The 72,089-nt window shown below is 35.2% G+C and overlaps 1 protein-coding gene and 3 pseudogenes across 1 annotated transcript; all 4 read right to left on the reverse strand.

The window, feature by feature from the left end:
• Nucleotides 1–287: 287 nt before the first annotated feature.
• LOC149183142 (cold-responsive protein kinase 1-like) lies at nt 288–23,341 on the reverse strand. The gene is made up of 6 exons (XM_089417052.1): nt 23,082–23,341; nt 22,821–22,948; nt 22,530–22,743; nt 22,212–22,443; nt 21,961–22,111; nt 288–949 (listed from the first exon to the last, which is right to left on the reverse strand). Exons 1-6 carry the CDS (start codon nt 23,275–23,277, stop codon nt 620–622), a joined length of 1,251 nt encoding a protein of 416 aa, XP_089273178.1. The 5' UTR covers nt 23,278–23,341; the 3' UTR covers nt 288–619.
• Nucleotides 23,342–35,239: 11,898 nt separating this feature from the next.
• On the reverse strand, nt 35,240–36,075 carry LOC149183143 (pathogenesis-related 5 protein Cup a 3 pseudogene; annotated as a pseudogene).
• A 17,279-nt stretch (nt 36,076–53,354) lies between these two features.
• Nucleotides 53,355–54,131, reverse strand: LOC149183144 (pathogenesis-related 5 protein Cup a 3 pseudogene; annotated as a pseudogene).
• A 1,121-nt stretch (nt 54,132–55,252) lies between these two features.
• On the reverse strand, nt 55,253–63,475 carry LOC149183145 (pathogenesis-related thaumatin-like protein 3.4; annotated as a pseudogene).
• Between the last annotated feature and the right edge of the window lie 8,614 nt (nt 63,476–72,089).

Consider the following 72,089-nt stretch of genomic DNA (forward strand, 5'->3'; position numbering starts at 1 on the left):
GTAGCCTGCAAGCAGCTGGCGAGTGAAACTGGACGGTGACACTGTAGTACCTACAAGCTGGCCGACTGAAATAATATTATCTTAAATTGATATGGTTTTGTCAGGATTGTTAATTGTGTTAAATAAGTTTCCTCAAACTGGATTTATCTTAAATATAAAAATTTGTATTAAGACAATTTAATTAATATTAAATTTTGCTGTAAAATAAGTAAAATAAAAAGTAACTTTTTAAAGGAAAATATTTATTTTGTCTTACAAAAATGTAAGTGCCATTCTTGCAGTAGTGAACTTGTATCTGACCTTCATTTCATTAATTCAAATTTCCCCGGGCACATACTTTCATTTCATTCCACAGTCAAATTTAATTACATCAGTTGAACTTCCCCGTGCACACCGTATATGGCATGTCATTTCACATAGTTATTTCACTAGAACTTCACGAATAAATAGAGAAAAATCTTTAAAGATACGTCGAATGCTCAGGAGTCACTGAATTTGATCAATGAGAGGGACTGAACCTCCAACTCCTGGTTTACAAAAGTTTTTCGGTCTGCCTGCGTTAAAAATTATAGCGGTCAGAGTATACAGATTGTAAAATAATAAAGGGCTGTCCATTAGACTAACGGGGAAGTAAAGAGACGCTGATAGATCCATGCGATGTCCGAGTTGGAGCAGCAGCTTGCGTCTCAGCTTCGGGTATTGAAGTGAAATTCGGGAGTCTGTCTGCAGCGGTATCTATAAAAGCTGGTCGTGTGGGATGAACAATTATCTCTGAATAGTTGGTTAACATTGACACAACCTGTGACATTGCAGGCCGCTGCATCCATGAGCCCTGGATGCATAGAAGTGCGATAGTAATCACTCTTAGCACCTGCTCTCGTGGGTACTGCCCCTCTAACAGTGGATCAACGATATTCAAAACTTGATTCTGCTCGAATTGATTCCAAGCCTGCAATATCAGAAAAATAATGAGCACAATTTTTACAAACACATTTACAGATGTGTTTGACATACAATAGTTAGGCTAGCTCTGTATTAGACAAATATTTTCACAAGCACATTTGCCACCGTGTTAGATATGCGCAGAGAGGCTAGGCCTATATTACACTTTCTGCATGCTTCTTTTCAGGGATGACATGATAAAAAATGTCTGTTAGACATGCTGCTATGGAATACCCCCTGTTAGTTCAAACATATGGTAGGAATCTCCATTTATAACTATACAAGGCAAGTTGTAGGAATCTCAAGGTTGTAATGCTATTATATGATATAAAGCTATAGAGTCAAAGCTTTCATTTATTAGTTCAAGCCATTGGAAGGACTTTTGAAATAGTAAATTTTTATTAGTTCAAGCCATTGGAAGGACTTTTGAAATAGTAAATTTTTATTTCGAATGAACATTTTATATTATTTATAGTTGTTGTTGGGAGTGGTGGGAATGGGTGGATATTTTTAGATACTCTAGACATTTGAAAGTATATTTACATGTGAGATTCAAGTTAAATAATTGACAATGAAGTAGAGTATTAGGAGTGAACAAAGGAGTTAAATTAGTTTTGCAAAATTAGGTCAACAAACTAGATGTAATAGAATGGTAATAGTTGTTTATTAAGGACTTAAAGTTAGTTTTGTAAAATCAAATAAATAAGTTAAGTGTATTATGGATTAACTAATAATGTATTAAGAAGTTAAGCAAGTTTTGCAAAGTCAAATGTAGTGGGGAGGCATTAATAACATATCAAAGTGTTTAATTTAGCTTTGCAAAATCAAGTGAACAAGCATAAAAGTAGTTGGAGATTTTGTGATTATCCTCCATGATCTCTCTAACAATCCTACTTTTTCATCCCTTTATCTACTTCTCATAAGTTCCATAGTTAAAAGTATATTGTCAATAAAGTTATGCCCCATCCCTCCTTCACCATCCCTAATCTAACTTGATTCATTCCCATAATTAAAAGTAGGTTGAGCACCCTCTAATTAGTGAAGTTCCCTCACATCAAGAAATTGCTTTAGCTCTAAGGCTACTAGTAGGGCATGTTACCTTCTCCCACCTTGGGTACCTATAACATATTTTTTCCTTGATTATCCCCATAGTAAATAGTGATCCCAATGATTATGACTAGCATTAGTCATTACACCAAGTTACATATGCCTCATATATCATGCTCATCTCACTTATTTGATAACGATGTTGACCCAATACACATGGGGTGCCTTAGCCATTGTTCCATATGAAGTGTTTAAGTTTATTTTATTTGGTATTTAAGTAAGGATCATGTGTCGAAATCATATAATGAATCACAATTATTGGGAGCTATGTTATTTTCCTTGTTTCCCCTTTATGGCCATCATATATTCTAGTCATGTTGCTACTATTGGGGAAAGGGGTACTACCAAAGAACCTTGACAAGGATAATGTGCCCATATCCTTTATGTGCTTAACACATTCAATATGTTTCCCTTATGTTATCCTTTCTTTTGGGATGGCTATTACATGTACCCCAAAAGGGTTTTTACCTCATACTTATATGAGAAGAAGGAACTTGGATTCCCAATTTCACGTTGTTATATAAAAGAAAGAGAAATAGCATGATATAAAATTCAAAATGAAAAATAAAAATGAAGCATATAAATAATGATAACTCAAAGCCAAAGAAGCTTGAGCCTTACTTCCTCATTATGAGGCCATCATGATGCATAAATAAAGAAAGGATTAAATTTATAATCCCAACCCCTACACAATGAAATGTATATAGACCAAAAGGAGTTTGCAAAGAAAAACAAAGAAAAAGGCAAGAAAGGAGTGGAAATACAATGGCAAGGAAAGGGTAACCCAACATATAGATCACTCCCTCTACAAAGGCACCCATGGAGATGATCATTACATTGGCATTGCATGCCAAAGGCACCACTCCTATGAACTAAACCACAAACCATACCATAATAATTTGCACTTACAATTTGATTGGTTTATTGTTAGATATTCTAATACATGGGTACTATCACACCTAATAAGGTTCTATGATGATCCTCACATACCTAAACTTGAAAAGTTGCATGATGTCATGAGCTAGTGTGAAGATTAAAGAATATACCTAATGTGGTCTACTTGATGTCTTTTATATTAAAGATGACTTACTTTTTATGTTACAATGGCTCTTTTATATGTTTCGGTTGGTCTCACTTAACTATTGTAGCCCCTTCATGCTTATGATGGCACAAACAATATCCTTTGGACAACATTGATGATTTTCTTCCACACTTCCTTGAGGATATTGCACACGCTTTGGAGAGTGTTGGGGCCTTGAGATGACGTGATGACTTGTTGAGACACCCCACATTTAATTATGAATGTTGAGCATTCTCATGATGATGTAGGGGTTGATGATAATTATATTCCTTTTTGGAGAGTTCATCAAACCACTTTCCTTGATGATGTTATGCACTTACTTTAGGATGCTTCATTTATGATGGAACGTTACACTTTTACGATAAAATGTCACCATACTTGAGGTGACCTCGCATGATGGATGATGATTGGGTTCTTTCTTATGATGAGACATAACTTTTGGGTGAGATGTTACACATTTTAGTGAAGAGACATGGCATTTGAAGCATTATCATAGTATTTTGGAGAAGGTGTCACCCTCATTGGCTCACTTTCTCCACGTGTGTGATTTTTATGGAACCTTTATTGAGGATGACTTGATGATTATGTGTAATTTCTTCATTACAAAGGAATTTTTGGGGGCCATTCTAGATGTATCCACCTTGTATTATGAATTTTTATATGGTTCTAGGAATTTTAGTAGATATTAGCTCTTGTAGAGGAATAACTCTTGGTTTCCTCATATAAATATCGGAAGCACTCTCCTCATTTGGATCACTTCTACTTATGGAGTTATACTATTATTTGTCAACTTTTCTTATTGTGAAAAACATTATGAAAGGATGACTAGAGTGACTTCTTGTGGAGATGAATTTAGTAGATTATCTTGCATTTTCTATGGATTTCATGACAAGGGTTTCATGGATGATATTGATTTAACCAATGAATGGCCTCTCCAATATTGTTGGATTTTTTATGGATGATTTAAGAGTAATTTTATATGTCTAGTGGAGATGGCACATTCACTTGGTTTCTTTTGAGCAAATCACTTCTTTAAAACCCCATGAAGCTTTCCGGTGGAAAAACTGCCATTGGATTTCTTGGATTTTGTAAGTTACTAGGTAGATATTCTAAGGTTAGTTATTGAAATCTATATATATCACCCTCTATCCTCTTACTCTCTCCCATGGGAATCCTTAATTTACCCAATAAGCCCCAAAAATATATAGGAACTAGTCTCTCTCACATAGTCAATTATAAAATAAGAATAATTTACTCTTTATTTTATGGTTAGAGTATATAGGAACTAGTCTCTCTCACATAGTCAATTATAAAATAACAATAATTTACTCTTTATTTTATGGTTAGAGTAGGGTTTATAACAACTAAATATTTATTTTCAGCCATAAAATAACATGTCTAAGGTTTATGAGCATTTGTATGTTTAGAAATAGACGTATTCATCATATATTGCATTGTTGGTTTATTTTACAACCTTCTTAGGGATGTACATATTTCTTTTTAGGGTTGTTCCATGCCCTTTTAATTTAATATTTGTATGTTGATTAAAGTCTAATTTTCATTTTTATTTAACTTGTTCAAGGGCTAGTTTATCTACTAATGTAATAATTTTTATTGTTGCTAAATATATCATATTTTCTTCAAGTTTTACTACCTTCGTAGATTTTTCTATATTTGTAGTGTTGAGGGTAACCTCTTTAACCTATAATGACTTAATAAACATCATAAATTGTACTAGAAATATATACATTCAAATATAAAAATTTCCCTAATTAAGCCATCTTGTTGTCTTGTTGAATTTTGTATTTTTATTATGGTGTTATGAGTAGTTGATATAGGAGGCCTTACCTTTGATTACTTATTGTGTATAGATACCTAAAAGTTGTCGGGGAAGACTTCATTGTGTTAATCTCCCCTTCACTAAATAAAGGGAAGTGTTTGCCTAAGAAACAATGGTAACATTTCCATGTTCTTAGTGCTCTTAAATTTAGAGATCTTAAATTTACAGGTAGGAATCAAGACACAACATGAAGGATAATAAAACTCACACAATAATTATATCATATGAATGTTAAAATAAAAAAATGATTATGGGGTGTTACTCATTCCCTTTAATTTCCCAACAAGTGATAGTCACAAGAGAATTACAAGGTTGAGGCACTCGCTATTTTTTTTTCATCCAATCAAACGAGACTAAAATCAATTCAATGAAGGAGGCACCTTCGTTCTTCATATGCATATGGGTATGGAAAAATATCACTCATTTTACCATCATAGAGCCTAATGGCTTCACTACTACCATTGGGGCACAATTTCTCCTAAAGAATGTGGCTCTTTATGATGGGACTAATGTGTGTAGGAAGGAGTGTGTGCATGTTCCTTGGCTCTTTTCACTTATTCATTTCTTCATTTATTTTTTATGTCCTTCACACCCCCTAGAAAACATGCATGGCTATCCAAGTGCCATGAATTACTTTCATGTTATGTGGAACAAGTACTTATGTGGAACTAGTACTTGCACACTCTGTGGAACTAGATAGAGGCATAAGTAAGAAGAAAGAGGACATTGAATCTCTATTGACTCAAATAGTTATGAAGTTGGGACAAAACCAGTCCATGAACAAGGAAATTGATCCTAAATTGGAGTTTATGAAAATCATCAAATGGAAACCTAGAAATTGAAGGAAAAATCTTGGGCCACTTTGAATTTCCATTACAAGAATTTCAATGACCTTTCTATTGGGATTTCTACCATTAAAAGGAGATAACCACCATTTAAAACATGATATGACCCACCCACAACCCACCTATAGAAAAACAAAAGGAAATGGAGAAAATGAGTATGAAGCTTTTCAGAAAAGATATTCATAATGTAGTGGTGTCATTATAACACATCACTGATATGCCTCACTCGGAACTCACTTAGATCCAATTGAAAGAAGATAAGAATAATGAGGATGAAGATTGTTAGAAAGAATCTTCATAATCTAGTGGTACCATTATGGCACTAGATATTATTTATATTCCATTGTAAAAATAAATCATATTTTTCATGCGCTTAAAGCATGATATAAGAAAGACAAACCATAGGTGCATATGATACATACAAGAATTTTGTTACCAGAGAAAAAATACACTAGAAATGTCCACATTATTTATGGTCCTTTAAGAAATAGTCTTGAATCCTTCCCCTATTTATTTTTAACCTCTTATCATAGACCTTAAGGAGTAGGCATGATAAGTAATCATAAGTAAGAAGGAAACATTATCATGGGATTTCTTTATTCCACCTAGAAAGGCTTTAGGCAAATTATCTCCCTCAATGAAGAAATCTTAGTATCCAAATCTTCTACTCTTTTTATTGAGTAAGGATTGGATTCCCCAATTGAATCTTGTGATTGTTGAGTTATCTCATTAAAAAAGTTTCGGTATTCAATAAAGTCCAAGTTTCAGTTTTTAATTTAGATTCTCTTTTTGTTTCTTGGAGGATGGGTGTGAGCATGGAGACAAGTAACTTATATATGTTCCATATGTTAACATATCATAGACCACAATGTCATGTGACACATCAAATATCAGATTGTTATGTTCTCACTATGCAATACCTGAGTGTATTTATCTTCTTCCAATTTGAGAATCATCTCATTTACAAGACCCTTACTAATATCTATCTTAGTACATAAACACGCATATTTACACAATCCCACTATAACTATCTCAAGATTTGAATTTATGTAAATTCCCAAAGAATTCCTAGTTTCCTACAAAAATGATAAATCCCATAATGGTAACTGATCAGTCCCATCAATAGGTACATTTTAAGATTAATATGTCATCCTCCAGCGTTAAAACTATCCTTCTCTTGCATTAATTCACATTTTTCGTTATATAATTCTTAGTAAGAGGAGTAAAAGGTGTTTGTCATAGTAAGTGGCGTAATGTGGTTTAATTGCAGAAAATGAAGCAATTTTTAGGCTATTACTATGCAGGGGCTTAATGGAGACAACTAGGAGAGAATCTACGGGGTTTGTCCACCTAATTAACTCCCTAAAATTGACTTGGGATCAACATATCCTCTCTCACCAGTTCGATCTCATTGGCAGCCAAGTGACTCTTAGTCCAATTGAAGATCAAGAAGGACAAGATCTACCATTTTTGAGATCAAGGAGGGAGCAATTCCTACTTTCAAGGGAACTGATTTAGTTGTCCTTTTGTATAAATAAACTAGAAGAAGAGCTCATTAGGATTCAAATTTATTGATCAGCTAGGTGTAGTTATTGAGCTCCAAACTTGACATTGTCATTTTCAACTTTTATGTGATGTATTAGACCTACACTTTTTCATAATGAGAAGTTGGATTTTAAGTTGCATCTGAGTTAGTTTAAGAGGGTTGAGACCTTGGGTTTGGGCCCAACCCAGAGGCTTTGGTCTCTCTTCTTGTACTTATATTTCTTCTTTATTCCAAGTAGTTCATAGTTTCTTGCATTTCAGTAGAAATTAACCCATAAAATCATGTGGTTGCAGCCTCTACATCACCTCTCATGTGGGAGAATGAGTGGAAGGATTCTCAACCACAACCCAAAAATATTTTGTTTATGATTTCTTGGAAATAGATTAGCATTAGTTGTCCTATTTTACATATTTTTATATAGCTTAGAAGTCAATTTAGTGATTAGATTAGCGGTATTACGTGAATTATATGTTACTGAAATTCAACTCATCTTTTCCATCATAAGTTATTCCATTTTGTTAATGATAAATATATGCATGCATGTGATTGATTGTAGGGATGGTTGATCTGTAGGGAAGGGCACCTTCACCACTTCCACCTTAAGCCCCTTTGTCTTCTCCTTCCACTTCCAAACTCTGTCCCAAAACCCCGTTTTATTAGTCATTCTACCTAGGTCACCAAGAGCACTCATCCTAGTGCAAGACAGGCCTCCGAGAGGTCCTAAGCTTGGCTAGGGGCTCAAACCAACCAATCATTTTCTTCAACTACTATCCACCTCTGCATACCCTCAAGGCAACGTTTTCACCTTAAAAAGCCACTCGGATGACCTCCCATAGCATTACAGGCCTCCTGTAGCAATTGCCTGTAGCAAACTTGTAGTAGTATTTTCCTTCATTAGTTTCGATCTCCACTACAAATTTGCCTTAACATAGATGCATAATGACCCTGAGTTGTGATAATATGATTAGGGAAATCTCCTAGGCCACTCCAAACCTTCATTTTCTTCACTGCAAAAACATAGTAGAGCTAGCTTCTTTATCATGCAAGTAGGTTATTGATTTATGAGCAAGTGTGAACTAGGTAGATGGTACATGCAATTCTGATTGGTAGTTTGATGAATTATGCAAGATAAATTAATTTCCTTTCTGCAAGTAGATGAGGTATTTTGATGAATTATGCAATATAAGTTAGTTTCCTTTCTGCAAGTAGATGAGGTAATCTGATGAATTATGCAATATAACCTAGCTTTATTTCTACAAGTAGGTTAGCCTTTGTCCTTTCATGAATTGATTAGTTAAGTTTTTACAGGTTGTGTCAATGGCATTTCTATTTTCATAGCTAGAAGAAATTTCCAATTGTCCTTTTATCAAGCTTTCATTCTAATTCAATAGGAGGAAAGATCTCTGAGCACTTTTTGATCTAATGTTATAACTGAGGGTGGCATGATTGGAATCCTATGTGTTGTGCATATAGCACTATCGCCTCGAAGTTTGTACGAACCCTAGGTTGATAATTTGAGTTGAGGAGCCCTTGGGAGTTTTAACATTCTTGGTGCAATGCCAGGGCTCACCAGTAACCACAAATTTTGAAAGTGAACACAACTGAGGGAACCAAGTAATTAAAAATTCCCACACTTCCCTAAAACTAGGTACCATCCCCAAACACTTTATGATAATCAACATAACCATAAACTAAACAATAAAGAAAACCTCCATAGAAAAGAGAGATCTTATAATTCCTTGCCCAATTTGATTGAATCTATTAATATGACGCTGTGGCCGGTGGCCAATACCTATTGAATTATTAATGACTATATATATTTTTAAACACTAAATGTAGATGGGTAATCTCCAACATTGTAGTCTCCACCATCATCACCTCATTAATATACTCTATTATATAAACACTAGAAATAGAAAAAGGTTTTAAGCACATGGAGTGGTGTAATCATTTTTTGTTGCATCCTTATTAGATAAGGGTTAAGAGGTTGAAGGAATCCAAAAACCAATCATTTCTCAATGCAATTACATGATCATAATAAGGGTTAAATCTTTACCTATGTTGTAGACAATCAAATATTTTAATTTTCAAGTTTTTTCCCTTAAAATTTAAATATTATCGAGCCACAAAAATATGTTATGATAACTCATTTCTATATTACAACTATTAGAAATTCTATAAATCAAAATTTGCATTAAGAAATTGTTTAACAAACCTTTTTTTAAATGTATGTCATGATTCCTTTCTTAAATTTATGTTCTTCTCATCTCCAATGCTAAATAATAATTTGACCAATAAAATAACACCAATTTATGTTTTCTAACTATTATAAATGTTGTAAATCAAATATTACATAAATTACTAAAGATTTCTTCCCAATTTTGTATTTCTATTTTTTTAATGTGAAATAACAATTTAATCAATAAAATATAAATAAATATTTCATTAAACACTTAAACCAGCATTAACCACCATACGTGGGAATGTGTTTCTTAAAAAAGATTAACACCGACATTTTCCACATAAAAAGCTAAAAATTGCATGATGGTTAATATTTACGAACACCGAGCATGCAAATTTGTTGACTTGAATACCAAAATGAAATACCAAGGCATTTCACAAACACACTGTCATACAAGGGTGAAATACCACCAGAAAATTATGCCAACATATAGTGCACATTGGGTTGTGCTAGCACTCCAGGAAACTCTCCTAGGTTGTAGCTCAGAGATGCTTGGTAACATATAAATCTTCAATATCGTTCTCTGAACTATTGGAATGGATTGGGGTTTGGATCAAGTCAGATGATTGTTTCAACTTTGTTTTCACTCAAGACATGCATGAACACCCTTAGCTTGACAAGGCTTTCAACCACTAATGCTCATTAGTTTATAGATTCAATGAATAGATGGAGAATCTTGATTGTACCAGTAGATACATACATAAACACATATGAATGGCTAGCTACAAAAAGTAAATGAAGCTTGCAAATCTAATTTATCAATGCAGAGATAACATGACAGTTATCTGACATTATATACAGAAGAAAACATGAATAACCTATTCAAGTGCAAGCTTAGAATAGATGAGAATATGGAAATTGAACATGTAACAGCAAAAGAAGCTTGTATTACTGGAATGAAGATGAGACGCTGGGAGGAAAAGAATATCCACAGTCTCCAAAAGTTGAACCCTTGATCCTTCGAACTTTCAACCATTTATAGGCTTTTTACAATGCTCTCGAACCTTCTAAGGCTCGAGATGTCTTAATTATCCCCTTTGTCTTCTTAACTACTTGATGCCACAACTAGACAAACATGAGCCCAAAGGTCTCTTTTTCTAACAACACAGTAACCAAATTCTAGTAATTTTGCCACACTGTCAGGTGGCTCGCTCGTGCCAGCGACGTTCCATGACCATTTCTGTTGGTTTGGCTGCATCGTGCTGTTGTTTTTTCCCCTTTCGGCCATATATTCCGTTATTTCAGTTCAACTATCTGACTGTCAAAAAACACTGACAGAGCCAACAAATTTCCTCCCCGGGTGACTGGTGGGAAGTGGGATACAGGGCCGCTGGATCGATATGATCAATGGACAGGATCATATCACAGAGATAGAGGAATTGATATCACATCAGCGGATTTGAAAGCGAAAGGTGGTATTTCAGGCGAGATCACAAGAGGTAAGTGGTAATTTGGATTGGCACCCGATTCCACTCATCAAGTGACACGTAGCAGCGAGGAGGAGAGAGGAAACCGCTTTTCGGGTGGTTAATCCTCATGCACGTTGCTCACCCGAAATCGTTGTGAACCATCGGATATGATGGAGGAAGATCGACGGTTGAGGATCATTGTGCAAGTTGATTTGATCAGCTAAGCGACAACCATCGGATTGAGTTCAGATCAACGGTCAAGATCTGATCATTAATCGCAAAGGTGACAGGTTGGCAGACAGTGCAATGGAATTGCATACGTTGATGGGTGATTTAAGTGATGCACGATAGCCGTTGGATTGGTGAATGAAATGGATGACGGAGATCGATCTGATCGGAGGTCGGAGAATGGAGAGCGAAGCGGAAAAGAGATTAACTAAGAGCTGACTCGCCGATATTTATGAACGTGGGTGTATAATTTTGAAAGTCCGGCTTATGGCCAAAGCGGAGCAAGAGGTGACGTGGACCATCGGAGCTAAAACAAGGGACATTTCCGTAAAAATAACAGCGCTGCACCTCAGGGCTAACACTGACTCCTTTTGGGGATGAAAGCCTCCCTGTAAGTTTTCAAGAACTACAGATTACTGCCTTTCCACCAACAACCAAAACAAACTTATCTCCTAGTGTTCCATTGGGCATGGATTTTATTTTCATAAAAAACAAAAACTGAAAAAACCTATTACAATATTAAGGCCTTAAAGCCTCATATGAAGTAAAGTTTCAAAAACCGCCCATTGACTAGGCCATAAAAAACACCTTCCCCCTCCAAATTGTGCAAAATGAATGTATTATTCATTTGAACTTGAGCAATGACAAACGGTCCCATCCATAAGGCGTCAAATTTACCATGGTTGCCCTTCTTTTCCTTCAATGCATCCCATTTGAGAACCCAGTCACCAACCTGAAAACTGTCCATTTTTGCCTTTCTATCAAAGGTTTCTTTGATCTTCTTCTGATGAATTCTTGACTTCTCAACTAGTTGTTCTCTGATCTGCTGTAATTCAACCAAGTTACTCATTCTCCTTGCCATGTCGTTCTCTTCATCCTATTATTCTTGCAAGAATTTTCCCACAAAGAGAATCAGATGGATAGGAAAAAACAACATCGGCACCATAAACCAACTTAAATGGAGAATTTCCTATGGACTTCTTGTTGGTAACTCTGTCAGCCCATAGTGCAAACTTCAACTTGGAATCCCAGTTCTTTTTGTTGTCCTCCAATAGTTTTTTTATTATCCTTACAAGACTCTTGTTAGATGATTCTGCCAGGCCATTGCCTTGAGGATAATATGAGGTAGAATGCACCAATTGAATGCCCATGGATTCACACATGTCCACCAATTCTTCTGCCCTGAAAGTTGCTGCATTATCAGTGACTAGTTTGGTTGGGCAACCAAATCTAGTGAAAATATTCTCATTCAAGAACTTTATGATAACCTGATGATTAGCATTTTTAGTGGGTATAGCCTCAATCCATTTGGTGAAATAATCAGTGGCTATCAAGATGAATTTGTGATGGCCATTGGAATATGGATTGACCTCACCTATGAAGTCCAAGCCCCACTGCTGGAAGGGACCATTGGCATGTACTGGCTTCAAGGGCAGAGATTTTAGCTGTTGTCTTCCTGCAAACCTCTGACATTTGTCACAAGACTTCACAAAATAAAACACATCAGAAAACAGAGTAGGCCAATAATACCCAGCTCTCAGGATCTTGTGGGCTGTGGTTTTCCAATAATGATACCGTCCATAGATGCTAGAATGGAACTGGTGCATGACTTCCACCAATTTTCCTTTGTCTAGACATCTCAAGAGGATCCCTGGTGGGTCTTTCCAATAAAGTAGGTTTTTATTAATGCAGTATTTGGTTGATCTGAGCTTAATGGCTCGGGTTTGACTTGAGCTAAGCCCTGGAGGGACTTCTAGCTTCTGAAAAAAATGAACTACACTGGAATACCATTCACAGGTGGCTATATTTTCAGCCAAAAACTGATTCTGCTCTTACTCTTATGTTGCTTCCTCTGTCTGCTCACCACCTGAATTTGAACTCATGCAATTGATGTCTAACAAACTGCAATTTTCCTTAGCTAGAAGCTTAGCCAAGCCCTAGCCTTTGACAAGCTTGGTGGGATTCACCTCTATGCTGAACTCTATGAATTTCGCAATCCATTTAGCTCTCTTTCCATCAATAGATGGCTGAGTTAGGACATCTTTTACTGAGGCTGAAGGTACATATGCAACCACTTTGGAATGCAGAATATAAATTATGAATGCCTTTAAAGATTTTATGAGATCATAAGCTTGTTTTTCAATAAGTTCATACCTTAGTTCAGCATCCCTCAGAGTTTTACTGAAAAAGGCCACAGGGTGCTCTACACCTTCATCATTTTTTTGCAATAGAACTGCTACAAGTGTATCATAAGAGGCAAAAGAGAAGATATAAAACTCCCTGGTATAATCTGGGCTGATTAGAGTAGAAGCTTCCATGATAGCTTGTTTGATGGCTTCAAAAGATCTTCTTGCACCATCTATCCATTTTATTTCTGAACCTTTCTTCAGCGTGGAAGTGATGTGCTTCACTAGCTCTGCAAAGTTTGGAATAAACCTCATGACAAAGTTAATCTTACCCAGGAAAGATTGAATGTCCCTTTTTGACCTTAGGATGGACAATGTCTGAATTGCTTGAACTCTTGCTGGATTGATCTTCACACCTTCAGCAGAAACAATATGGCCCAGAAGTTTGCCTTCTTCTAGAGAAAACTGTGACTTCTTTGGGTTCATTGAAATTCCAAATCGTCTACACTTTAGAAACACCTTCTTCAAATGCTACAAATGGTTCTTGTGACTGTTGGAAAAGACTATTATGTCATCAAGGTAAATAAGGCAAACTTGTCCTTCTCTCCCACAAAGGCTATGTCCATGGCCCTCTGGAAAGTAGCCCCGACATTCATTAGTCCAAAAGGCATCTTGGAGTACATGAAAGTGCCCCAAGGAGTAGTAAAGGCAGCCTTTTCCTGATCTTCTGGATGTACAACAATCTGATTGTAACCTGAAAATCCATCTAAGAATGACATAACTCTAGCCCTTGAAACTTTTTACCACAAGTGTTCCATCTTAGGTAGGGGGTAGTTGTCTTTTTTAGAGCATTTGTTCAGATTCCTGAAGTCAACACAAAGCCTGATTTCTCCATTCTTCTTTCTTACTACCACAAGGATAGCTATCCACTTTTAATACCTTAGGGGAACTATGATCTTGGCATCCAACAACTTCTTGATTTCCTTTTCAATCAAAGGCAATAAGAGAGGGTTTATAGGTCTTAATTTCTGCTTAAAAGGGATGGTGTTCTTCTCCAGTGGAATCTTATGCTAGATGATGTTGGTGTCATAGGTCTTAAGATCACTATACTCCCAAGCAAAAATATCAGCAAATTTTTTGATTAGGGTGAAATACTTGGAACTTTGGGCAGAAGACAAGTGAGTGGACATATTTATGTACTTTAGATGGGTTGGACTCCCTACATTATGTCAATGAACTGCAGACTCATTTTCTTTTTTGGCAGGCTTATAAGGTACATCATTATGATCAAACAACTTCTCTGGGGGCACCAATCCTTTGGGTATATGGTTACTAGGCAGCTGAACAATGCTATCCTGACCAATCTCGTCCTTTAGGTTGGACTGGTTGCATTCTTCAATGGTTTCATTTTCTTGGTCAATGTGCATTTCAAAAAATTCATCAATGACTTGTAAAAACTATTAATTTCGTCATCATCTTCAAAACCTTTCCAGTATTTGACATTGTCAGGTAGAGATGGTCTATATTTCACCTTAACTTCAAAATTCAATTTAGGAGGCAAAGGAGGAATAAATGTGCTATCAGACACAGCAAGGGAATCAACAAGCTGGTTCTTAATTCTAGGGATGTAAGAAATGCTGAAACTATAAAAGAACCCATGAGCTTCCATACCTCATCTTTGTATGCTTTCAGCCTTGGATGCTTTGCTTGGAAGGTTTTGTTCACCTGCTAAATGATAAGGTCTGCATCTCCAAACACCTTCAGACCTTTGATGCCCATTTCTTTAGCAGCATTTAAGCCCAATATCAAGGCTTCGTACTCTGCTATGTTATTTGTGACCTGAAAATTTAACTTGAAAGATAAATGAATGTATTCTTGTGTGGGGAACACAAGGACTACACTTGCCCTTGCAGCTTCCTTAGAGCAAGCTCCATCAAAGAACATGTCCCAAATTTGTGGGCCTTCTTCCTCTGTGATCTAGCAAACCGGTTTCCTAAGCTGCATGGAGGCCAACTAGGATTCTTCAATCTGAAGAATAGAGGCTCCAAAATCAGTGTCGACAGCATAGATGGGATGATTAGTGGGATTCCTTTCATCATTGATGATATAAGCCAACTGAACTTCTCTGTATAATCTCCTACTTTCACCTCCAAAAACTGGGATAGTAGCATAGAACAGATCATTTTACAATGTTCCACCTAATCTCTTGCTCCAACCTTTGGAAAGCAACATGCCAAACTTGGGGGTACATCTGCTACCACAATATCCATCATCATGCTTTTCATGGGCAGCTGAGACAAGGTGATGGCTAGGTCTTTGATTAATCCTAAACATTTCACTTTTTTAGAGTCAAAAGAAAACATGTCATGATAAGGCTTGGTAATGTCAAGATCCAACTCATCCATGATAGCCTTGGGCATTAGATTATGGCTGGCTCCTGTGTCCAGAAGGCAGCTGTGAAGGACTTTGTCATGGATAGTCAAATAAACATAGAATGATGGGGAGTTGTCATCACAATTTTCAATCATTGGGCAAAGAACAACAACTCGTTTGTCGTCTTGTAGATTTACATAGTCAATGGACGCTTGGATGGATTTAGGCTCAAGGGCCTCGAGGATAGATCTCTTGAAGGACTCATTCTTCACTAGTTCAATCAGAGGTATAGGTATGCTTAGCTTCTGAATTTCTGATTCAAAACTGAAAGGAGAAGGAGACTTGTCAAGGCCTCTTACCTCGTGAGTTGGAGCTTTGAGGATGATGGGATCAACTGTTGGTCATTTCTGCTTATTAGCTTGCTGTATTGCAGGGACAGTAGCTCTTTGAACAGGAGTTTCCTTGGCATTATTCATCTTCGACCTCAAATTATATCTGCGTTGATCATCAGTTTGGAGAATAGCTCCACCATCCCACTCTTGGCTGATCTGGTCATTGAATAATGACTTTTCATAGGCAGCTAAGTTAAAAAAGGAGGCACTTGCTTTGTCTTCTAGACAATGGATCTCATCATCTTCTTCAAACTGCTCTTCTTCCATGACAACATTCTGGAAAGGGGTCTTCACCCTTTGGTCTTCATTGGCATCTTTGCTTCTTTATAGAGTCTGCAACTGCTCATTAGCTCTTATATATGGATTTGGATTTCTAGGAGCAAAGGTATTAGGAACTCTTCCTTTCCCAGGGCGCTACTGAACCTTTAATTTGGAGATTTCAAAGGCTAATGACTCTATCATCTTGGTCATTTTATCTATCTTGGGATCTGAGGATGATGAAGATTCGCCCCTCTGTCTCCTTCTATCAACATTCCCCTTGAGATTCTCTACAGCCATGATTTTTTATTCTACTTCCAGGGCTGCATCCTGCATATCAGCCAAGGTAGCACATCGTCTCTCCCATAGTAGACAGAAGTGAGAATCAAAGGCACTGGCATAGGTGAGTTTAGCAGAGGTAGTGGTGGGTTTTACTTCAGCTGGTATCTTGTTGTACATGCAGTTAAACCTCTATTTAAAATCAGACAACAACTCACCATTTTCCCTCTTTAAGTTCCCAAACTTGGTGTGGTAGTAGAGTAGATCCTCTTATCCCCCCAATGCTTTAGGAATGCATCATCTAAAGCCTCAATATCTACTATAGACCTTGGGGTCAGTTCTCTGAACCATTTTATAGCCTCTCCATCTAGACTTTGGACAAAGACTCTCATCCATACATCATCTTCACTAATGTCCAAGTTATCAGCATAGCTATAGAATGATTCAAGATGTTCCTCAGCTGTAACACCTTCAGTCCCAGTGAACTTAGGCATACACTTCTGATATTCTCCAGTAAGCATGGCATTCAAAGGAGTGGGCAGTACTAGAGGTCCATACCTAGCAACTATGATTCTTTCCATTTTGGTAGGTGTTGCCATAGCTATGGAGGCTATAAGGGTACTGGAAGTCTGAATGACAGAGGGTTGAGGAGTGATTGATAAGACTAAAGGAGTATTATGTATAGGAGGAGAGGCTTCCTTTGGGCTTACAACGAAAGGAGAACATAAAGAATAAGGAGCTCTATGAATCTCTGAGATTTTTTCTTCACTGGTAGTATTAGATGCTATACTATTAAGATGTATTTATTCTATTACAAGATTTTCTTGAAAAGATATAGAATATTGTTTAGAGCTACCTGAACCTGATGCTCCTTTCTGAAACACCTTTCTTTCTTTGCTGATTTTTTCAGGGTCAGCTACTGGGTCAGCTCGTGGCTCCTGAGGATTTCTCCGAGTATGCCTCACAAACTGAGCCAGAACTATGGAGTGGAGTTGCCAAGAGGTTCGTCCTCCAGTAGAGTCGCCAGATAGATGACTACAACCCAAATAGTGTCCAGACTTTATCTATCATCAAATTTGGATCTGTTTCGTCCCCCAGGGAAGCTGAGCTTCAGTCTCCTCTCCCCGGCAATGGCGCCAATTATGTTAGCACTCCAGGAAACTCTCCTAGGTTGTAGCTCAGAGATGCTTGGTAACATATAAATCTTCAATATCGTTCTCTGAACTATTGGAATGGATTGGGGTTTGGATCAAGTCAAATGATTGTTTCAACTATGTTTTCACTCAAGACATGCATGAACACCCTCAGCTTGACAAGGCTTTCGACCACTAATGCTCAATAGTTTATAGATTCAATGAATAGATGGAGAATCCTGGCTATACCAGTAGATACATACATAAACACATATGAATGACTAGCTACAGAAAGTAAATGAAGCTTGCAAATCTAATTTATCAACGCAGAGATAAGATGACAGTTATCTGGCATTAGATACAGAAGAAAACATGAATAACCTATTCAAGTGCAAGCTTAGAACAAATGAGAAGATGGAAATTGAACATGTAACAGCAAAAGAAGCTTGTATTACTGGAATGAAGATGAGACGCTGGGAGGAAAAGAGTATCCACAGTCTCCAAAAGTTGAACCTTTGATCCTTCGAACTTTCAACCATTTATAGGCATTTTACAATGCTCTCGAACCTTCTGAGGCTTGAGATGTCTTAATCTATCCCCTTTGTCCTCTTAACTACTTGATGCCATAACTAGACAAACATGAGCTCAAAGGTCTCTTTTTGTAAGAACAAAGTAACCAAAGTTTGGTAATTTTGCCACGCTGTCAGGTGGCTCGCTCGTGCCAGTGATGTTCCATGACTATTTCCGTTGGTTTGGCTGCATCGTGCTATTGTTTTTCCCCTTTCGGGTATATATTCCGTTATTTTAATTCAATCGTTTGACTGTCAAAAAACATTGACAGAGCCAACAAATTTCCTCCCCGAATGACTAGTGGGAAGTGGGATACAGGGCCGCTGGATTGATATGATCAATGGATAGGATCATATCATAGAGATAGAGGAATTGATATCGCATCAGTGGATTTGAAAGCGAAAGGTGGTATTTCGGGCGAGATCACAAGGGGTAAGTGGTAATTTGGATTGGCACCCGATTCCACTCATCAAGTGACACGTAGCAGCGAGGAGTAGAGAGGAAACCACTTTTCAGGCAGTTAATCCTCGTGCACGTTGCTCACCCGAAATCGTTGTGAACCGTCAGATATGATAGAGGAAGATCGATGGTTAAGGATCATCGTGCAGGTTGATTTGATCGGCTAAGCGACAACCGTCAGATCGAGTTTAGATCAACGATCAAGATCTAATCATTAATCACAGAGGTGAAGGGTTGGTGGACAGTGCGATGGAATTGCAATACGCCGATATGTGATTAAGTGATGTGCGATAGCCGTTGGATTGGCGAATGAAATGGACAGCGGAGATCGATCTAATTGGAGGTTGGAGAATGGAGAGCGTAGCGGAAAATAGATGAACCGAGAGTGGACCAGCCAATATTTATGAGCGTGGGTGTATAATTTTTAAGTCCGGCTTATGGCCAAAGCAGAGCAAGAGGAGACATGGACCATCGGAGCTAAAACAGGGGACATTTCCATAAAAATAGCAGTATTGCACCTCAGGGCTAACAGGTTGTATGGCCTCTAGGATAAAGATAAGCTTGGACACCTTATAATTAACAAGTTATCCAACACGTCTTGGGACAACAACTACTCTCTAGGGAAATAGAGGATAACACTTGCTCTATGTTAGTGCGCAGAAACAAAAATCTGTATAAAGGCTTGGCCGTAGGGATCCTCAATGAAAATATTATGCACTGTATTATGCATCTAAAGTTTGAAATTATTCCAAGTTCCTCTTGACCAATGATAATGTCAATTTTGAACATATAAAACACCTTTGTTTCTTGGATTATCATGAACCCATGGTGTCTTTATACAGTAATCACACTCAATTAGAACCATAATGGAATAGGAACCCTGCTTTGTGCAGTTATGTAATGTATTGTTTTTAACCTTATTTTGTCAATACAATCATGGTTATTATGTTAAAACTTGATAATATAGTTATTTTTTTTTTTACTGAAAATATTGCCAATCACTGGATGAGGAGAGAAGCCCATATAAATCTAGATACCATGAGAGGAAGTCATGACAAGAATTAGAAAGGTTTTTTTTTCTAGCAGAATACCTTAAGAATCAAATATCTAATTTATCTTAGCGTCCGCAAAGTCAGTTTGAAAACTAAACTACCAACTACTAGCATTATGAGAAAGTCAAACTAAACTACCAACTACTAGCATTATGAGAAAGGATGAAAGTGATATAGAACTACTCCAAAGGTATGGACAAAGCACCCTTTTGGAAATTTCTAACTTGAAAATATGGTCCAAATTATAGAACATGAATTTTTAGGAAGAGAGGTTGGTTGAGATGGAAAAAGAAATTTGCGTGTGAAGACATAGAGAGAAACTTATGGGGAAGAGACAAAGACACGCAAGGGGCTTTGAGATTATGATTCAAAGTAGAAGGTTTGCAAAAAACCTTTTAAGTAATAACAATTTGTGCGAAATTGTAAATTTCTTATTTTGCTTTGAAAGATCAAAGATGAATTTTTCACCCCAAGATATAAAAAGGGAAACATGATTTTTATGAGATAATTTTTAGAGTAAGCATGAGAAGCAATGGGATAGGGGAGGTGATGAGGGACTATTGGGAAGATAAGGATCCCCTTGTGTTATAAAATCCAAATGTGACAACCCTATAACTTTTATCAAGCCCTAGACTAGTGGGTTGATAGACAACAATTGATTTCTCTACATGGAGGGTTGCCTCCTTATCTCTACATTGTATTTACCCATTTGATGAGTGAATGAGGTTACCTCTTGTGATATGAGGGACTCTTGGGAAGATAAGGATCCCTTTGTGTTATAAAATCCAAATGTGGCAACCCTATGACTAGCAATAATTTGATTTCTCTATATGGAGAGTTGTCTTCATATCTCTACATTGTATTTATCCTTTTTATGCGGGCATGAGGTTACCTCTTGTGGCATGGAATTTGGATTGGGAGTGATCAATGATAAGAAATACGTATTGCATTTGAGCATATGGTTGGGTGGAGAGTGGTTGTCACCTCTTCACTTTAAAAAAAAATAAAACAAATTCAAATAAATGTATTTTCTCCTTTAACTTGAAATGTCAATATATATGTGTAAACACTCCAGATTCATGGATGATGGATGATGTTATTGTTGAGTTGCTAAATAAAAATGTGTTGATAAACTAAAACCTAGTATAATACTAGTTGTAATTACCATAAGAATGAGTTCATGATTTAGAAAAATGTTTATAAATATATTTAATTGTGATATCATAGGTGTACAATGATTTTTGTAATGATAATTCATGATAGATGGGTTATAGGACCTCAACGTGGGATTCGAACGATCCAAATCCATGGAAAGAAGCCAAGTAAGCCCACCTTAAAGTATATATAAAAATAAATAAATAAATAAATAAAATTGTAAGCACACCTTAAAGTATATATAAAAATAAATAAATAAAATTGTAATTTTAACGTTAAAAGTAATGTGAAATGATGATGTGTAACAACTAACCTGAAATAGAACAAATACTAAGATAAGATGAGGTGAGATGATGGCATATGTTGACAGAACATATTGACTTGCATGTCTTTGTGAAACAAGATACAAGTCGAGATGGTACCCGGCATTGCGTAGGCCGTGGCCCGCGACATGATTTTCATTGCTGTCTTGTAAAAAGCAAATAACGGACGGAGGGCGTTGTCTACCAACAACATCTATTTCTCTTTGAAATTTAGGTTTAAAAAAAAATTGGATCACAAGAATGTTTGAATTATTTGTTTTTTTATGGTCTAAATGAATTCAATATCAATATTTAACCTCCTAAAATATTTGTTTTTAGGGTCTAAATGAATTCAATATCAGTATTTAACATTCTAAAATTTGATAGATGTAACTAATATTTCAAAATATTCAAATTATCGTGGAATTTCATTATTATTTTCGACCAAATTTTATTAAAATCATATTTCTTCTAAACGAAAACGTTGCCTCCCTGAACTACTTGCAAAGAAAGTAAAGCGTCAGAGATGTGGGCCCCTCAATCATTAGGACGACGGCGATATAACTAATTATATGATTTAAATATTCCATGCCCAACCCAATTAACAAAACAGACGCTCACCCATTCGAGAAGTATCTGAAGAGGGGCTGGCAGTCTTGCGTCCACGGACTTTCTCCCACTCACGATCTCAAGAACCACGATCCCATAACTGTAAACGTCAGCTTTTTCCGTTAATTGCCCATGAACCGCATATTCGGGTGCAGTGTAGCCTCTGTGTTATACCAAATTCGTGAAAGCCACAAATTAATGCCCGGATTCGACAGCCTATAAAGTCTTCCGAAGACAATTAATAAATGAATTGCCAAACTTACATTGTTCCTCCGACTCTGGTAGAAACGTGCGTTTGGCTTTCCGGGAAGAATCTGGCCAATCCAAAATCTGCGATTTTGGGCTGAAGGCTGTCATCCAGAAGTATATTTGGACATTTGATGTCTCTGTGTATTATGCGAACGTTGGATTCCTCGTGCAGATATGCAAGGCCTCGAGCTGTGCCCACTATAATGTTTAAACGGTGTTCCCAGCTCAAAGCATTTCTTATCTCGCCTGCAGACCTCCAGCGATAGTATTCTAAGGCCTCAATACAAATTAAAGGATTTCTGAAAACGGTGGCATTAGTAAGAACAACGTACCGAACAAATGTTTGTCAAGACTGTTATTTGACATAAATTCGTAAACCAGCAAGCGTTTGTGCTCTCGCTTGCAACAGCCGAGTAAACGAACAAGATTACGGTGACGGACGCTGCTGATGAGCTTCACTTCCGTCAGAAATTCCTCAGCAGCTTGAGTAGTCTGCGTCCCATTAAGTTTCTTAACGGCAACATCCCTCCCATCCGGAAGTCTTCCCTGTTGATAAAAAATCTCATTACAATTAATCTGCAAATATACCATATTATTGAACAAAACCACGTATAGTTGTACACCTTATAAACTTCTCCGAATCCTCCTCTGCCAACCATGTTGTTCCTATCGAAGTTTCCAGTCGCATCTCTGAGAACCTTGTAGTCAAAATATACTTCCCCGAAATGTCCCCTTTCATCTATATCCTTATCTGTGGGGAGCATCACAGTAACACTTTTCGTCATAACTATTGACCCCACAAATTGTAAATAAAAAAAAAAAAAATTAAATTAAATTAAATTCAGATTCAGCATGGGAGCTATAATGTAATCATTTATAATGACCTGTTCTAAGAAAGATTTTCCTTTGTCTAACACATCGACCGAACACCAAACACAGCACCACAAATAGCGCTGTTGAACCGATGACGCTTCCCAACAATAAAACCATTTTGTTTGATGTCTTTTTACCGGACGGGTGCTTCGAATTGCCCGATAACGGTGTCAAAGGGTGTGGCAGATTCGTCGATCCGGGCGGCATTGCGGGCGATGTTGGGGGCGAGTCGGGCGACACTGTACGATTTACTGTGGGCGATGTTGGGGGCGAGTCGGGCGCCACCACACGATTTACTGTGGGCGATGGGGGCGGGTCGGGCGCCACCACACGATTTACTGTGGGCGATGGGGGCGGGTCGGGCGCCACCACACGATTTACTGTGGGCGATGGGGGCGAGTCGGGCGCCACCACACGATTTACTGTGGGCGATGGGGGCGAGTCGAGCAACACTCTACGATTTACTGTAGGCGATGGGGGCGAGTCGGGCGACACTGTACGATTTACTGTGGGCGATGTTGGGGGCGAGTCGGGCAACACTGTACGATTCGGTGTGATAACTGTGGGCGATGTTGGGGGCGACACTGTACGATTCGGTGTGATAACTGTGGGCAATGTTGGGGGCGACACTGTACCATTCGGTGTGATAACTGTGGGCGATGTTGGGGGCGACACTGTACTATTCGCTGTGATATACCTTGGTGGCGACACTGTACTATTCGCTGTCGCATTCATTCTTACTATATTCTGCAGTGTGACTAAAACGAAAATATGAATGAACAAACATAGACTTTATATCACGATGAAACAGCAAACACATGCACAAAACGCTAAAAAAATCTGCTTTCGGAAATCTGGTTATTGGTGAAAATAAAAAAATTGAGTAACGCATACCTCGCGACCTTGACCTTCACGCAGGGGATTATAGGTGTATAATTTAGTCCGTTCTTCTTTACTGTGAGCGAGACCACGTAAGGAATCATTAATGGAGCCAATGGTAAAACTTTCGTTGCAGAAGCATGGGGTTATGACTGCGTGGCGGAGTCGGCTCTTTGAGAGAATATTTTCAGAAAATCATTAAATGTCATATTATTTTGAATACTTTACCTAATATTATTGTATCTATGTTAATTATTTTAAAATGAGAAATTCTGAATATTGTATCTATGTTAATTATTTTAAAATGAGAAATTCTGAAAATGTTGTTTAATATATTAATGTTTTTTGGGTTTAATGTTACATCTAAGAAAAATCTAAAAACTATGTTAATTATTTAAATCATAAGAAACCTAGAAAATGATATCTAGTATTAATCAAAATCTTAAGTAATCTTCAAAATTATATTTTAAATATTACCTATTTATTTTTAATAGCCGACTATGTTAATTATTCAATTCCTCACAAATCCCAAAAATATATTTAGTATTTCACTTCTTTTTAACCTCATACTAGATGAAGGAACAATCTAAATAATCTGCTCTAGGGAACCTACACATGAGATTTGGGTTTGAACCAACCTCCACGCAAAAATTGGATTTGAACCAATGATCTACTCTAAGGGAACCTTTACGTGAGATTCAGATTTCAACCAATGATTTTATGAGGACTAATCCCCGTACAAAACAATTCGTCTACATGCAAGAGGTAAATAATATATCACTTATCCCAAAAGCTATTAAATAATTCTATACACTTTCGAGATATTAGAACTATTCACAACATGTTTTCTCTGTTTTTAGAATACCTCTAACATGTTTCCTATGTTTTTAGAATACCTCTAACATGAAGATTATTTCATGGAATGGCCTAAATTGCAAAGGAAAGCAGAGGCTTTTTTAAAGAAAAAGGGCAGTTTTGAGGAAACTAAAACTTCCAATGAGACAATCACCAATCACATAAGCAATGGACAAGTGAAACTAAAACTTCCAATGAGACAATCACCAATCTCATAAGCAAATAGGCAAGTGATTGTAACGTGATCACTATCGACGCATAATGCCTCTTTGGAAGCCTTGCTATTATATGGAGCACCCAAGACATACATGTTCTAAACATGTTTTCTTCCTTCTGCATCATCACTATTCAATTTCAACTCATTGGATTAGCTGAAACCTGTTACCTTTAAAAATTTTATTGTCCAACCTCTCCAAAGGACAAACTCCTCTTCCTTCATTCCATCATTGACACACACAATCTCCTCTCCCCTTCCCCCTAGATCCTTGGTGGAGATTTTAACCTTATCAAATAATTAGAAGAGGAATGAAAAGGTATAAGGCAACTAGATGTAGACTCTATCCTCTTTTAGGAGATAATTTCATCCTCTTAAATTGTTGATCTGGATACCAATAATGGTATCTTCACCTGGAATAACTGATGAGGGGAGACGCAACAAGTGCCTTTGAAAATTGGATTGTTTCTTAGTCATGGAACCCATAATGACATGGGACATTATCTTGGAGGCATTCATTCTTCCCAGTCATGGTTCAGATCACTGGCCCATATGTTTAAACATAAACCTGAAGTCTCAACCCCATAACAAGCCTTTTTGTTTTGAAAAGTGATGCCTACCCCATCCAAACTTTCAATCCAACAAAAAGAAATGGTGGGGAGAATATGATGCCTTGGGAGGATGATTAATGTAAAAACTCCATCAGAAACTCAAACACAAAAAATGATGCCTTAAAGGCTGGAACAGAACCAAATTCGGCAACATTTTGGAAGAAAAGCGCAGGTTGGAACAAAAGATGAAAGCAATGTAGTAGGAAGTCGTCATATATGGAAGAAAGCATTAATCAAAGAAGAGGCTTCCAATATCACTGATCCGGAGGAACAACGAAAGTAGGAATAATTTTTATGGTAGAAAAAATCCCAAGTCTGACGACTTAAAGAGGGGGAAAAGAAAACCACCTTTTCTCACAAATCCACGCTTTAGTATTGCCACCACAAATGCAAATCCTCCATTAAAATTCTGCTAGAGAAATTTTTTTGAATCATCAAGAGATCTCTCAAGAGCTTATTCTTTTTTTACCAAAACATCCTCACTAATCCCATTAATGATAATTTAGGCAATTACACAAATCACCACGTATATCCCCCTTCTGATCAATCTAGAGTAGAACGAGGCTCTGCTTAGAGAATTTACGTCGAAGAAGTGTGAGAAATGATAAAAGAAATAAAGCACCCAGACCGAATAGCTTCACCATTGAATTCTTCTAGGCATGTTGGCCCATAATTGGACATGATTTATGACATGTGGTTGAGGAATCCTAACTCTCTCAATCCATCATCAAAGCTCTTTACACTACCTTCCTCACTCCAGTGCCAAGAAAAGATAAATTAGATGATCCCAAGGGATATAGGCTCATTACCGTATGTAATGTTCTCTATAACATCATTACTAAAATCATATCTAATATACTCAAACGTCCTCTCCCAAAACTCATGTCATAAAAGAAAATAAGCTTTATTGAAGGTTTCCAAATATTGGATGGTATTAGAGTGGCTCATGAGGCCATATACTCTTTGAAAATCACAAAGAAACCTCGCATGTTGCTTAAACTAGACCTCTTGAAATCTTTTGACAAGTTAAACTAGTAGTACATGTGCAACATCCTCAAAGATTTTGTCTTTACAGATCATTGGATAGAATGGATCAACAACCTTCTTTCATATGCTTCCTTCTCCAATCTAGTCAATGGATCTTCTATTACCTTTTTACATCCTCCCATGGTATTCAGTAAGGAAATCCACTTTTCCATTTCCTCTTCATTCTTGCAGTAGAAGCGTTAGAGATCCCTCAAAGTGGCAATTTTAAATAACAAACATAAGATCCTATGCTTGTTTTACAATAACCTTCCATTAACTCATCAACAATTCATTTATGATACTATGGGTATGGGTACCCCAGTAGTTCCCGAAGCACGAGAATTTACACAAATGTTGGAACATTTCTCTCTCACCTTTGGTATAGAAATCAATAAGATCAAATCTAAGTTTTCTTCTTCAATACCCCAATTGTAGTGGATAGAAATATTGCTATAATTTTAAGTTTTCAAAAATGTAAGCTCCCCTGAAAATACTTTGGTGCTATATTAGTTGTTGGCTCCCTTAAATCAAGCTTATGGGTGGAGTTATTGTCTAAATAGAATGAAAAAAATGGTGGGTTGGGCCTTCCACTCCCTCAATGTTGTTGGAGGATTGGTTCTATTAAAATTAGTGCTTCAAGCCTTACTCACCTATTTATGTTTGGTACTTATAGCTCCAACCTCGATCCCGCAAGAGCTATAATGTATCCAAAACACCTTCCTCTACAATGGATCCCATTTGGAAAATAAATGGGCCTTAATGGCATGGGATCAAATCTATAAGTTGAAGCTAAAATGAGGACTTGGCTACATGACCCCGTGATCATGACAATATTATTGGAAGAAAAAGTATAGTGGAGATGGATACAAGGAGGTTTGGGCCTATGGAAAAGCATCTAGAACTGCAAATATGCTCCCCATTTTTCCTTCATAACACCTCATACAGATGCACAACATCGCCCTTGGTTCTTCCATGTGGTCTCTTACCAAAAACGCTATACAAGTAATTCAACAACGCTACTTCTAGGAAGTCTAAGATAGTCACATTGCTTTATTTGGGAAGACTCATGGAAACAAATTCCTAAACTTTGTGACAAAAAACAACTAGATATGATGCTATTGTAGATGGCTTCTTCGAGATTAAAAAAAACTTGTTGATTATTATAGAAATATTGAAAGTAGCTCGCAATTGCAACAATAGCTACCATCAAAAGCATGACATCCCAAGTTGGAGAATGAATTATGGCAATGTTTTTGGGAAAGTCTCCAAAAATGGGTCATCCCCTTTTCACCCAAGCCAGAGAAACTTCACTGGGGCTACACATCGGAGGGAACCTTTTCCATACATGAAGCTCATAATCTTAAAGCTAGACATCAAGCTTTAAAACTCGATGAGTTATGGAACAAAATTTGGAAGTATAACACTTGGTCGAATATATCCTTCTTTCTATGGCTTCTGATGCAAAATAAGACTCTAACATGGGACAATATTCAAAAGCATAATTACTAAGGACCATCTAGATGCTCACTTTGTCTTCTTCATCTCGAAAACCTAGAACATCAATTCAAAAGTTATTATTTCTCCTCGTACTTATGGACTAGGCTAGAAGAACGCGTTACTCACTTTGACAGGGACACGTCCAATATCTTAAATACCATCACAAGTTGACAAAAAAGCTTTTTCCAACTTTATTCTCGACTACATATGGAAATTACCCCCAACTTCCTCCTATAGGAAATATGGAAAGAGTGAAACAAAACAATTTTCAAGGGCTCTTCCATTCCCCTAGTTTCTCTCTTGAATTCCATTCTTTGTAACATCAAAGAATCCATTCTTTCATTCTCCTAATCTTCCCAAGACTGAAAGTATCATGGTAGAAGATATAGGCTCCTACATAGTTGGCACCTTTTCAACCCTCCTTCTCCATCATACTCTTCCATTTTCCCTCCCATCCCCCACCCAATCCATCTGTTTGGTCTCCCCTTCCTCCCTCCTTCCTCAAATTAAACTTTGAGGGGGTGTCTAAAGGAAACCCTAGACTAATGGGATATGGTGGCATCATTCGCGACTACAACGACATGCCTCTTTACATTTACTCAAGCATGCAATGCCTTAACAACAACAATGCAAATGAACTCATGGATTTTATATTAGGTCTAGAAATTGCACAATATTAAGGATTTACCAAGCTCTTTATGGAAGTAGACTCCCAACTCATTGTGAACATGCTACAAAAAATCCACAATGGTATATTGGTAGACAAAGTATGCAATTGTTTGTGACTGGAAGCACTTATCTATTGGGTATCCTCTCTAATTATCAACATCCTATTTATCATTCCCTCCCATGTTTGATGAATAGGTGAAATAATCAATGAACTACTCACTAATTATGGAATCCTTCATTCCTTACCAAAATTTTCTCCACTTAGAACCTCTTGCCATATTCCCCCCTTAAGGAAATGTATTTGTAGTGTATTTATAAATACCTTTCAGCCCTAGATGGGGTGCATTATGAGGAAAAGTGGGGGGAAGGGGGGAGGGGGGTAGGTTGTCACCATCCCACCTGGTCAAAGGACCAAGGGACATGACAATGCACCCCCATAGTGAATATGTTTGTATTATCCCACTTATCTGCATGTAGTTGATCATTCGCAACATTAATTCACTAAGCACCCCACACTCGAGACTTGATTGTAATTTGCGTAATCTATCTATTTGTACAGACTCCACTCTTGTGGAGTGCTAGCTTGTGTAAATTATGGTTATTGTTCCCTGCATTCTTTTTTAGAGAAAGCATAGTTTTGACGCTAATGGTGACTAGCCTAAAACAAACATGTGTCACAAGTTATGGCTCACGATAATTTGATTAGGGTTCTCTGTTGACCCACTCCTTAGATCCTTAGCCTAACAACATATGAAAACTTGGATTTGGAAATCATCACTTTAGTGGAGTTGGTTCTTCCTTTGTTGTATGGAACTGCATTATCAATGATTATTTCCAAAATTCAAGAAGTTTTATGCTCGTTCTGTAGTTATTTTTTTGTTGTAAGTTAGGTGGCAGTCAAGCATCTTTTTCATCCAAGATTTTTTGCATGCAGGGTGCAAATAATCTATCTTGCTAAAAAATGGTCCTAGTTGCGGCTCTATTGAACTACTCCTACCTAGGATTATGACTCCAAGTTCTCTCTCTCATTCAACTGTTCTTCTTTATTCCTCTAGTGCTTTTAACTCTGGTTAGTTTCGATGGGTTTTTTTATCTATTTTCTTCAGTATTCTAGCAACTACTATGTAGACTTAGCCTTTGGGCCTTTTCACTAGTTGGCACTATTTTGCTCGCCATGCTCCTTCTCTAGTTGGCTCTCTTTCTTCATCCTTGGAAGTTGTTTGCTATTTCAATCGTCTGTTGTACTTTTTTTGCTATCTTTCTAACGCATGGCTCTTCCACGTGGCACTCCCTCAGCTTGCAAAGGCTCTCGTCTCCCCTCCCTTAGCCCTATACCACCTAATTGTTTCTAACCTCTACTCCATGCCTCATTAGTGTGCCCCATCCACAGGGGAGCAACTTAATACCAAGAATGGACCCATAGGGGAAGCACACATATGCACCATTAGTTGGAGGGAACTACTTTACATTTTTCGCAAGCTCAATCTGAGGCCCATCCAAGTGGTACTTACCTGTGTTGAGGGGATAGGAACCTCTCATAAGCATTAGATATTAGATGTGGAGGTGTTTACTAAGTTAGCATAGTGGTTACCATATTGGGCATACTTATGGATGCTTCAACCAGTACATGCACATAATAGACTTATATTGGCACATGAAATCCCTCCTTGGAAGAACCTTATTGGACTGGAACTAGCATTGGACTAATGTCCTCCATTTAATTGAGCATCTACATCACCATATGAAGGACCTGGATCAAAAGATTGAACACATTGAACAACACCTTGGCATACCACACCTAGTTGGAGGCATCCCAGGTGACTAAAAAGATCCCATCAAGGCTGCAGCCACATATTCTGATCCTTCCTCTTAGTTTCTATTGTCTTTATTTTATTGGTTTCTAGATCGTGCTATTCACTTCTAAGGTCGAATAGACCCACTTTTCAACTTTTGTATGTTTAATATTGGTTATCTTAATACTCTGTCATCTTAATACTTTGTCATCTTATACCTCTCTATGGAGAGTGAACTTTTGACTTTGGTATGGTCTCTCGAATAAAAGATTAACCTAAGTTTTAAATATTATCATGTACTCTAATGTTTAGAAGGAAATCCAATTATTATTATTATTATTAATGCTTAACAATAAAATATTAAATTGAAAAAATAAAAGATGGAACACATTGAAAAACACCTTGGCATCCCAAACCTACCTGGAGGCATCCCATCTAGAGGTTGCAGCAACTATCGTCTTTGGTTAACTAGTTTCCAATTCTTACTACTCACTTTCAAAGTCAGATAGACCCACTTTTCAATCTTTGTTATCTTAATAGTCTTTTATCTTATGTCTTTCTATAGAAAATGAACTTTTAAGTTTGGAATGGTTTCCCTAATAAAAAATTAAATAATTTTTATTAACCTAAATTATTTAGTATTATCATATATAAATTATTATTTTAAATACTTAAAAATAAAATATTAAATTGAAAAGATAAACCATAATTTTATTTAACTTTTAAATAAAATAAAAATAAAAATAAAAATAAAAATTTATGTTTTCAGAGTGTTCTCATATATATATATATATATATAAATCATTTATTTATTTATTTTAAAAAGATAAAAATAAATTAAATATTTATGAATAAAAGTTTAAATCGAAAGAATAAACTACGATATCATTTAAATGAGTTGACGAGGTGAAACATTGAATTTATGTTTTCGAAATATTTATAATTTACATTTTAAAATGGGAGACGATCTCGCTACCTTGTCCACTTGATGAGCATTACATCGAAAAACGCCACTCATTGTAAGCATGCAACTACCTAGTTGGCATTAAATACGGGCTCAGGAATGATGAATTGTTTATAGATTTTGGTGGTGAGGGTTGAAGGTAGTTGTAGGTGTGAGGTTGAGGAGTCGACCTCTTTGTTTTCTGCTTTTTAGATTGGCTCTTGCGTTTTACTATTTTGGTTTATTTTCGTACTTGACATGTGGTCTGAGAGGAATACTTTTTGCTTGGAGCTGGAGAAGTGGAGGGAGTTGGCTAGTTTAGGCTGGGAGAAGGGGAATTTGCTGTTGAAACTGGGGTTTGGTAGACCGTGAGTGTGGATGCCTAATAATAAGGTTGAGGGACATAATTTGTAGTGGATGTCGGAAAAGTGGAGGCGGGTGTAGAAATTTAGTTGGCGAGAGGAAAATTAGCTGTTGGCTTCGACAAATGGTTGTGGAGTTCAGCACACGTTTTAAATTGTGGTTGCAAATTAATGTTGTTATTGATCTTCTGGTTTACCTTGTAATATTTTATATTGTTGCAGGTTGTGCTAGTTTAGTCCCTATCTCTCTAATTGTTGTCGTAGTGTCTATGTACATTTTGGGTCTTGGGTTTGGGCTTGGGAAAATAAATTTGCGAGAAGTATTGTTCAAGGAAAGGGGTCTTTTATGTCGAGTTTGTTGTCCGGGAAAACACACTTTTTCTCTTCTAGTTTAACTTATTTTAGTGCAATTATCGAATTTCTGGTACACCATTGGGTTTGTGACTTGTTGTCTCACTAATTTTTTTAGGTTTAAGTAGGTTCTATAGCGAGTGGAGTCAATCCTCGGGCGGTTGAGTAGGAGTTCCATAGTGTGGTATAGTCTGGTCTATCTTTCATTGCGATGGCACTGATATCTTGTTGGGTTTGTTTTCTAGTAGTGTTTGATTTAGGTTTTACTCCAATCACTTTCTAGGTCTAGGTCATGGTTGTTTTAATTTTTTGAAGTCTAATGCCCTCTTTTCTGTTGTGCTGCTTGAAAATTCACGTGACACTGAATGGGTGTTGGTGGAAACAACCCACAAGGTCAATGAAGTGCTCAATCTTTTCCTGGGATTTAACGTACCCCATAAACACAATGAGAAATCAAGAAATTAGAAACTCAGGTGGGAGCGAAAAGACAATCCTACTTTAACTCTGATATTCTGGATGAGGTCTCTCGCTGTGTTTTAGATCCTGGTTATACTACGGGATATAAACAATAATATCTCAATTATATTTCTCTTCATTGGCAGATAAGGACTTTGTTTGGTCTGTTATTAAAAGACAAACCTGTGGAAAGACATAACGTATTTGTGTCTTTAGAAGACATCAAAAAAATGTTGGAGAACCAACGGAACCAACATGTTACCATAGATATTCATAGATATTCTTGAATCTAGACTGACTGATATGGAAAGGCACTTACATTGTGATATAAACACTAATGCTTCTCCTAAATCAAGTGACACTAATGCCGTAAACAATTGTTTTTTTTGTTTTATAATATTAACTTTGGATTTTTCTTAAATTTTCCCATGTCGAAAAAAATTCACAAGGACCTTGGAACAAGTTTTTTAAATCTCTTATGGGTTGGAAATCTGTGCCCACGAGTTTTACCTCTGCTCACCCTTGTGCGCTTCTTTGAAAACAATGATGACCTACTTCAAAACCTGAGCGGCTCATTAGATGAGCTACCATTACTTTCTGTTAACATTATATGGAACAACCAATTTATCCATGGTCTCATGAATAAAATGGCCTGAATAATATTCAGTTCAATCCCTGCACCTACCTTATAAATAAAATGTAAGTTCAATGTATGCTCCACCGAAACGAGCCGTAGGTACAATACAAAAGACATCATTTCATAAATTTCCGTGCAGAACGATCAAATCCTAATGCAGTAATGGTGATATTAATATCGATGGACCAGCTTAATTTCTATTTTCATATTCACAACTTTGTGGAATTTTGGTTGTAATGGTGAAAATAATATCGATGGAACAGCTTAATTTCTATTTTCATCTTCATAACTTTGTGGAATTTTGATTATTTTGTTGAGTATTGACTAAAAAGATGAAGAATACAAAATTTGATGAAATATGTGCCCACGAGTTTTTAAATAAGGCTTTAAATCTTATGAAATATAAAAATTCGTGCTAAATACAATATAGTTGTTCCTTCTCACGGGGATTGTGGACCTATTGGCTCTCCAGCGGAGCTATTATCCAATGATTTACTAGCTCCATGTGATTATATTGGGATCTTAAGGAGATAAACCTCCCAGAAACACCCTGCCAATGCCAGTCAGTTTTAAATTAACACGACGTTGAATGGAACCAATTTAAGTGAATCAACATACGAACACTATGTTGGTTTCAATATATGAATTTAGTTGGTACGAAATATTTTCGTTAACAATTATTTTATTTTTATCTTATAATACTATTTTATATAAAAATAGTTTATGAAAATAAAAATTGAAGTTAATGAAAATAAAATGAAATTAATTATTTATATATATGATGATGATGATGGTGGTTAACGTCCACTGAGACCTAATTGGTCTATCGGACCTACAATTTTCTTAGTTTTTAATTATCTGGCTCCTCGTCTTTCTTGGCGAGATTGGTGCTATAACTTTTTTTTTTCTCTACCTTCTTCCAACTTCATTTATCTTGCATCTCTACTGGTTCTTGGGAAATTGGTGTCTTAACTTAGTAATCTATTGTGTTCGCCTTTTTGAAGATAGTCCGAGAAGAAATTTTGTCTAGGAGATCTGCTATATATATATAGATAGATATTTTAAAAAAATTGTTAGGGAATAAAAATTATATTTATAAAGTATTTTAAATAATAATATATTTTTTTTTAAATAAGAGTTGAAATAAGGGTTTTTTTGGAAATAAATTTTCAAAGGAGGCTTTTTTTCAAATAATTTTATATTTATATATATCATTTTCAATTAAATATATTGATTATACATAAGTCATGTATACATATAAGCAGTGACATGCCATTACATGGCCCTTGTTATAATTGGAGTGTAAGAATATCTTAACTATTATTGTGTCCTCTACAAATATCTATTATAGTTGTAGTCTCTTTGTTATATATTTTAGAACTCTTGGCATATTTTTAAATTTAATTTGTTTAGAAATTCATAGAAATTAGTTAGTATCACAAATTTGAATTGTAAATTATCTACAATCTAAATATTGAATTTAATTTTTTACTATTTCAAATCAGATTCATTTATATAATAAAATAACCAGTTTAAATTAGGAAAAAAAAAAACAAAAAACTTTTTAAATAACAAAAATCAAAATTTAATCAATTTTTTTTTTTTACATACTCCATTCAAAAACTTCAAAAATATAAAAAGATAAGACACTATTTGTTTTTAAATAATAGATCCCAACTGCTAAATAATATTTCCCTGACTCTAAATACGTTGAAAATATTATGTTTCGTCGCTAAATAAGCAGAGTGAACGCTTAATAGGTAATTTCCTGAAGAAGCAGAGTAAATACCAAATGACCTCGGTGAATAATAAGAGTGTGCATTTATACCCAATAATGGAATCCATTAGCACCCATCTAGGATGTGGAGGAAATGAATTGAAAAGCCATAAAAATAAACATTATGTGCAGCAGTTTAACGAAGCAATGCACAATATGCTTGATGAAATTCCAAAATCCACAATACGATTCTGACGTAATCACACGGTAGATTAGAGAGCTGACCTCCACTAGAAAGTTGACTTTGAAGGAATTTGGCGTTTTTGCCGCAGAAAAGGATCGTAAAGTCATTGCTTCCGGAGCAACTGAACGTGCTCGTGGCGTCGTCCGCTGCCTGGCGACATTGGCGCTTCAAAATCTTCGAATAATTAGTCGCACTGCAATTGTTTGAATATTGCCCTCTAAAGCAATATTGCGATGTATTAAAACTGGTGCAGGTGCTACCGCCTCCGACCGAAACCCTCAATTTAACGGCGCAGATGGCACTTATATTGCTGCTGCAGGCGATTGCGTGGCACGAAGAGTTGGAGGGTATGATCGACACTGGCAGGTTGAATCCATCCACGACAGAGATGTCATAAAAGTCAAGGTTGTTTTGACTGACAGAGAACTCGGCCATCGTCGCAGGGGGTTTTACAGAGGCTTGACAGTTTAGTAGACCCCCACAGTCCCCAGTATTGCAGCTGCTGCTGCCATTGCCATTAAAGGAACACCGGGTGCGTCCCCAAAACCTTGCTGTACCCGTGGCGACTTGAAGCCTCCACGACTGCCCTCTGTCCAGCCGTTTCCCACCGCCTGGTAAACCCGCTGCCCAAACCGTGAATGGGCAGTTGTTCTGAATCTCGAATATCGCACCTCCGGCCCCTGCAAGGACTAATGCTGACACGAACGCGAGCAAAATTCCCTGTGCTTTGGCCATGGCTGTGCTCAAAACTTTCGGCCGCAGAACCCATATTATGAGGGTGCTCATAATGTGTGCGCAGCAACGAGCAATAGTCCTACATAATCGCAAGACTCACGAGTCCCCGCCGGCTCACGCGTTTTAATTACCGGTCGCTGCGGGCTGTCATTGACCATTTCACGCGTCTTTGGCTCCACAGATTTTCTTTCTTTCTTTCCAATTTTCAAATGGTACGACCGGAGTTGCTTAATCAAAGTGTGTGACCTTGAACCAAAGTCAACAAACTCTGTCGATTTACCGTGAATGACGGATATCTTTTGACAGTTAATGGCGTGACCCACGGGGCCTCCGCCAAGCTGAACATACCTTTTTTTGGCATGAGAACCGCATATGCACAAATTTACTTTCCAAGTTATTGGTACTTTCGAAGGTAAGATTCTAAATATTTATTTGACTCATTATTAATTTGATATTTGAAATATGGAAAAATAAATATTGGTTTTTTAATATTATTGCAATTTTTTTAATATCTAATTGGATTATAACTAAAAATTTATTGCAATATTAGTATATTTTATATAGATAATTGTTTTATATATTTTAGGCTATAATTTATGGATATGATTGCAATATTTATAACTATTTAAAAATAAAAATTTTGAAAATGGCGTGTGATTTACCGTCATAATTTAGATAAGTCTCTGCATTAAAAAAGAGTAGGAATAAAATGTAAATAAATATGTTTACCATAAGTTATTTCTTATTATTATGAGTCCAAGGCTTCTTATTTTAACTTAAGGTGCATGAGGACTCTGTTGACCTTTTTTTTTTTCTAATTGATGGCTTAGATTGATTCTCAAGGGAATATGCTTAACATATGCTTAGTCCACAAATCTCCTAGGGATTTTCAAAGAATACCTAATTTTGGGAAAATTGTCTTATATCTTTGTTGTAAAGGATATAAACTCTTCAACACTTCTGCTTTTTATCAAGACTTGGATTCTTAAGAGTTAAGTAAAATCAAAGTTAATAATCATATTTTGTTGCAATAGTTTCTTTTGTTATATATTTATCAATGGTAGATACAAATGAAGCCTTCGGCTATATCAACCACATTAATATTTGTAATGTGGTTTATGTTATTCTCGGTATTTATGTAGGAGTGAAAAGATAAATATGTAGGCATGCTAGTGATTACAACCCACCAAATTTATCCAAGTCCTTGTGTGTGAGCAAACAATTAATTTATCCAATTCACATTTCAATATATAAGTTCCTTAAAAAACAAGCATATAGGATTCAGTTTGAAAGTGCACTATTAAGTTAACATTGCCCAATGTAAATTATAATTTTTTATGTAATTGTCCTAAAGCACCATTTCTAACTTGAGTAGCAAGGACTAAGTTTCCCTGCAATGTTTGTAATAATTTTTCATGTTCTTATAATTGGTAGGAATTTTGTTTTATACATTTTCAAATTAGCATGTGATTACTGTTTATTTTGCAAAAGAGTTTTTAGAATTTTAATTTATATATCAATAATTTTATTAAATGTATGCTAGGGATTTAATTTCCACTAAATACTTGAAAATATTTTAAATATTAGTTACAAATCAAAGAATTTTCTCATTAATTGTTTTAATAATAATACTAATTTAAAATAAAGTTATAATTTAGTTAAATTTTAGGTTGTAAGGCGTTGAATGAAATGTTAGACGATTGAAATTTTTTAGACCGCTAGATTAATAATTAATAGTTAAGAAAAAACTAATAGTTAGGATTGTTTCTTGCTGAACAGTTTCTTAATTAATAGTTAAGAAAAAACTAATAGTTAGGATTGTTTCTTGCTGAACAGTTTCTTAATGACTTAAACGATTTCTTGTTATTTTTTATTTTTTATTTTTTTCTTTTCAAGAGAAAAATAATTGCTCTTTACGAAATATATTGATTGCCTGGAATACGAACAGGGTGACCAGAGAGGAAAAGTGAAGTTGGGCTATACTTTTGTGAGAATTGACAATAGAAAATTCATCATCGCGCTTTTTTGGCCGAATTAGTCACTTTTCTTTGGCCGAAGTATTTTTTTGGCTGAACAATTAAAGATAGTGTTCGGCCACAAATTTGAATGTTAAAGTTAACGAAAACCTGTAACGCATCCTTGGCCGGTTGGGGGAAAATCCGATGAGACATTTTTTCAGCCAATTTATTTTTTAGACCGAAAAATTGTTTATATGTATCTGCGCTGCGAGCTCGTATCAAAGTTTCATTGTGTTTCTCTTCGCATGAACACTGTCTCCACAGTGCTGTGTTTTTCTTCGCTGAATGTTGTTTGCGCAGTGTTGAATGTTGTATGAGTTCGGTGTTGGACGAGTTTGACGCCGAATAGTTCGACGCACTTTGAACTGCTTAGGTTGATGTTTTGCATGTTATGTTGATGTTTAGCAGCTCATGTTGATGTATAGTTTTCTCTACACATTGTTTCATTTTTTTGTTTTGCTTTGCAGGTCTGCTCAGTGCTGGAGGAGTTCGACGCCAAGGACATCGACACACTATGAATATACCAGTTCAGGTTGATGTTTACCAGGTTGATGCTTTGCAGGTTACGTTGATGTTTAGCAGGTCACGTTGATGTATAGTTTTCTTTGCAACTTGTTTAATTTTTTGTTTTGTTTTGTAGGTCTCCTTGGCCTCTCGATGAGTTCAATGCTGAGGAATCCAGATATGAACGAATTCGGTGCCGAGAAGTTCAATGCTGACTAGAAGTAGGAATTTTGACTTCTTTCCCCATCTAATCAACCCATCATGATTTCCAAAATAAGTCTCTGTCAAAAATGGTCCTCTTCTGTTAAAAATTGTTCATATTAATGCAACATAAATGGTTCATATTAATATATATTATGTTCATATTAATATATATAATGTTTATATATATATATATAACCTTCTGTTTATGAAAACTCTTATATTAAAAATAGTTTATATTAATAAAACATAAATTGTTCATATTAATTTCGCAGAGAGAAACGGTTCATATTAATATATATAATGCTTATATATTAATGTTTTCATAAATATAATTATATATAAACAAGAATCAAATCAAAGTGGTAAATAGAAGCATAAAACTCTTGATGTATTAAGGTTCTGCAGAAAAGGGATGGATTGCAGCACTTAGACATTACATTGGTTACACAAATAATTCAAATAATAGCAAATCAATTTTGAAAAATTGACCTGTCTCCGATTGCAACATAGATTTTATAAAAGGTGTGAGGTGTGCTTGAATTAATCAAGTAATAATGACAATTGTTAGTAGTTACAACCCAAAAAAAATACATATTAGACAACATAGCAAGTTGATGTATGGACATAGGATAAGACAAGACTTGCATTACACTCCATGAGAAACAAGAAATGCTAAGCAAGAGAAACCAAGAAAAGGTCAATTATAAAATAGTCTCAATTATAAAGTTCAATTGGTAAAGTTGCTTCGATTTTTTTAAATTGCCCTTACAAACTAGAATGAATTAGATTTTATATTTGAGTTTTTCTATATTATTAAAATAGCGTCAATTAGTTTTCCTTTCAATGTTAAAATTATAAATACATTTTTTTAAGAAATTTGGTTTTATTTAAATTAGTTAAAAAGTCTTGGCATCAACTAATATCAGTGGAAGAACTCGTGATTTATCTTGAACCTCTAAGTAGAAAAACTATATATAGGTTGCATCATGCTACTCCAAATTATTATAAATCATAAGGTTTGTTTCTTATTGATTTCAACTCTATCAACGATCTAATTCAATTAATATTATATATATTCGCCTCTTTTAAAATGATATATTCACCTCTTTTCCCCTTCAGATATTCAATAGATAAGTGATAAGTGATTTATATTCACCTCTTTTCCTCTATTTTATTATATTTATTTAAGTGATAAGCCATAAGTGATCAGTGATATTTAAGTGGTAGGATCACTAGCATGAAGTGACATAATTGGATATTTAAGTGATAAGCCATAATAACTCTCTAGTTCACATTGTTGCCTTATTTATTTGTCCTATCCGGGAATAACATCCAATATGTATAAATCTTGGTTGATATTTTAATCGATGGATTTAGGCAAGCAAACCAATGATCTTATGCATATGAAAAACGTAATGTTTTTTTTTATCTTAATATTGAATATAAATATAGGATTTATGGATTTCAGTGTACTTAGTGGCATGATAAAAAATCAACCCTTATTGCCTCATAGAAAAAACATTGAATGACTTATATGGAAGATGAAAATTGTAATGTTTTTTTAATCTTAATATTGAAGATAAATATAGGATTTATGGATGTCAATGTACTTAATGGAATGATCAACAATCAACCCTTATTTCCTCATAGAAAGACATTGAATGACTTATATAGAAGGTGAAATCCCTTACAAATTAGTTATTTATTGATTTGAATGTGGGTATAAACTTTTTAAATGTGGCAATTTATGCAACAAAATCATACATAACATGATGGAAAATATCCATTGATAGGTTAACCTTCGGTATAGTATAGTCCAAACTTGATAAACATGACAATATATATCTAATTTCAAGGATTGGTATTCTCATGATAAGTAAAAGATTCATTGAATAGTGAAGGAATATCATTAGGCATTGAAGTGCTAATAATTATTTTAGTCTTATGTATATGGAGAGTCATGGGAGTAACTATTAGAGGATTAGGGGCCCTAGCTTGGGTTTAAAATTACATTAATTTTTTATAATGAAAAATATTTTCTCGTCATCTAAAATCAATGTAGTGTAGCATGTGTTTGAATGTTATTCTTATGCATTCCAACATGAGAACATTTGTTAAGACATTTTCCCAATTGAATTGATTTGTAAACTGCCATTATTATTCTACTGGGGCAGTTCATCACAATAGATCCTGTAATATTCCATCATTCCATCACAATATATATTTATTTTTCATAATTCTCCCATAATCTAAGGAATTTGTAAAAAATAAATATGTTATTCATTTTATTGATGTTGTTTTTTACAGGGATCAGAAAACCCATTAAACATGGTTGAAAAATGGACATTATGCATAGAAGTTGCTTGTTATCCCAATCTAGGACTAGTTGTGATTACTTATGTGCTATACAATATTGCGACGAACAAATTCCTCGAAAGAAAAAGGAATGTACCTAGAAGGACAACAAACAATGAAGCATATTACATTACACTGATAGAAGGCTTAGGAACAACTAGGGACTATGGATATAATTGAATTGTAGTCTTCACCAATTTTGAATGTGTGTGCAACCAGATGAAAGGCATGTACGAAATCAAAAAGCGGAAGTTAAAACAAATAGATGGGGAAGCAAAAAATATTTCTAGTCTATTTCAATCATTTAGCATAAGACATTGTGCAAATGTTAATATGATGTCTAGTGATCTATTGTATGGGGCAATTCCAATTCAAGATTTGTGTGTAAAAGATGAATTGGTGTAAAGAAGCACTCCATCCAAATTTGTTGATGGAAATTGTAATATATCTTTGATATGTGTGTGTGTTTTTTTGTTATAAATGTGGTGTTTTTAATGACCATGTGTTTTTTTCAATACTATACTAAGTGTGCCCCCACTATGTAAGCGCAATTTGGTGAATTTGACATGTTTTAGAAAATTTTGTATTTAAATCTCAAAATGCGCACTTCAACATTTGTGTTTTTAGTCTTGAGTATATTTGAAATGAAGAATTTATAGCAAATAATTTTGAAGAAACCCTTGGATAGTTACTTTTATTTGTCTTATTAATTTTCTGAATTCTTGATCTTTTTAAATAACAATTTTAAATATTTTTATATGCATGAAGTAACTTGGGTATTTTTAAAGATCATATATATATATATATATATATATATATATATATATATATATATATATATATATATATATGGATTGAGGACATGGATCATCACATGAGCAATTACCACCTAATTCTTTGAGGCGTAAACGTGATTGAGCATAAATTGAGTCTCATGCATTGACTAGAGGGTGACTTTCTATGCATGTCGATGATATTGGTCATGGATCGAGGAGAGTATCAGATGAATCGGGGGAGGGCCATCATTTGTTACATCATGATCATGGTATATATATGTTTATGTGCAAGTTATTAAATGATATTTATAGAATCATATGTACATACATATTGATTTTTTTTAAATTTAACTTTATTAATTTATGATAAATTCCATATATTTCAGGAGCATCTCTCACTAGGTCGAAGAGAGTATCAGAGCAATCAATGGAGAGCCATCGTTCACATCATTGTGGTATGGCATATATATGCTTATGGACATTTACTTAAATGATAAATAGGTAGAATCGTATGTACATGTACATATATTGAATAGATTTTTGTCAATTTAACTTAATTAATTTATTATAATCTTTATTTTTTAAGAAGCATCTCTCACTATGTCGTCGCGTGAGGGTGGTCAACATTCTCCTGGTGGTAAAAAAAATCAATCAACTCATGTACTTGGGCATGATGGTGCTCAACCGTCTTCAGGTGGTTAAGAATCTCAATCGAATAATCATTATCCTCATCACTTTGGTAAATTATATATATATATATATATATATGTTCAAACAGATTTGTACATGTAAATGAATTATATGTGCATATACGTGTACATGTCTATTTTACATGTGTATAAATATGTTCACATGTTTTCATATTTATGCAATTAAATATTGAAGCAGGGGGTGAAAATGTTGATCGAAGTAAACGTAGGCGAAGTAAAGAAATTCAAGAAGAAGACCATACGCCAACTACCACTTATCCATATGATATTCTTGATAAGCTTCCTTGGGAAAAAAACATCCAAAAATGTATGTTACAGAGGTGCATAACTCATTATTCAAAATTGAAGAAAGATTTTGTGAGTTTGGAGCTCCCTGCAGAGAGTCAAAAAAGACTTAGAAATATTTACAATAATATTGGACCAACAACTTATTTATTTGTAGATATGATGAGGAGTATAAAGGAAATAGTGACGGGTCTCGATAAATGGGTTGAAGAAAGTAGAAGGGTTACAAAAGAACATGTGAAATCTATGTTTAATATCAAAGAAGGGTCGAAAATAAAGATGCTCAAGGTGCAATATTTCAGGCACCCTGAAATAGCGCACGATTTGTATGATAGATTCCTTGGAACGCATGGAAATCTGCCATGGAATAATGAAGTTACACAATATTTTACAAAATTATTTTATGCATAATTCTTTTTGGGTATGAGACTTGATTATACTGACCTTCCATATTAATTTTATAGTACTGTAAAAGTTCGAACGTATGAACTTAAGGGTGCATTAAGGGATACTGAATTGCCTTGTCCTCCGCCACCTTTGGTACCTCAACCTCCAAATCTAGTAACATTGCGGTCAAAGATGGATGCCACTTCTCAGATTGGTCAAGAAGAAAGGGGTGTCATTATAGACAACATACAGACTGCATTGACTAGAATTGATGTCAGGTCTAAATTGACAAAGACCACAAGTTGGTGCACGTGTTAATTTTGTATATAAATCAGATGAGGAGATAGATAATATGAATATTGAAGAGGTTAGAGCATATGCAAAGGGTTGTCGATATGGTTAGCAAGACCTAATTGGTCATGAGGAATTAATGTTTAGGGTAGATATTTTAATGTAATGTAATGTGTTGATTCACATACATTTTGTAACTTTTTTTTAGATATAATCTAACATGAATGTATTATATGTTCACCATTTGCAGTTAAGTCATTTGTTGAACAAAAATTTAGATGATATCACGGTCTCGAGTTCAGGCTCCAATCAAGATATGTTAAGAGATGTTAGTTTTTTTTTTAAGAGTTCATGTCGATACTATTATTTTATTTTTATCATATCAATATTGTGAATACAAATTTGTAAAAGAAATAATTACATATATAATTAAATGTTAGCAGATTTTGATTTCTTGTGGGGTTCTCGACACAGTTTCACTCTCTTCCTCCCTATTAGGAGATGTGTCAAATATTCACTGGTCAGAAGTATTGAATATTTCACTTTCGTTTTATTATAAATTGAAACAAGTTTCATTAAAAAATGAGATCTCTATCTTACATTTTTATTTTTATTTTATTTTATGTTTGTGGAGACAATTTCCACTCTTCAGGGACACTAGTGATGGAGTCAGCTATGGGGATAGGATCGTCTACACAATTTGAAAATTTTGTAACAAATTTTTTAATATTGCAATTAGGCATTTTCATGTGTAATTTTAAAATTTTAATATATACATGTACATGTATTGTGCATGACATCTATGAGGGTGCAATGCAGGGGGAACAACGCGTGATATTGCATGGAATTTGAAACGTTTTATAATTTTGATTTGGTGATTAAATTCTAATTTAATTTTAAAATATTAAAATTTAATTTTAAAGTACACAATCTTATGTATATCTGCATATTATACATGTTGTGCAGGACACCCATGATACAAATGTGAGCACAAGGACGTTGATAGATAGTATATTTCATTGAGCTTCTCTTTGATGCAAATTTTTATTTGACAATCTTTTTATTATATTTACTATTATCATAATATAAATTTTGGACATATTTAAAATAAAACTGTTTATTATGAATTGGTCTCTTGATGCATATTTTTATTTGACAACTTTTTATTATATTTACTTTTATAACATTTGATATAAATTTTGGACATATTTTAAATAAAAATCTTTATTATGAATTGATATTTAATATATGTTAAATTTGGAGTTTATGTACATTTTGCATGATGATTCTTATAATGTTAATAGAAGATAATTATTTGACAACGTTTTATTATATTTACTTTTATAATGATATAAATTTTGGATATATTTTAAATATAACCCTTTATTATGCATGCTCCATGGTTTGATGCATGATTCATGGTTTGATGCATGATGCATGCATTTTAAATAGAACTCTTTATTTTGCATTATGCTTAAAGGTTTTACATTTAAGTTCATGAATATGAAGCAAAGAATGTAAATTTGCATTTAGTTGGTACATTTTGCATGATGATTCTTATAATGTTAGTAGATGATTGTTAGGTTTTGTTCAAAGTTGTTTTGTTCAAGTTGTTTAATGAATAATATAATTTCGAATTAGAAAACATGGTACATTTTGCATTCATGAATCTTATCATGGTTTAGATATCTAAAATGTTTAATCATAATTTAAAATTGCATTATAAAATATGGTATACATTTTGCATTCACGAATAGATGATCATCTTGTATAGAAGAGCTACTATGGATGTGGATTGATACAGAACTTTTAATATAAAGTTGTTCAAGACAAATATACTATAAATTTTCATTATAAAACATGGTACATTTTGCATGATGCATGGTTTGAAGCTTAAAGGTGTTACATTTAAGTTCATGAATATGAAGCAATGAAAGTAAATTTGCATTTAGTTGGTATATTTTTCATGATGATTCTTATAATGTTAGTAGACATGATTCTTAGGTTTTGTTCAAAGTTGTTTTGTCAAGTTGTTTAATGAATAGTAAAATTGAAAATTACAAAACATGGTACATTTTGCATTCATGAATCTTATCATGGTGTAGATGTCTAAAATGTTTAATCATAACTTAAAATTGCATTATAAAATATGGTATACATTTTGCATTCATGAATAGATCATCATCTTGTATAGAAGATCTACTATGGATGTGGGTTGATACTTAACTTTTAATATAAAGTTTTTCAAAAGAAACATACTATAAATTTGCATTATAAAACATAGTACATTTTGCATGATCCATGGTTTGATGCTTAAAGGTTTTACATTTAATTTCATGAATATGAAGAAATGAAAGTAATTTTGCATTTAGTTGGTACATTTTGCATGATGATTCTTATAATGTTAGTATATGATTCTTAGGTTTTGTTCAAAGTTGTTTTGTCAAACTTTGTTTAATGAATAGTAAAATTGCAAATTACAAAACATGGTACATTTTGCATTTGAATGAATCTTATAATGGTGTATATGTCTAAAAAATCATATAATTATAGATCATTTTTCATTCATGAATATATCATCATCTTGTATAGAAAGGATGTTATGGATGTGGGTTGATACTTTTAACTTTTAATATAAAGTTGCTACCCAACTTTTGATACCCTTTGTAATAGTTACAATTTCCCCATACCATATTTTCAAGTGATGCATGTTTCAAATTAAATGATAAGTAGAATGCATGTCATTTTGGATTTCATTATTACCCACCAAAGTTCTCATGGATCAACCTTTGCTTGTTTTTTCTAGTTAACTTCCAACTCTTTGTTTCATGTAAGGTTTCCATTTATAGTTTGTGAGTTTAATCAACAATAAACATTATTTAAAACATGTAACATTTTGCATTTTGCATGGTCTGATGCTTAAAGGTTTTACATATAATTTCATGAATATGAAGCAATTTTTATAAATTTGCATTTAGTTGGTACATTTTGCATGATGATTCTTATAATGTTAGTAGAAGATAATAAGGATTTGGGTTGATTCTTAGGTTTTGTGAAGTTGTTCAATGCAAACATACTATAAAATTGCATTATAAAACATACATTCTAAATTGTACCTTCTTTGTCTTAAAGTCTACTTTTAGATACTAAATTGCATTTTTCATGAAATTTGAGAAAGCTTAGAGATTGAGAATTAAAAATTGCAATGTTGAATCAATTGAAGTTGCATTAATCTCAAAAGTTGCATTAAAGTATTTATGAAATTTTCAAATATTAAATACTATGTGTGGAGCATGCATTGTTTGTTTTAATAGGTTTTGTATGCACTACATGTATAGGACAAACACAATAAAATGAATTTCTTTTTAACTTAACAACAAAGCCACCATATTAATGAAAACAATTTTGTAATACTTAGTAAGTTAGCTAGAATGGACAACTTAAGAGTGCACAAAAAGAAAGGCTAACAATCTACTTGAACTCTTTCTCAAAGATGAATAAGGAGAAGATATTGTTGGACAGTTTAATTAAAATATTCTAATGGAATGCCATCCTTAATGATTTGTTCATGGTCATCTTTTCACAATCTCCATTTTTTAACTTTCAATTTTTTTCTTGATTGAACTTCTATCAACTTTATGCGCACTGCACACACCAAGTGACTATATTGACAACTTATGGCATTGGGTTGAGAGTGTTGAAAGTAAACATGAATCTAATTTTGATGAGTTTCCTGTAAAAAATGTCCTTTCGATATAATAGACCCTCTTTCATATATAAAACTGTTATCATCATAGTCTTCCAATAACTTCATCTTTCATTTAGTGCACCGCATCAAATAATACTTGACATTTTCTATGTTGTTAATGGGTGCAACTATAGCAAAAACATCTCCTGCATAATAAAAAAAGTGTAAATTCAGATCATAATTAACAAGAAATTAGTTATCAACATGTACTTGATTTTATTATCTATTTAGATATTTTAACTATTATCTATATATTTATACACAATGATTTTAGAAACATAAAACTTATATATATATATATATATATATATATATATACTTTGAAAGCAATTGAAAAAATTACCTTCTCTAACAAGATTAGAAACTCGACCACCTTCAGGTGACACTACGGTCTCCTCTGATTCCATCTCTTTGAAGCTTGCAAGTGACATTTTCCCCTTTGTATTAAGTTATGTATGTTGCAAAGTTTTTACATACATATTGTTTTCAGAAACATCATTGAATTGTGTGTCCTCTATGCAAATAGGACAAAAACAAGATTCTTTTCTTCTATCAAATGAAAACACATTTTGGTACTCTTTTGTTTTAATTGAATGGAATTTTTGAGTCCCTTTTATTGTTTCAAATTCATATGTAACTGATCTATCTACATCCTGGACTCCAATATGCCAAAAAAAAACTGTAGTAAATCAACTAAAACTTTCTTTCTCTACAACGCTAATTTAATATGCAGAGTCGAGGCATGGACAAAAAAGACTAATTTCGTTGGTAAGTACTCTGTCGAATGATAGCAGAACTGACGAGAAATATGAAAACTAAGAATTTATATATCAATTTGTTATGAAATTGCTACTGGGGCATTGAACATATATGTAGAGGAAGGAGAAAGGGTGTGTGGGAAATGTGGGAGAAAGGGTGTGCAAAGAAATCATGTGCAGGAAAGTTTATTAAAAAGCGGGGACTATATCAATTGAAGTTTTCTTCCTGTGCACAAGGCTAATTTAATATGTAGAGTGAAGGCATGGAGAAAAAAGGCTAATTTCATTGGTAAGTGCTTTGTCCAATGATATCAGAACTGATGATAAATATGTAAATGGAACTTTTATATATTAATTTTTTCTGATACTATTACAATTTGGTTGTGAAAGAAAGTGTGTGTGGGAAAGGTTTCTTACGTAAGAGAGGGAGTTAAGGCGAGGATGAAAAAAAATGAGAAGGAAGGAGAAATGGTGTACAAAAAGTTCGAGAAAATGGGTGTGCAGGAAGTTCGAGAAAAAATGTGTGTGAAGAAATTGTGTGAGGGGGAGTTTGTTAAAGAGTGGGAATTATATTGAGTGAAGGTTTTTTTCCTCTGAACAAGGCTAATTTAATATACTTAAGGATAATTAATTTATTAAGGTTGTGCACAAGAATAGCTACGCACAAGGACCACCTCTTTTGGTAGTTATTGATATGCTGATGCGATTAAGGCAGTGCAACGCTTTCCATTTCCACAATGAGCGAGTGGTGAGAATGTGAAGCATTTGCTAAGCAGATAAGGTTTTCAACTTACTCTTTAAACCTTGCAAATTATAAGACCTCTATAGAGCCATCGCATTCAAATGGAATCTCATGGAACTTTAAATTGGTCCCAATGATTAAAGATAATGTCCCTTCCTTGTTTAAGATCATTGTGTGGAGGTTCATAGGTGTCACAATACTCTCCTTCCACTATACTTATGTACTGGAAAAAAAAATAGTTTTATACTCAAAATATAGCCTTATTATGAATGCCTCAACGACCACATGCATTAGGATTAATTATAATTGTCTCTTATGTTTCTATTAGAATCACTATTTCTATCCATTGGTTATGTAATCCTATGACATGCTTCGTGATTGTGATGCAAGGTGACGATGGCAGTAACCCACCCTCCCGCTATAGGGAATATGATTCCAGTATCCCACTTTTCCGACTATAGGGAATATATATATTCTTGGCATTTGTTTAATTTCTGATATAGCCATTCACTTTGTGTTACTACCCTAATTAGGTAGTATTGCAATCGTGTTAACACCCCAGGTTTCCCAAACCCCAAGGCGCATACCTACCCATGTTTTATTATTCGTATGCATTGGTATTAAAAGAGAAACATTGAGGATGATTATAGTATTCTATGTATGGTTAATGCTTTGACTGCTAAACTATGATCATATTATTTAATATTTAAAATCATTATAATGCACATATTAAAGGTTATGGAGGATGGTATGCATTGAAAATCAAGTAACCAATCCCATTGATCTAACTCAGCGAGCACTACGTGAAAATCACATGGGAGGCACAAACCTTGGTTCATGTGCATGGTTGTGATAGTGCGACAGGATCCAATGGTGGTGAAACATCCTTCGAACCCTAAACTCATTCGCTCCTCTTTCTTTTGGCATTTGGCGGTTACCTCTTTCCTCTGAGCCACACCACGTAATGCTTAGGGAATCGAACAACAGTTTAGTTTTACCATGCATTCGTGGAAACACCCTAAACCTATGCCCATAATTTCCATTACTAGATCATTTCACATGACTTAATTTTGTTAAGGTTTATTATTTATTTGACAGAGGAAACTGTGATAGAGATTGCATAACAAAATTGTAATAGTATCATCACAAATTAATAAATAAAAGTTTCATGTGCATATTTATCGTCAGTTTTGATATTATTGGACAAAGCACTTACTAGTGAAATTAGCTTTTTTTTTTTGTTCATGCCATGACTCTACATATAAAATTAGCTTTGTGCATAGGAAGAAAGCTTCAATTGATATAGTCCCTTCCTTTTAATAAACTTGACTGCGCATAATTTCTCTGCACACCCTTTCTCCCACACTTCCCACACACCCTTTCTCCTTCTCCTACATATATGTTCAGTGCCCCAGTAGTAGTTTCATAACAAATTTATATATAAATTATTTGTTTGCATATTTCTTTTCATTTCTACTATTATTCGACATAGTACTTACCAACAAAATTAGTCTTTTTTTCCATGCCTCGACTCTACATATTAAATTAGCCTTGCAGAGGAAGAAAGCTTCAGTCAATATAGTCTCTGGTCTTTAACAAAATAGCCATCATATCCTTTCTACCGCACTTCCTGCACACCCCTTTTCCTTCCTCTACATATATATTCAGCCCTCCCTACCCCCCCCACCCCTCTCGCTAATGTAAATGACCTGGAAGCCGATTAGCTCTAGTATCATTGAGCAGAGAAATATTAGTGTCAGGCATAAAAATGTCAGAGCATTCACCAACGGAATAACCACTCACAAAATTAGCCTCGTTTATTTTAGAATGAATTTTCAGGCATGGACAAATATTGGAAATAATCTGCCCTATCCCATTCCCATTACGGATCACTCAACCAATTGAAAACCATAAATAAGATTTTCATATATTAGAAAATTATTTTTAAATTTACGAGAAAACATAAATATTCAACATTTTCCAAAAACTCTGGTTCAAATTGCAAAAGCACAACAAAATAACTGAGAGTCAATGCACTTTGACCACTAGGGAAATGTTATAATCACTGGGAGGTAGGGACCAAAAATTAGTATATATATAAAGTATATTATAAATATTTTTTAATTAGTTTTATAGAAAGAAAAAAAAATGAAAAATTAAATTAAATTGATATTTTATTCTATTTTGATATTTGTAATTATATATTAGAGATAGATAAAGCACAAGAAAAAAGTAAGAATTAATTTATTAAAATATTTCATTCCCATGTTTCGCAAGAAACCTTCACTATAAATGGAATGTTTACCCAACCCTTCTTTTAAGGGTCATTTTTTATTTATTTATGTTTACCCAAATATTTTATTATATATATATATATATATATATATATATATATATATATATATATATATTTTTGTAGGGGTTAGATAGATGCATTTTATATTTTGATTTGTCTTTAAATCTTGAATAAAAATATTTTTTCTTTAGGAAAAATGTATAGGATAAGATTAATGCAATAAAGCCACTTCAACTAGATTAGTATGGATATCCTATTATCATAAAAAAAAAAAACACTATTATGGATATCCTATTATCATAAAAAAAAACACTATTGAGAATTATTAATTATTATGTTATACTCATTAATATAATTTTTTAATCATGAAATTTATGAAAATAATTTTATCCTTATGAAATTTAAAAGTGGAATTTATTTAAAGTGTAATTTTTTTGGTGAAATATTATTCTTGGATAGTCAATGTTTAAAAATTCGGGAACAATTTTATTAAAATATTAGAATTTCTAATAATTTTAAATATAGTTTCTATATAATTTTGTGTATTTCTAAACTAAAATAATATTATCTTCTAAAATTTAGTCTAACAATTTTTAAGAAAAATAGAAATTATTAAATTTTTCTTTTAGAGAAACTTAAAATATTAATCCATTTGTATAAATTAATATTGCAACTAACATGTATAATGAAAGTTACCTACATTACAATCTAAAATAGCACTATACTAATAATAGTGGTCAAGGCTAAACTAATAGTGGTACAAATGGATTACTATAGTCCTCCCTACCATGAACTAATAAGAACTTTTGAACATTTGTCAAATTCAAAATTACACATTTAGGTCAAAACACAATATCATAAATAAATAAAGTGATGATTCACAAAAAAAAATAATAATAATAATAATTAAATAAATAAAATCAATCAAACTCTCATACACTTATGTTGAAAGCATAAAATATTTTGTTTAATTACCTCCTTAAAAATCTATAAACATATATGTGACACCCGTAAGATTTTCATGAATTCATGTTATAATTTTAACATTATTTACTTCTTTTATGAACTCTAGGAACTAACTACGGTCTAAGTGAAAGACAAAATAAATGTAGTAATTTAGACTTGGTCAAGTTATTAAATATTAAAAGAAAGGTTTTAATATATATAACTAAATAAAGAAATATCTCCAGATAGTTAGGTCAATTAGATGTATTTCAACACTGCATCTACACGGTTTTTTGGATTTTTTTTTTTGCCCAAATTCCGACCACTTTTGACCTCGGGAGTCAGGGCAATTCCTCCACGTTAGTAAACTACTCCTTAAAGGGGTATTAAATAACCCATAAACTTGGAAGTGCTTACTTAGATGCATAGTTACCAAGTTCGAGTTCGAAAAATTCGTTACTTAAAATTCAATACGGAAAAAAATTGGCAGTTTACCTCTTATTCCAATATTTTAAATCATTTAAAGGTATAATTATAACATTGAAAACAACAAAAACTCTTTTAAAATTGTTTCAATTATAAATATTGCAAATAAGATTATATATTGGACTAATTAGCTTAGTTTTATATTTAGAATAGCAAGTAAAATAGTAAGTCTATGATTATAGTCTATAGTAAATTGGAAAAATATCTATTATGATTATAGTCTATTTATTATATATTTTAGAAATTTTGGCATACTTTTAAATTTAATTTGTTTATAATTTTATGGAGATGAGTTGGAATCATAATTTTGAATTGTAAAATATTCACAATCCAAATGTTAAATATAATTTTTTACTATGTTAAATTCATTTATATAATAAATGACCCATTTTAAATTAAGAAGAGATTTTTTACTATGTTAAATTCATTTATATAGTCCATGACCCATCTTAAATTAAAAAAAAAGAAAAAGAAAAAATACATTTTAAATAAGACTCCATTCAAAAACATAAAATGACAGGACAACATTTGTTTTTAAAAAATAGATCCAACTGCTAAATAATATTTTCAACACTTTAAATATGTTGAAAATATTCACGTTTCGTTTCTGAATAAGAGGAGTGAACGCTAAATGACTCTAATTTTCTCAAAAAGCAGAGTGAATACCAAATGACGTGGGTGAATAATAAGGGTGTGCATTTATACACAGTAATGCAAACCATTAGTACCCATCTAGGATGTCGATGAAATGAATTGAAAAGGCATAAAAGTAAACATTACGTGCAGCAGTTTAACGAAGCAATGCACAATATGCTTTGATGAAATGCCAAAATCCACAATACGATTCTGAAGTAATGAGATTAGAGAGCTGACCTCGACTAGAAAGTTGATTTTGAAGGAATTTGGCGTTTCTGCCGCAGAAACGGATTGTAAAGACATTGCTTCCGGAGCAACTGAACGTGCTGGTGGCGTCGTCCGCTGCCTGGCGACATTGGCGTTTCAATATCTTCGAATAATTAGTCGCACTGCAATTGTTTGAATATTGCCCGCTACAGCAATATTGCGATGTATCAAAATTAGTGCAGGTGCTACCGCCTCCGACCGAAACCCTCAATTTAGCGGGGCAGATGGGACTTATATTGCTGTTGCAGGCGATTGCGTGGCACGACGAGTTGGAGGGGATGATCGACACTGGCAGGTTGAATCCATGGACGAGAGAGATGTCATAACAGTCGAGGTTGTTTTGACTGAGAGAGAACTCGGCCATCGTCGCATGGGGTTTTCCAGAGGCGTGACAGTTTAGTAGATCGCCACAGTTCCCAGTATTGCAGCTGACGCTGCCATTGCCGTTAAAGGAACACCCCGTGCGTACCCAAAACGTTGCTGTACCCGTGGCGACTTGAAGTCTCCATGACTGCCCTCTGTCCAGCCGTTTCCCACCGCCTGGTAAACCCGCTGCCCAAACCGTGAATGGGCAGTTGTTCTGAATCTCGAAGATCGCCCCTCCGGCCCCTGCAAGGACTAATGCTGACACGAACGCGAGCAAAACTCCCCGTGCTTTGGCCATGGCTGTGCTCAAAACTTTCAGCCGCAGAACCCAAATTATGAGGGTGCTCATAATGTGCCCGCAGCAACGAGCAATACTCCAACATAATCGCAACTCACGAGTTTTAGTTACCGGTCGCTGCGGGCTGTCATTGACCATTCCACGCGTCTTTGGCTCGACAGATTTTCTTTTATTCTTTCCAATTTTCAAATGGTACGACCGGAGCTGATTAATCAAAATGTGTGACTCACGGGGCCTCCACGAAGCTGAACAGACCCTTTTTTTTTGGCATAAGAACCACATATGCACAAATATCATCATTTCATATTATTACTTTCCAAGTTTTTTGTTAAGCTAAGGTATGATTCCATTAATATAAAAATAGAGAAACTATGTACATATAAATTTCGTCCCTGCCCCGAAGGGAAACCAGGTGAGCTTCAAAAATAAGTCATGTCCCATGTCCACGTGAGTATATGGTCAGATTGTCTAAACAGGAAAGAAAATACTACTGTTCAACCTTAACATACTAAGCAAAACTGCAAAACTACTAGGACAGAACTGAAATGAAAAGCTTTCTATGATAACGAAACTACCAAAAAGAGTGATATGTAAAAAACCGTCAGACGCTACTGCTTCAGGTCATCTGGCTGAAGATCAGGTTCCACCTTAACAATGCCACCATCTCGGATGAGCTGACTTAACTTATCGATCTTCCTGTCCTGCATCATGAGAGTAATTTGGAGGTTCTTCAGTTCTTTTTTCAAATTTGATTGCGCAATGTCCACCATCTCCGCTGCTACCTGTTCCATAGACTTGGCAAGCAAACGCTTCAGACCCCAATAAACGTGCAGAGATTGTTTATATAGGGACATCCGCCCTCTGGTGTGGCGAGGGTCAGGGAGATAATGCTCCCAATCCGCCATCTCCAGATCCGATTACTTTCCAAGTTATTGGTACTTTCGAAGGTAAGATTTTAAATATTTATTTGACTCATTATTAATTTGATATTTGAATATTGAAAAATAAATATTTATTTTTTAATATTATTATAATTTTTTTAATATTTAATTGGATTATAACTAGAATTTTATTGCAACATTAGTATATATTATATAGATAATTGTTTTATATATTTTATGTCATAATTTATAGATATAATTGCAATATTTATAGAGGCAGATGGCATTATATTGCTGCTCCAGGCGATTGGGTGGCACGAAGAGTTGGAGGGTTGGGTGGCACGAAGAGTTGGAGGGTATGATCGACACTGGCAGGTTGAATCCATCCACGAGAGAGATGTCATAAAAGTCAAGGTTGTTTTGACTGACAGAGAACTCGGCCATCGTCGCAGGGGGTTTTACAGAGGCTTGACAGTTTAGTAGAGCCCCACAGTCCCCAGTATTGCAGCTGCCGCTGCCATTGCCATTAAAGGAACACGGGTGCGTCCCCGGAAAACCTTGCTATACCCGTGGCGACTTGAAGTCTCCACGACTGCCCTCTGTCCAGCCGTTTCCCGCCGCCTGGTAAACCCGCTGCCCAAACCGTGAATGGGCAGTTGTTCTGAATCTCGAAGATCGCACCTCCGGCCCCTGCAAGGACTAATGCTGACACGAACGCGAGCAAAACTCCCTGTGCTTTGGCCATGGCTGTGCTCAAAACTTTCAGCCGCAGCAACGAGCAATAGTCCTACATAATCGCAAGTCTCACGAGTCCCCGCCGGCTCACGCGTTTTAGTTACCGGTCGTTGCGGGCTGTCATTGACCATTCCACGCGTCTTTGTCTCCACAGATTTTCATTTTTTCTTTCCAATTTTCAAATGGATTAATCAAAGTGTGTGACCGTGAACCAAAGTTAACAAAGTCTGTCGATTTACCGTGAGTGACGGATATCTTTTGACATAAAGGTTAATGGTGTGACCCACGGGGCCTCCACCAAGCTGAACAGACATTTTTTTGGCACAAATTTACTTTCCAAGTTATTGGTACTTTCGGAGGTAAGATTCTAAACATTTATTTGAGTCATTATTAATTTGATAATTAAAATATTGGAAAATAAATATTTATTTTTAATATTATTATAGATTTCTAATATTTGATTGGATTATAATTAAAATTTTATTGTAACATTAGTATATTTTATATAAATAATTGTTTTATATATTTTATGTTATAATTTATGGATATCATTGCAATATTTATAACTATGTAAAAATAAAAATTTTGAAAATGATTTGTGATTTCTCATTATAATTTAGGTAAGTCTTTGCATAAAAAAAATAAGAACAAAATGTAAATAAATATATTTACTATAAGTGATTTCTCACTATTATGAGTTCAAAGCTTCCTATTTCAACTTAAGGTGGATGAGGATTTTGTTGACTTTTTTTTTTTAATTGATGGCCTAGATTGATTCTCAAGGGAATATGCTTAACATATGCTTAGTTCACAAATTTCCTACGGATTTTCAAAGAATACCTAATTTTAGAAAAGTTGCCTTATATCTTAGTTGTAAAGGATAGGAACTCTTCAACAACTCTATTTTTTATCAAGCCTTGGATTCTTAAGAGTTAAGTAAAATCAAAGTTAATAATAATATTTTTGTTGCAATATTGTTTTTCTGTTATATATTTATCAATGGTAGATACAAATGAAGCCTTGGGCTATATCAACCACATTAATATTTTTAATGTGGTTTATGTTGTTCTTAGTACTTATGTAGGATTGAAACTAAAAATGTGTAGACATGCTAGTGATTACTACCCACCAAATTTATCCAAGTCCTTGTGTGTAAGCAAACAATTAATTTATCCAATTCACATCTCAATTTATAAGTTCCTTAAAAAACAAGTATATATGATTAAGTTCGCCAAGTGACACTATTAAGCTAACATTGCCAAATGTAAATTATAGTTTTTTTATTTAATTTTCCTAAAGCACCATTTCTAACTTGAGTAGCAAGGACTAAGTTTTCCTACCATGTTTGTAATAATTTTTCATGTTCTTATAATTGGTAGGAATTTTGTTTTATACATTTTCAAATTATCATGTGAATAGTGTTTATTTTGCAATAGAGTTTTTAGAATTTTAATTTATTTATCAATAATTTTATTAAACGTATGGTAGGGATTTAATTTCCACTAAATACTTGGAAATATTTTAAATATTAGCTACAAATCAAAGATTTTTCTTATTAATTGTTTTAATAATAATACTAATTTAAAATAAAGTTATAATTTAGTTAAATTTTAAGTTGTAAGGCGTTCCCCTTTGAGAACATCACCCCCAACTGCCACTATGTACTAATCTGCACCATCTAATGGAATGTTTAGACGATTGAAATTTTTTAGGCCGAATTATTAGTTAAGAAAAAAGTGATAGTTAGGACTGTTTCTTGTTAAACGGTTTTTTTGATGACTTAACGATTTCTTGTTATTTTTTTTTACTTTTTCCTCTTTTTCTTTTCATTGGAAAAAAAATTGCAATAGAGAATTCATCATCACGTTTTTTTGGGCCGAATTAGTCATTTTTTTGGTTGAACATATAAAGATAGCGTTTGACCGGAAATTTGAACGTTAAAGTTAACGAAAACCTGTAACGGATCCTTGGCCGGTTGGGGGAAAATCTTATGAGTTAGTTTTTCAGCCAATTTATTTTTTCGATCGAAAATTTGTTTATATATATCTGGGCTACAAGCCCGTATCAAAGTTTCACTGTGTTTCTCTTCGCCTGAACATTGTCTCCACAGTGCTGTGTTTTTCTCCGCCGAACGTTGTTTGCGTAGTGTTGAATGTTGTATGAGCTCGGTGTTGGAGGAGTTCGACACCGAGTAGTTCGACGCACTTTGAACGACTTAGGTTGATGTTTTGCATGTTATGTTGATGTTTAGCAGCTCATGTTGATGTATAGTTTTCTCTACACATTGTTTCATTTTTTTTTGGTTTGTTTTGCAGGTCTGCGCAGTGCTGGAGGAGTTTGACGCCAAGGAGATCGACACACTATGAACATACCAGTTCAGGTTAATGTTTAGCAGGTTTTCGCTTTGCAGGTTACATTGATGTTTAGCAGGTCATGTTGATGTATAGTTTACATTGATGTTTAGCATAGTTTACATTGATGTTTAGCAGGTCATGTTGTTGTATAGTTTTCTTTGCAGCTTGTTTAATTTTTTGTTCTATTTTGTAGGTCTCCTTGGCACTGAAGGAGTTCGACGTCGAGGAGTTCGACTCTCAATGAGTTCAACACCGAGGAATCCAGATCTGAACGAGTTCAGTGCCGAGGAATTCAACGCTCACTAGAGGTAGGAATTTTGACTTCTTTCCCATCTAATCAACCCATAATGATTTCCAAAAGAAGTCTCTGTCAAAAAAAGTCCTCGTGTTATTGTTCTTATTAACATATATTATGTTCATATTAATATATATAATGTTTATATATATATATATATATAACCTTTTGTTTATGAAAACTCTTCTATTAAAATGGTTAATACAACATAAATTGCTCATAATAATGTCGCAAAGAAACTGTTCATATTAATATATACAAGGTTTATATATTGATTTTTTCATGAACAATATTATATATATAACCTTTTATTTATGAACACTCTTTTGTTATAAATTGTTCATATTAATATATATTATGTTCATATTAATATATATAATGTTTATATATTAATGTTTTCATAAACATGATTATATATAAATAAGAACCATATCAAAGTGGTAAATAGAACCCTGCATAAAACTCTTGATGTATTAAGGTTCTCCAGAAGGGGATGGATTGTAGCACTTAGACATTACATTGGCTACACAAATAATTCAATAATAGCAAATCAGTTTTGAAAAATTGATCTGTCTCCAATTGCGACATAGTTTTTATCAAAAGTGCGCTCGAACAAATCAAGTAATAATGACAATTGTTAGTAGTTACAACAAAAAAAATACATATTAGACATCATAGCAAATTGATGTATGGACATACATATTAGACATCATAGCAAATTGATGTATGGACATAGGATAAGATAAGACTTGCATTACACTCCATGCAAAACAAGAAATGCTAACCAAGAGAAACCAAGAAAAGTTCAATTATAAAATAGTCTCAATTATAAAGTTCAATTGGTAAAGTTGCTTCCATTTTATTAAATTGCTATTACAAACTAGAATGAATTAGATTTTATATGTGAGTTTTTCTATATTTATAAAATAGTCTCAATTAGTTTTTCTTTCAATGTTAAAATTATAAATACATTTTTTTAAGAAAATTATTTTTTATTTAAATTAGTCAAAAAGTCTTGGCATCAACTAATATCAATGGAAGAATTTGTGATTTATCTTTAACCTCTAAGTGGAAGAACTATATGTAGGTTGCATCATGCTACTCCAAATTATTATAAATCATAAGATTTGTTTCTTATTGGTTTCAACTTTATCAACAATTTGATTCTTGATAATTGGTTTCCTTTGAATCTTAGGATATTTTGAGCAAGCTATCTTGCCTATATATGTATCTTGTGGTACAATATTCCTTGACAACAAATGCACATCCAGCGAGGGGCTAGGCCCAGAGGTTCTCAAGATAGGAAGTGCGCCTAAGCTCATGGCCAAGAAGTTGGAACCATCTTCCATTCTTCCACCCCCGTGATATTCATAAAGAAATTTGTCAACTCAAAGCCCTCACCACCAATAACCGATAATTTTATTTGGATACCTTGTTCTTTATCTTTTTTGCTATGCCCAAGATTCTCCCCCACCAAATATGGGTCAATCCCCTTATTCATATGACATATGAAAGATTTTATATGTTGGAAAACTTGCTAAGTTATGGAAAAATCAAATGGCTTTTTATCAAGCTTGGACATTGGCATTTAGTTATGGATTTGAATTGATCTGAACTTACATGTAAGACAATTTGGCCTCGGAGTTTGGAGGTCCTCGACATAGGAACTAACAACTAAGAAATTATCAGGAGAGGACTTTGGGTATGGAGCGGTTACAAATATTGGAAAATCTGACAACTACATTGGAGCTAGATGTTGTAGGATCTTGTGGCGTTAGACTTTCTTTAGCGAGCACGATCTTCACGAGCCAGGTTCAATGGGATATTCAATTCAAGGTATTGTTGTACTGATTTGATTAAGTAATTTCATTCTCTGGTTTTGCTTCTCCTTCATGGATGATCACTTTTTTTGTTTCGAGTTCAACCAGTTCAAGTAGCACCCTGGATTATGGTGTCTGCCAGCGAGCACTAGTCCCTACCAAGAGTCTTCCATCTCTCATTCCTTTTCATTTGTCCTCCTTTGATTGTAGGCCTTATCTACCCTAGATTCCAAGAACCCCCTAGTTTTTGCTTCTTCCTATCTTCCTCGGTCTTGTTCTATTGTGGGAAAGCTATCTTGCTTGAATATTTATCTTTTGGTGCAATATGCCTTGACAATGAATTCAAATCCGCTAGGGAGCTAGGGGAAGAGGCCCTTAGGGAAAGATGTGGGCCCAAGCTCAGGCCCAAGAAGTTGTAACCATCTTCTATTATGAAAATATTTATGTTAATAAAAACGAATTTAATAAAAATGAGGAATAAAAATTACAATATTTTTCCATTTTTAATTTTTCAATTTATTTAATAAAATAATTATTAAGTAATAATTTAGTTTTTGGTGAAAGGAAAGTAAATTTAATTTAATCCATTTTTTTGTGATGTTTAAGAATAATATTAAAAATATTATTTAAATTTAAGTAAAAATTATGACTAATTACCCTGATTAGGGTGTTGATTGAAAGGTAGCACAATTTCCTTCGACATATAACAACAGAAGATTCACGTGCAGTGGAAAATTTGCTAAGTTATGGAAAAATCAGTGGGATTTTTATCAGACTTGGAAGTTGGTCTTCTATTATGGATTTGAATTCACCTGTGACTGCATGTAAGACAACCTAGCTTCTGGGTTTGGAGGTCCTCAACACAAGCATTGGCAGTTGAGCAATTATCACGAGATAGGTTTTATGGATTTGAATTCACCTGTGACTGCATGTAAGACAACCTAGCTTCTGGGTTTGGAGGTCCTCAACACAAGCATTGGCAGTTGAGCAATTATCACGAGATAGGATTTGGGAATGCATGGGTTACAAATCTTGGGACTTTCATGACTACATTGGAGATAGATGTTGTGGGAGCTAGTAAAGTTCGACTTTATTTAGCACGCATGACCTTATTAGTCCAAGTTTGACGGGCTAGTCAATTCAAGGTATTGTTCTACTCTACTCTTATAGTCTAGAGTCTAGTAATTCTATTCTATGGTTTTGTTTCTCTTTGGTGGATGCTTGTTTTCTTAGTTTTGAGTTCAACTCGGTCGAGTAGCGGCATGAATTATGGTTTCTCCTAGCGAGCACTAGTCCCTACTAGTAGTTTTCCATTAACCATTACTTTTCATTTGTCCTCCTCTATTTGTAGACTTTGTCTTCCCACGATTCCCAAAACCCTCTAATTTCTTGCTTCTTTCTGGCTTTCTCAGTCTTATTCCTTTAAGTCCTAGGCTATTGTGGGAAAGCTATCTTGCTTGTATATGTCTCTTGTGGTACAATATGCCTTGACAACAAATGCACATCCACTAGGGGGTTGGTCCTAGAGGATCTCAAAATATGAAGCGGGCATAAGCTCATGGCCAGGAAGCTACAACCATCTTCCATTATTCCACCCTCCTGAGATTCAGAAAGAAATCCATCAACTCAAAGCCCTCACCACCAATAATCGACAATTTTATTCAGATTTAGAAATCCAAAAGGAGGTAGCCAATTGGGTTCTTAACCTACCAAGGGAAGAGGAAGGGAAGAGGAAGGTAGTACTCGAACCCATCATTCTCAATTGGAAGATGAAAACTCTTTTGAGAAGGGACTGGAAGGAGAAGCATGAATACCATAATGATATCATCTTTTCTTTGAACAAAATCAAGCAGGTGCTATGATATCAACGCTCATGTTTCACTAGTTTGATTACCCGACTAGCTCACCTTGAAAGTCATCTTCATTGTGACCTAGAAGCTCCATCTCCACCGGTCCGATACAAGTGCTAAAGACACAACCATAATTACCTCTTTAGACCCTTGATGTCATATTATACCTACGATGATATATTATACCTACGATGATATTGACCGGTCCGATACAAGTGCTAAAGACACAACCATAATTACCTCTTTAGACCCTTGATGTCATATTATACCTACGATGATATTGATATTTTTGCTGATTCATATATATAAATGAATTAAAAAATAAGAAAAAATTAAAATATTATAAAGAAATAATCCTCCTCAATTTTTCCTTCCTTTTAATAAAATAGACACTTTCTACTCTTTTTTTTTTTTTTACTTTCTATTATATAACCCGGATTACATAACAAAAATTATTTTACATTGCTGCTGAACAAAACTTGCTTCAATAAGCTCTGCTGCTTTTACATGCCAATATTTCCAAAGCAGGATTTTATTTCCTCGGCTAGCCCTATGCGCTAATTCTAGAGTGATATTTTACATAAACGTTAGAAAAATTCGCAAGGAAAAAGATGTATTTGCAATACATCGATAAAACATAATTAAGCATTGTTGGAAGATCGGGCTATTTGCAGTACATCGATAAAACATAATTAAGCATTGTTGGAAGATCAGGCTTCCTCGCTAGGGACTTGTTTCCCCTCGCTCGCCGTTGCTTCCTCTACACCTCCACCGAAGTTTCCCTCCTGTTACTTGGGGCCTGAGCTTGGCGTCCCAACTAGAATTTTGTTGACCTCAACAAATAGACTGTCGCACACAAGTTCTGAGTCGTTGGTCATCAGGTCAGATTCCCTTTTGATTATCTTATTGTCCACCCTCACTTCCAAACATTCAAGCCGGGCCTATATCTGGGCTGCGTTGGCCTCTTTATCTCCCTCTAGAAGCTCAATTCGACGCGTCAACAACTCAGACCTTCCCATAAGCAATTTAAAAAGGAATTCCATCGCCGCCTTCTAGCAATCCTCCTCAAGTTTCGAAGGTTGGTCACCTGGCAAAGTCATTGCCAAAAACTGTGACAGAGTGCAGGACCAAGAAACATGCTCGTAAAGCAGGAGGATCGATGCCGAATGACTCGATAGAGGATGTTTAAATATGATTTCTCCACCCCAACTTCCCCAATTGCATGCTTCTACCTCCATTAATTCCATATCCTCCCCTCCTCTTCCATCGAGGCAATTCCTATTTCCACCCCCATAGCAAAGTTAATGCTATGGGGGTACCTGTGTCAGAGCCCGTCGATTGCTGTCGCCGGCATCGATCATACCCCTCCGACCTGCCGCAAAAAGCCCTCCGACCTGCCCGCAACCCATACTTGACCCATGTTATAAATACCATCTACGCATAGGGATTTTCCGGCGACTACACTGCACCGGCTGCAGCATGGTTCACTGCTCAGACTTCCCGCTCTCTGATGTAGTTAATGACATGTACCCACATGTATTTAATGTCAAATTCTGTGTGGAGGAGTTCAAACTCCACAGTTGGGCGCGCAAATTTCATATCAAATTTCACAGATGGGCGCGCACATTTTTGAATTGAAAGTTCAAACCTTCCACGATTCATCCGGACTACTTATTCGCAGGGCATGTTGTGTTAAACGATAAGTTCTGCAAAGGCTCTCCACGACATTAGCAATTTGGAAGAAATCCGCGCCTCGGCAATCAAATCTGCTCTCATGACTACAAGTATGATTCTGGGAAGCTCAAGTTATCAACAAATTTGAAAGCCTGGGGTCAAATTCCAGAAGCCCAATTTCAGTTTTGATTCATTTTTTCTCATTTCTGCAGCAACCACAATGGACAATGCGAATGCTCATATAACAAATGACACGGGCTCTTCAACCACAGGATTTGACTTGGGAACAGGGGAGCTAAATCCCGTGAAGCTCTGGACCCCGGGCTGGTCTATGAAAGCGATTCAAAGGACCATTTTCTGTTCCTCTACTATTTTGGTTACAATCAAACCCAGATCGGCAGCATAAGTGGGAACAAATCCTTTGTCTATCCCCGGATTCGAAACCGGAACTCATCAGCAACCTCAACTATCCATCATGGAAGGCAGATGGATCCTGCATTGTTAGTGACTGCAGCGCATGGAGGCCTCCTTACAAATGACCAGTGAAATCTGTGTGGGCGGAAAGTACACTGGCAATGGAAGAGGAGTACAGTGGTGGGAGAGGGATTTTTGCCAAACAGAGAATTATTAACAGTATCTAAGACTAAATGAATGAAGCTGGTTTGCCATTTCGATCGTCTGTAACCTAAATACATGTATAAAATTCAGACGCGTTGGCTGCTTGCAGTGGTTAATAAATCGGGAAGTCCATTGATTAGATGCATCCAGTGGAGTCCGGACAGGCCTGACAGAGAATTGTTGCACAATACAACTTGCTGGTAGAAACACATGACTGCTGCTGCACGAACCCAACTTGCCCATGTTCGACCTCTCAGTGTCTTTCTTCGTCGAATCTAGTAGTTGTTTGAATGCTTTTGGATACGAAGTGGGGATTTTTGAGTCTTAAATTTACTGGGAGGATAAATTAAATGAAGTGGATTAAGATGCAATGTTTTGGGTGGTAGTTTTTATTTTTAAATCTAGTTAAGTTCATAGGCATGGTCTTTTTAGAATGGGGTTTCAGAATTTTCATTGATAGGGGTGGTCTCTTTAAAATGAAGTTTCAGAATTTCCATTCTTTAAAAACTGAAAAATTATGAACTTATGGATTTAGTTTAATAATTTAAGAATATGTTTAGTGATATACATAATTTAAAGATGAAGTCAAGAATTTCCAAATTAATTTTTTGTTTTCCGCCTTTATTCTTAACTAGCCTCACAAATTCTCAACCTTATAAATCTTTTGATAGCTATCAACTTTCATCAGCCATTCTAGCGTGAATTTGAATGGTTGGAATGGTATAGTAAAAGTTTGCAGTTTCACAATTGAATTCATTTAATAACGGCTCCACGAGAATTAAGGAGATCCACCGGGTTTTCTAAACGCGGAAATGAGAGATTTTGACTTGTCGCCTTCCAATAGGTTTCTTCTATTCCATGGAGAATAATCTCGCACCGTTAACGTTTCGGCCCAAGAAAAACAATGTTTGAAAAATATACCCGGAGATCAATGAAGATGTATGGACGTGGGGAGCTCAAGATTCTGACTGTAGTGTTGTTTTCTTCCTTTGAGTTTATTGCATAAAGTATGTTGGAGATTTGAAACGGAGGAGATCTTTGTGAATTTGCCCAAAGCTCAAAGAAGTCGCCTAGACATGACCCATGAAGTTGCTCGACGATTCAATTATTTACCACTGTTTACATAAAGCTGTTGGAAAGGTAGAAAACACAAAGTATGAATTCACACATCAAACATGATAATTATAATGAATCTGGTGAAGGGTATTTATCCTTTCCAACTAACTACTTGCCTAAATATCTTGACATGCAACCACACACTCAAAGTGGTCTGTCACTTAATTTGACTTGACTCAACACTCAACCACTCAATCACTTAGTTAATTGACTCTCTATGTTTAGCCAACTCCACATGCCGGAGTAATTACTATTTCTAACAAAAGCGAAGAGAAATTGTAGTTTAAGCCTTTATATAAACTATGAAAGCAATTGTCTATTAAGGTTTTAAATCAAATTACACGGATGGGGTGTTTTTAAGGTTTCCAACCACGTGAGCATGCATGATTGACATGTGTTATAAGGCAATGAAGAAGAAGGACGAAGAGAGCTGAGGTCACCACCTATCTAGCTATGACCTATGTGTGGTGATTTTACCCTCTTAGGGCTCAACCACAACAAACTTTGTCAAATTGCCATAACTGTAGGCAAGTGGCGGGAGAGGGACCTCTTGGTTTGCAATTTCTAGCTTTCGAGTTTGATCATGGATGCATTTTAGAGGAAGGTTCACATGAAGTGGGTGTGTAATGCGAGTGTTAAGTGAGTGTATATAACGAACACTTATCCCTCTTTGGCTTATGATCGTTGAGGCAGTTTTGGGTTTTCTTTATAAGCGCAGGAATTTAGCCCCATGGTTGCGAATCTTCACTAGGGTTTCCAGGATTGCAGTGGTTGACACAATATTTTGTTGGCGCTCTGCAAATTCGCTAAATGTCGCTCTATATAACTACCTCCTTGTTTCAGTGTTTGTTTTCAATTCATGGGTCACTGTGTATCTCTTTGGTTTGGTAGTTTGGCTTGTTATTGCAAGTGCCCATGTTTTTTGTTCTCTTTCTACACAACACAATGATGGGTCCTTGTTTTGAGCTGGTCCTTGTGTTGCCTTTTGCATCCTCCCAAATTTCTAACTTTGGATACATTTCATTTAGTTTAGTTGTCTAGTCATGGTATGTGGTCTCTAGTACTTGGGCACATTTTCAATTTGGTTCTGAACACATTACGGGCCTAGTCTTCCCAAGGCTAGTTGGTACAATCCTCATATGCCTCTCCCTACTACAAATACACTCCCAAAAGGAATTTTCCATTCATAAGAGTATAAGGGTGTTTACATTGTTCTTGGTTGATGATGCCCTTTACTTTAGTTTAAATATCTCATAGTATACTTTATATGTATCATGTTATCACCTTCTATGTGCAAATTTTCTAGCAACATAATCCCTATTTTCAATGGCAAGGACTATGCTTCCGTGTAACACTTGTGTAAGGTTTATTTTTGATAATAAAGAATCATACCTCCATTAAATCAATTTTTGAACCTTAATGCCAAAAAAAAACATGTAGGTAATTTTCATAGCATTAATTTTTTGTTAATAAGAAATCATACTTTGGTTCAATTAGTTTTAGTCCCTAGTGCATCTTCATATTGAGTAGGCATAAAAAACCCAACAAGGGATTTCAAATGGGGAGCAAATAAAATAGATAAAGGCAAGATTATATGCTAGAATCAAAATGTTAAATGATGCTATTTTTGAGTGTACAAAGATTAATGACTAACGAAGCAATAGTTTCTTTAAATGTATTAAAGTTGTTGAAGATATTCAAGGGTCAAGAATGATTACAGACTCCATGTTAGTTCCAAAAGATGTGCTACAAGAATTGGAAGTTATTAAGACATTATGGGGTAATGAGTTCGACAACTTAACAAATTCTTTGAAGGAAGAAATAAAAAAATGGTTAGTTACATATAATAATGAGAATGAAGACCAACTATCAGTCATCAATCAATTATGTTCAAATACAAAAGAAACATATGAGCATACTTTTGCATTAGATGTAAGACACGACATAATCGTCCTTCCTATGGATTATATTAAAGAATGGCTTAGAAAATATTTAAATGAAATTGTTAATCCTGAATAACTTCCCCATTGGTTAGATTAACAAATATGCAAAGACTAATGTATACTCCAACATTTGATGCTATAAGGGATAGATAATTCATTAAGTCGGTCATCCTTCTGCAATTTTGTGAGTGTTCTATATTTTATTTGAAGCAATTCCCATTTATTTCTCCCTAGTCTTAAATCATCCAACTTTGTAAAGTTTGTTATACATTTGTAATTCTGTCTGCATTCCTTTTGCTTTCTTCTAGCTTAATATATACCATTTATTGTTCCTCAAGAGTCCCATTCGAGTTCCATTCTAGTCCCTTAAGGATGAATGCATTCAATTTACATTTAAGTATTACGAATTTTGTAGAGTACTTTACACACCTGCTCTATTTGAACTTAAAGTTTGTAATGTCTTTTTGACTCTTATAGAGAGCTATTTCCAAGAGCGCATGGAATTTGTGGTTTCGTATACTTTTAATTAAGCATTGAAATCTCATGAATGTTCTCCTATGATTGTTTATGATATTGAATGAAATCATTTTAGAGCTCTTTAAAATATTTGGACCATTTCTTTATTTTTTGTCTATGTATTTGTTTCAAATGTGTCTCCCTCATGATATGTGAATGGATATGTGCCATGGAATGACTTAATTAGATAGTATTTACTTCTTTTTGTTTTTATTTATTTTCTTTAAAATCACATGGTCCACTCAAAGGTGAATATGTTGAATGTTTAATTCCACATTTTTGAGTTAATCAGAAAATGTGAGTGTGTGAAAGAGGAGTATCACCTCTATAAAAACACCATAGAATATATAAAAGTCCCTAGGATGTTGACTTTTATCGTTGACGGGAAACGAGATCAACAACATTGTGTCTTTTGATATGAGGCTTATAGGTATTCTTCAAACAAGTTTTCATAATTTTGTGAAAGAGCCAAATCCTAGTGAGTTGCCCAATAAGTCTATGATCAACAAGGGCCAAGATTTTGTATCTTCACATGGTAGGATATGTGGGCATATACGGAATGTGGGCATATACGGAAGATGTAGGCATATACGGAAACTGGGCATATACGGAAGATGTGTGCATATACGGAAACTGGGCATATAGGGAAGATGTGTAAATATACAGAAGATGTAGGCATATACGGAAACTGGGCATATACGGAAGATGTGCGCATATACGGAAAATGTGGGCATATACGGAAACTGGGCATATACGGAAACTGGGCATATACGGAAGATATGCGCATATGCCCAAACTGGGCATATACGGAAGATGTGCGCATATACGAAAGATGTGGGCATATACAGAAACTGGGCATATACGGAAGATGTGGGCATATACGGAAACTGGGCATATACGGAAGATGTAGGCATATACGGAAGATGTGGGCATATACGGAAACTGGGCATATACGGAAGATGTGGGCATATACGGAAACTGGGCATATACGGAAGATGTAGGCATATACGGAAATTGGGCATATACGGAAGATGTGGGCATATACGGAAGATGTAGGCATATACGGAAACTGGGCATATACGGAAGATGTGTGCATATACGGAAACTGGGCATATAGGGAAGATGTGCGCATATACGGAAGATGTAGGCATATACGGAAATTGGGCATATACGGAAGATGTGCGCATATGCGGAAGATGTGGGCATATACGGAAACTGGGCATATACGGAAGATGTGGGCATATACGGAAACTGGGCATATACGGAAGATGTAGGCATATACGGAAACTGGGCATATACGGAAGATGTGCGCATATACGGAAGATGTGGGCATATACGGAAACTGGGCATATACGGAAGATGTGGGCATATACGGAAACTGGGCATATACGGAAGATGTGCGCATATACGGAAGATGTGGGCATATACGGAAACTGGGCATATACGGAAGATGTGGGCATATACGGAAACTGGGCATATACGGAAGATGTAGGCATATACGGAAATTGGGCATATACGGAAGATGTGGGCATATACGGAAGATGTAGGCATATACGGAAACTGGGCATATACGGAAGATCTGTGCATATACGGAAACTGGGCATATAGGGAAGATGTGCGCATATACGGAAGATGTGGGCATATACGGAAACTGGGCATATACGGAAGATGTGCGCATATACGGAAGATGTGGGCATATACGGAAACTGGGCATATACGGAAGATGTGGGCATATACGGAAACTGGGCATATACGGAAGATGTAGGCATATACGGAAACTGGGCATATACGGAAGATGTGGGCATATACAGAAGATGTAGGCATATACGGAAACTGGGCATATACGGAAGATGTGTGCATATACGGAAACTGGGCATATAGGGAAGATGTGCGCATATACGGAAGATGTAGGCATATACGGAAACTGGGCATATACGGAAGATGTGCGCATATGCGGAAGATGTGGGCATATACGGAAACTGGGCATATACAGAAGATGTGGGAATATACGGAAACTGGGCATATACGGAAGATGTAGGCATATACGGAAACTGGGCATATACGGAAGATGTGCGCATATACGGAAGATGTGGGCATATACGGAAACTGGGCATATACGGAAGATGTGGGCATATACGGAAACTGGGCATATACGGAAGATGTAGGCATATACGGAAACTGGGCATATACGGAAGATGTGCGCATATACGGAAGATGTGGGCATATACGGAAACTGGGCATATACGGAAGATGTGGGCATATACGGAAACTGGGCATATACGGAAGATGTGTGCATATACGGAAACTATTGGAATTTTTCTCATATTTCACTTCTATCTGTTGAATGATGTCTAGTATTTGTCTATTTTGGAAAAGAGAGTGGCTATTGAGTGATGTTTTCATTGATAGGAGAGGGTTGAAAATGACCTGCATAGGGATCATAGAAGCGTTTAAATATGGAAATAATTGTGCTTTTTCCAAATCCGTTATGACCAACAGGTGTTATTGTCTTGCCAGCATGAATAGAAAGGTAAAAATATTGAAAGACAATTTGTTTTCGAGATGGATATCTAAACCAAATATTCTGTAGTTCTACTCAAAATGCATCGATAGGGATGACCAAAAATATAATGATCCAATTTGGATCACACCTCCCCATTTTGAGAGGATTTTTGTCTCCAAACGCTTTTACTGAATGAGTTGAATAAATTTTTCCTCCGCCTTCTCTCTGGTGTACCCTTTAGCTTTGCCTGAAAGTTGTCCCTTCAACCCAATCTACCAAAGGCCTTGTTGCCCTTGTCTTGTAGTTTTGGACCTCTTCTACAAAATTGTATCTTCTATCAACTCTGCCTGAGCGTCTGTTCCCAAATCCTCCACAAAAGGTAGGACCTGTTCCTCTTCCTAATCTAGCATGGAAGGCTCATAGAGTTTCAAATTCTCCACATTTACAATTGAGTAGATGCGCATATATGGTGCTAAACTGAGTCGCTAGGAATTATCACCAACCTTTTCCAGTGTCTTAAAGGGACCATACCTTAGAGCCTTAATTTTCTTACCAGGCCCCTACAGCCTCTACTTGTTCAACTGTAGCCGTACTTTGTCTCCCACCTTGAATGATTTCTCTATTATGTGCTGATCAACCTGGCCTTATACTTCACCTATGAATTTTGCAGTGTTTCCTATACCTGTAGATGGATCTGCGTGATCTTCTCTATAAAATTTTCAACCCTCAAAGCATCTCTTATAATGTCTTCCTTCAATCCTCCTCATTACCCATATGTAATATCCGAAGGTGAAGGTGGAAAATATCCAAAACAAATTTCAAATGGGGACTTTCTTGTAGAAGTGTCAGCCACTTTGTTATAATAATGATGTATATATACCATATTTTCATCCTAAGCCTTCGAATGCTTCTCATTGTAACTCCTCAAAAGCTGCACCAAATTCATGTTAACCACTTTTTTCTACCCATTTGTGTGTGGATGGAATATTGTAGATCTCTTCAAATTCGTGTCGATCTTCTTCCACAATGTACTCTAGAATGCACTGATAAATCATGTATCCCTGTCTAAAATGATGCTCCTTGGTATCCCAAAGTGTACCTAGACTTTTCCAAAGAACAAGTTTGTTGCTTCTTGTTCATTCATGGTATTTTTACTTGGCATCACAACACACATCTTGCTAAACCTATCAACTACCACAAACAGGTAGTAATGTCCCTTCCTGGTTGTCAGTAAACCTCCCACAAATTCCATGGAAATGATTTCCCAAGGACGAGTAGGTACAGGTAAGGGATGATTCAAACCCTGTTTCTTGTTGCTAGGCTTGCTGGTACAACAAAGCATGCATCCTCTTATGAACCTAGCTACTTGTTCTTGCATCTTGGGCCAATACACATACCTCTACAAGTTAGCCACGATCTTCCCTACACCAAATTTCCCTAGAACCTTGGAGGTGCGAGGCTCTCTAATCAGCGGTAAACACTCACCTTTAGGAACACATAGCATAGCCAACCTATAGAGTAACCCATCCTAGAGATGGTAGTCAATGGTGATGTCACCATTGTGCACATGAATCTGACTCTGCAAATGCTGATACACCTCCTTGAAATCCTCATCTTCTCAATATGCCTCTCTATATGCATCATGGGTGAAAA

This window comes from Pinus tabuliformis, chromosome 3_2 (genome assembly GCF_031772625.1).
Source record: "Pinus tabuliformis cultivar Carrire ecotype Pingquan chromosome 3_2, CPIR1, whole genome shotgun sequence".
Lineage (NCBI taxonomy): Eukaryota > Viridiplantae > Streptophyta > Pinopsida > Pinales > Pinaceae > Pinus > Pinus tabuliformis.

Bases quoted from the DNA above. Each gene is read 5' to 3' on its own strand.
- LOC149183142 (XM_089417052.1), bottom strand. From the start codon at position 23,277: ATGCCGCCCGGATCGACGAATCTGCCACACCCTTTGACACCGTTATCG. The intron at 22,949-23,081 runs GTCATTATAAAT...TGCTCCCCACAG, and splicing joins GAAAATCTTTCTTAGAACAG to ATAAGGATATAGATGAAAGG. The intron at 22,112-22,211 runs GTAAGTTTGGCA...GGTATAACACAG, and splicing joins ACCAGAGTCGGAGGAACAAT to AGGCTACACTGCACCCGAAT.